Source organism: Triticum aestivum, chromosome 2A (genome assembly GCF_018294505.1).
Source record: "Triticum aestivum cultivar Chinese Spring chromosome 2A, IWGSC CS RefSeq v2.1, whole genome shotgun sequence".
NCBI classification, from domain to species: Eukaryota; Viridiplantae; Streptophyta; class Magnoliopsida; order Poales; family Poaceae; genus Triticum; species Triticum aestivum.
Window position 1 is genome coordinate 744,128,928 of NC_057797.1, and position 72,089 is coordinate 744,201,016.

General features: G+C 47.1%; 2 protein-coding genes across 2 annotated transcripts; both read right to left on the bottom strand.

The window, feature by feature from the left end:
• Window positions 1-29,922: 29,922 nt before the first annotated feature.
• LOC123186364 (tryptophan decarboxylase 1-like) lies at window positions 29,923-31,774 on the bottom strand. The gene has a single exon (XM_044598141.1). It carries the CDS (start codon window positions 31,627-31,629, stop codon window positions 30,097-30,099), a length of 1,533 nt encoding a protein of 510 aa, XP_044454076.1. The 5' UTR covers window positions 31,630-31,774; the 3' UTR covers window positions 29,923-30,096.
• Window positions 31,775-54,287: 22,513 nt separating this feature from the next.
• On the bottom strand, window positions 54,288-55,965 carry LOC123186365 (tryptophan decarboxylase 1-like). The gene has a single exon (XM_044598142.1). The coding sequence runs from the start codon at window positions 55,818-55,820 to the stop codon at window positions 54,288-54,290; it is 1,533 nt and encodes a 510-aa protein (XP_044454077.1). The 5' UTR covers window positions 55,821-55,965.
• Between the last annotated feature and the right edge of the window lie 16,124 nt (window positions 55,966-72,089).

The following is a 72,089-nucleotide window of genomic DNA, read 5'->3' on the forward strand; positions in this document are numbered from 1 at the left end:
CTGGGCATCCATTGCCCGGCGCGTCAACGGTGAGACGGGGCAGCCGTCCTCGTCGGGGGAGGGTAGGCCAACGGCGGGTTGTTGCCGCCCTCGAGGTGCGTCAGCACGCCCTCAAGCATGCGGCCGGGGACGCCCCACCACAGGTGACGCCCCTCGATGTTCTTCGTGCCGCCCACCACCGGCGCCCCGTTGGTGGATGCCAGCCTCGGCGGCGCTCGAAGTACGCCGCCCACGCCGCGTGGTTGTCGGCAGCGTACTAGGGGAGGGCGCGCTGCTCGTCGGTGAGGGAGGCGCGGACGATCTCCACCTCGTCGGCGAAGTAGCCAGGGTGCGCCACGGCGTCGGGCAACGGGGGAATGGGCACTCCCCCGTTGCTGAGCCTCCACCCCGTCGGCCCGGCGCGCATGTCCGGCGGCGCCGGGATGTTGGCCTGGAACAGGAGCCACGACTCCTGTTCGCGGAGCGAGCGGCGTCCGAAGCCGTTCGCCGCCGCCTCGTCGCCAGGGAAACGCTCGGCCATCGGGAGGGGGAGAGGGAGGGCTCGGCGGTGTACGTGCGGGAGAGGGAGAGGGAGGGCTCGGCGGCGGCACACGGGAAAGAGAGAGCTCGGCAGCCGAAGCCGTTCGCCGCCGCCTCGTCGCCAGGGAAACGCTCGGCCATCAGGAGGGGGAGAGGGAGGGCTCGGCGGCGTACGTGCGGGAGAGGGAGAGGGAGGGCTCGGCGGCGTACGTGCGGGAGAGGGAGAGGGAGGGCTCGGCGGCGGCGCACGGGAGAGAGAGAGAGAGTTCAGCGGCTAGGGCTGGTGTGGCCAGAGGCGGGGAGGCCACCGGCTTATATAGCTGCGCCACGCCTGTGTGTACGGTGCGCGGGAGGGGAGGCGTCGGCGCGCCGCCCCGTGACGCGCTGCCCGTGAGGAATCAATGGCAAGGCTGACCGGCGGCAGCCTTGCCATTGATTCCCCGCGGGAAACCGAGGCGTTGGGGGGAGACGAGGCGCGGTGTCGCTGACTTCGGCTGGCCCACGGCTCTTTCGCGGCAAAACCGCTCGCCCCGGTATCCTCGGGCGCCCCCAGCGCGCCGGGTTTGGCCTGGGTTCGCCGGCGCTGATTTCGGCCCAGGCCGACGAAAATCGGGCTCCTGGGACGCGACTGGACCGTTTTTTCAGCGCCGGCGCAAAAAAACACCTGAGGAGGCCTTTCTGGGGGCGCAGTAGAAGATGCTCTAACATGCGAAGAGCCGCCAACGACCAAAATGGCCGTAGCGCTAGGTGAGAGCCAAAACAATCAAGTGTGCTCATGGAGTCATGCTCCCTTAAAAAAATTGCACTCATAACAAAAACTAGATGATTTTCCCCGCGCGTTGCTGCGGGATTTTAAAGATTAATTTTGAATATGTTCTATATGAATAAAATGATCTAAATCGAAAGCTATTATTTTTGAAAGTAATTACATGTGAACAAAGAGTATGCATGTATGCTGGACTATTGGAGATATAACAATTAAATTGAGGTATGCATGTGCTACCAAATAGTTTTAGTGGATGATGACGTGAAACATTTTGTGATGTGGAGGGCTGCATGTTGAGAGAATTAGACTTAGAGCATCTCCGGCCGCGCCCCCAACAGGCCCCCCCAGGCCACTTTTTCGGCGCCGACGCTGAAAAAGCGGCCCAGTCGCGCCCTCAGGACACCGAAAATCGCCGGTTCGGATCTTTTTTCCGCCCGGCGGTCACAGGCGAACCCGGCGCGCTGGGGAGCAGTTGGGGGCTCCGGAGCTAGGGAAAAGCACGCCTGGCCCACACCGACAGGGGAAAAGTCAAGGTTTTCTTCCCCCGACTCGCCTCGCACCCCCCGCGCCCTCGGCCACCACTAGCTATATCCCGGCGACGGCCGCCGCCCTACTCCGCTAGATAGCCATTCCCCGCCGGAAAATAGGAGCGCTTCGCCGCGGCAGCCCCTCCCACAGCAGTTGGGCGTTTCCGGCCGCGGAGGCGCGGTTTAGCGGCGGGTACACGCCCGCCGAGCGCAAGGTGTTCGGCGTTTTTCCTATCTCGGCGATGGACTCGGATGACGAGGAAGAGCTCGCCGCGCTGCTGGAGGAGGAAGCCGCGGCCGACGTCCAGGAAGAAGAGCATCTCATGGTGCTCGCCGCCCTCGCCCAGCTGCTGGCGAGCCATGAAAAGCCGCGGCGAGGTGGCTCGGCACCGGGGCGGTTGAAAGCAAAGAACTGGCTTCGTCTTGAAGGCTACTGCATGCTCTACTCCGACTACTTCGCCGATGCTCCACTTCACGGCGAGAAAACATTTCGGCGCCGTTATCGGATGAGCCGAAAGCTCTTCCTCGGGATTGTGAATTCCATCCGGGAGTTCGACAACTACTTCAAGTGCAAGATGGATTGCACTGGCGCTCTTGGATTCACCTCCATCCAGAAGTGCACGACAGCGATGAGGATGCTTGCATATGAAGCTCCCAGTGATTCACTCGACGACTATGGGCGCATGGCCGAATCCACCAGCATAGAGTGTTTCTACAAGTTCTGTCGGGCAGTGGTGGCAGTGTTTGGGCCACAATACTTGAGAACACCCGATGCGGAAGACACTGCTCGGATCCTAGCCCAGAATGCAGCAAGAGGATTTCCTGGGATGCTTGGAAGCATCGACTGCATGCATTGGAAATGGAAGAATTGTCCATTTGGTTGGCAGGGGATGTACAAAGGCGCCAAAGGCGGTTGTAGTGTGGTGCTTGAGGCGGTAGCCACACAGGACCTCTGGATTTGGCACTCCTTCTTTGGTATGCCAGGAACTCACAATGACATCAACGTGCTGCAGTGCTCTCCTATTTTTGCCAAGCTCGTTGAGGGCCATTCTCCTCCGGTGAACTTCGAGATCAATGGGCACCAATACAACAAGGGGTACTACCTAGCAGATGGCATCTATCCGAGATGGTCGACATTTGTGAAGACGATCTCAAACCCTGCGGCAGGAGGCAAGAACGCCTGGTTTGCGAAAGTTCAGGAGGCTTGCAGGAAGGATGTCGAGCGGGCATTTGGTGTGCTCCAATCTCGATTCGCTGTTGTTCGGTACCCCACTCAGACCTGGTCCAAAGATCAAATGTGGGAGATTATGACTTGTTGTGTCATTTTGCACAACATGATCATCGAGAGCGAGCAAGAAGACCCAATGTTTGACACTGAACCATACTACAAGCAGGGTCCTCTAGCCGAAGTTGATCACCATCTACCGACAACTTGGACTGCCTATCTCAGTATGCGTCAGGAGATCCGAGACCCACAGGTGCATCATCAACTGCAGAAAGATCTGATTGAGCACCTATGAAGGCTCAAGGGGGACGTCGTGTGACGAAATACGAGTTTTTATTTGTTGAACTATATAATTTGTATTGAACTATTTGTTGTTGTACTATTTTGTTGAAGTATTTGATTTTTCTGTGATGAAATATGTGATAAGAAATAATTGTGTTGATAATTGAACGCCGAGACACGGCGAAACCACGCCGAATATGGGCCTATTCTCGCCCATATGGGCCCTTTATTCGCCGAAATTGGGCTGAGCTGGGGGCGACGACTGGGCGCAAAACCGCCCGCAGCGCCGATTGTATCGCCGGCTCGCCCCCAGGAGGCGATTTTTATGCGTCCGGGGGGGGGGGGGGGGGGGGGACAACGGCTGGAGATGCCCTTAGTCGGGATCAACTATTTCTATATTATAGATTATAGATATCCAAAAAGGAAACCTCAGATATTAATTACTCAAGCTCATCTCCAGGTTCAGATTTCGTGAAAATCCCAATTCATTTGTGAGGTATGTGACGGTTTCGTGTACCGGGAGTATATACCGTAGCCGACCTAGACTCAGCCCAACATTTTCTCCGCGCGTTGCTGCGAGATTTTAAAGATTGATTTTGAATATGTTCTATATGAATAAAATGATCTAAATCGAAAGCTATTATTTTCGAAAGTAATTACATGTGAACAAAGAGTATGCATGTACGTTGGACTATTGGAGATGTAACAATTAAGTTGAGGTATGCATGTGCTACAAAATAGTTTTAGTGGATGATGACGTGGCACATTTTATGATGTGAAAGGCTGCATGATGAGAGAATTAGACTTAGTGGGGATCAACTCTTTATGTATTATAGATATCAAAAAGGAAATCTCAGATATTAATTACTCAAGCTTATCTCCAGGTTCAGATTTCGTGAAAATCCCAATTCATTTGTGAGGTATGTGACGGTTTCATGTACCGGGAGTACCGTAGCCGACCTAGACTCAGCCCAACATGACGATCCGTTACTCAGCTCCTGGCGATCAAGTCAAGGATTTTGGAGATGGCGAAAGATCCTCGATCGGTAGCAACCGACCTACAACCTTGTAAATCCTATCCTGGTCCCCGTATATACGCAAGGCTAGGACTAGATCATATCGAGTAAGTTTCAGGTGCTACCAGACTTCATATGCTACCGTGATATCTGATTTTGGATTGTTTGATTTCAGATCCAATGGCATAGGAGAAACTATTTTACATGCGTGTAATTTTGAGACTTTTGAATGACTTTTTTACAAAATGATCAAGAGCTTCTAGTAGCCGTTTGATCTGAGATCTAACGGCTCCCAAGAGTCCATAATATATCACCAAATCCTCAATACATCCACTATATGGAGAGGGATCCTCTGACATGCAAGAGGGAAGTCAGGGAGCTACAGTGGCCTCTTTGTGTAAAATATGGAAGGCAAGTTAGAGATCCGACACTGCCCAGGAACCACTGTAGATGCATAGATTACTGTGGACAATCACTGTACATAATCGTTGTGTTAAATTGCAGCTTATGAAAATCTAGAGAAGAGAAGTCAGGCTACTGTAGCTTCCCCTGACTTCTCTTCCTAAGTCAGAGGATCTGAATCCCCACTATATACTATACCATTAATCTCATATGAGGCTACCGCCATTAATACATCCAACCAGGAGTAAAGTTTTTACCTTCATCGTGACAGTCTGAACTTGAGTAATCCCCTCGTGTGAATCCCTTTGGTACTTCCGGCTATCGAGGTTACTGCGAGTATGACGAACGGACACTATGCAAGAATAACAAATTCAAAAATATTTTCACAACTTTATTTATTTCCAGCGCCATGGTTTTTTCCTCAAGCAGATCACAAATAAATAAATAAATTATACTCCCTCCGATCGAAATTAATTGTCGCAACTTCAGTACAACTACGACAATTAATTTGGATTACATAGAATAAATAATTAGTTGATCCACTCTCATATCTATACACTATATTTTTGGATGTTTCTGAAAATTTTCAACATAGTTTTGTTTTTTTAAATATAGACAGCATGATCGGAGCACAAGATCTACTCTTTAGGAGTGATGGGTAGAAGATTACGTGTGAGAGGAGAGAGAAGGTCGTGTGAGAATAATAAGTTGGCGACATGTGTATGAGGGCATATCATTTTGAGATTTATGATGTCATCGTAAGCACCTCGCCGTCGATGGAAACATTTCCTCCCACTGAAAGCGCATTGCCGGAAATTCTGAAATAAATCCAGAAATAATGTGAGTATCAGGACTTGAACCCTGATGGGTTGGTAATACCACGGTCCCTCTAACCATCCAACCACAGGTTGGTTCGCACAATCACATTATTATTAACAGGTAAATCACAAGCTAACGTACTAGAATATTCATATGCCATTGCAACGCACGTGCATTGTTATAGTAGGAGATGAAATATGGGCCACGGTCAGAATTAATCAACCGACTATATACCTGAACAGGAGTTGAACTAAAATGTCAATTAGTTAGGTGCACGCGACGAACCGGAGTTGTACAAATATTCTGGCTTCCTCATTTGAGTATGACTTGGTAGCCAGGTAACACTGTATCGATGGAAGAGAACATACGTCGTTTACCGTGTCTATATGCATACGTACACACGCACGAATGCGATCAAGAAACTTTCTCCATCCTTTTCGCTGACAAAGGTGCTGAGCTAATCCGGTCGCTGACAAAGGTGCTGAGCTAATCCAGGTAATTAAGCAGAAACGTACTACTTGACCTACCCTCAAAAAAAGACGTACTACTTGACCTAGTAATTCACGTATACCAACTTCGTTAATGTACTCAGGTGTTGTGCATCCGTTTCATAATATTAAAAGTGTTTTTGACACTACACTAATATCAAAACGCTTTTATATTGTGAAACGAAGCGAGTAAATTATTCTTCTCTCCTGAAAAAACACTCTTTCTTTAAAATGTATAAAGTGTACGTTTCGGCATGATTCTCCATACTGATATAAGATGTCTTATATAATAATTTACAGAGGAAATAAATTATAATTAAACATGACCTATTGGCTCGGTGGGTTTGCCCATCCATACGCGGCTGCACGGTACCCTGCAATGCTTTTGATCTTCTGTCAGGTTGCATGCATCGTCAACTATAACAACAAAAGAAAATGGGCGATCGAGTTACTTGGTTATTTAGTCAAATATATTTTGAGGGAAGAGACAGAATAAACTTTTTCAAGCGAACTGGTACACAACTTTTCATGTAAAGTTAATTTGCTTTGACTTTTGACCGGGTGCCTGGACGGACGTGGTAAAAGTAAAAAAGAAAAATCACGCGTGATACCTCTCCTACTTTTCATCGGAGCATGCGTGACTGACTGCGGCCTGGAAGACCTATTTGATCATGTCAGAAAAAAATGAACATCTTTTTTTAACACAATAAGAGTAAATAAGTTATGTGCAATACCATCTGAATTTAATTTTTCAAATATAAATCCAATATTATAACTGTTATTGTATATAACTTTACTCCATTCGACGTCCTCTCATTTTCCTTCCCAACTCCGGCACACCTAGAACAAACCGCCCCTTTCAGATTTCACCGGCGCGCCCGTGGATTCACGTTCCCTATGTCTGCCGCTCGGTCGGCAGTTTAGGTTAGTGTTTTTTTATTCCACGCAGGTGCGGTGCTCAGGTGGATGGCACCGCTTCTTCTTTTTCTTCTTCTTCTTCTTCTTCTTCGAGTTTCTCTTCCGGACTCCATTGTCCTCGATTTCTTCCGTCTGGACGTAGTGAAGCTCTAGCGTAGATTCCCGCCGTCTCCTTGGAACGGTGAGGTTAAGATTTCTCGTCATGTAACAAATGCATGCTATGAAATCACTCATCACACGCTTTGCTTTATGTAAACTATGTTCACTCTGACCAACCGTGTACGATCAAGCACACCATACAAACCGTGTGCACACCAACCGATATGCTCATTCATTCATTCTAAAACGAGCTCAGCTGCAGAAAATTGAACAGCCTGCCGTTTCTAAAAGTAGGGTTCAAACCGTTATTTAAAGTACTATAAATGTTATGGGATATGTGTACCCAACAAAATTGTTTAAACAACGTTTTTCTTTTGCGAATGAGGTTAAACAACGTCCGGCCAACCTGTCGTTTTGACCCCAGTCTGAGCAAGCGTTTCACAAACATTTATTCAAGACTTGTGTTGTGTTAAAGCCCACGTGATCAATATCACATGGAAAAAGAGCCACGTGAATCTATACATGTGGAAATCCCATGCCTAAGAGTATCTTCAACAGCCGCGCAACGCCCCGCGCGCCGTTCGCCTGGTTTGGCGTGGCCGGCCGTGGTGGCTCCAACAGACGCGTTAAAATTGAGCGCGCGCGTAGCTTCAGCGGCCGCGCTAAAATGCAGCGCGTGCTAAACAGTGCGTATATTTTTTAATAAAATTCATAAATAGAAAAAACGATACATAGATATTTTACATAGTTCCATAGCATAGATAGATAAAAATTATTTAGATAGTGCAAAGACATAGATAAAAACTACTAGTGCAGCTACAGCCTACTCCCAGTCGTCGTCGTCATCGTCATCGTCGCCATCCTCGCTGGTCTGATCCGAGGTATCGAGCCACATGTCTTCCCAACGATCATCATCAGATGTAAAGATCGTCTCACCACCATTCTTAACGACATCGCACTGGGATAGCGCCAGGGCCTTCCGCCGACGCCTGTCCAACCGCTCAGCGCGGCGCCTTTGCATCTCCTCCTCGCGGCGCCTTGCCCAGTAGGCTTGCTCATAGGAGACGTCCTCCGGGTGTTGTTGGCGCCACTCCGCCATGACCCGCTCGTCCTCATGGGCGACGAGGAGGCGGTTCTGCCGCTCAGCGTGATACGCGCGGTCTTGTGCCCTGCGAAGACGAGGCGGCGGGGCGACGTCCAGCGCCTGCTGCAGCGTGTGGACATCGTGGAAGTTCATCTGCTGGCACGGCCTGCCTAGGGGCCATGCCGTTGCGTCGTACGCGCGGGCGGCCTCGTGCGCCGTCTCGAAGGTGCCGAGGCCGAGCCGGAGTTGGCCGGACCATATCTCCGAGTAGAGCCCGCCGTTGGGGCGCTGGTGGACGCCGCGGTAGCCCGACACTCCTCGGCGGCGCGGCGGCATGGTGGCGGGGCGCTGGAGCGGTGGCACGGGTGGCAGCGGAAGCAACCGAGGAAGCAGTGGAGGGGCGTGTGGCAACGAAAGAGTAAGAGAAGCGTGTGGAATAGGCGTGTGGCGCGCGCCGCATTTTATAGGCGCGCCGGAAGCGGTGCGCCAAAAAAAGCGCGCGACCTGCCGCCTTTTCCCGCGCGTGATTTTCCCGCCACCGCTGGAGCGCGCCGAAACGTCCTGCACGCCCAGAAGACTCGGTTTACCACGTGCGCGCTTTTTACCGCGGCTGTTGAAGATGCTCTAACGCGGAATCCTTTTTCTCGTGCTATAACGCGCGCGTGCAGGTGGTTGATTATGGTCAGGTCGTCAGTTGTCACCGGCACAACTGATTTCGTGAATTATTTTATTATAATTTTTTTGCAAGAAAACTTTCAATCTATTCACATTCAATCATGGCAATATAACGAACACCAGAAATAATAGAAATTACATCCAGGTCCATAGACCACCTAGCGACGACTACAAGCACTGAAGTGAGCCGAAGGCGCGCCTCCGTCATCGCCCTTCCCTCGCCGGAGCCGCGCAAAACTAGTTGTGGTAGACAGTCGAAAAGTCGTCGTGCTAGGTTTCCATCAGAAGACCGCATCATGCCGTCGCCCGATCCAGGCCAGCCACCGCAGCAGCCGACTGTGGCCCGAGGCAGGGCCGACCGCCGCTGCCATCCAAGCCAACGCCGACGCTTCCAGATTGGCCGCACCTCCACGCATGTTGGGGCCCCGCCACCCCTGAGACGCGGGAGGGAGGAAGAGCCCCCGCCACCACCGTCGGCCTTCGGGCGCAAGCCGACGGCGTCCTCCAGCGGCGGCGGGAGGAGGGGAGGAAGATGAGCAAGGCCCCGACGGCGGCTAGGGTTGGGGAGCCACCCGAGTTGCCCGAGCGGGGGGCAACGCGGGGGCTAAGTGGTAAGATCCACTGCGGCCTAACAATGCAACTTGTGGCAATGTTAGTAACTGTCATGGGCCCTGGCCCGATAAGATTTAGCGAGCGGTTTACATCCCAATAGTTTTAGATGGCTTCTTTGAGCACTTCTGGGTGGATCCCTAGCTGAGGGCTTGCTTGCAGACACGACGAAGGTGGAAGTGACATAGGGTGACAAGACAATGGTTGAGCAGTTCAGCGGAGGTGGGGGGTGGATGGTTGTTGGATGAGGAGGTGGTTTCCATCTTTGCCTCTTGATAACATTATTTTTTGTAAGAAATGAAAAATGTTTTAACTGTGAAATACTAGCCCCCTGCTAAGATATTAGAAATGCAAAACCACATTGTGAACTATAAGTTATGCAATCATAAACATTTATCTCAAGTTTGAAAAGGAGGTAAAAATCTTAGAAATTGACTTGTATAGATTAGGTGAATGGTTAATGTTGCACACCTTTTATGTTGGATTGAACCATACATATGAACAAGTGTTAGATTCATCTACAGATGGCACCTTTAGAAGCATGACACAGGCTCAAGCTCAAAATGTTTGGGCGGCATGATGGAAAATTATGTCAAATGACATATTGAGAGGGTTCCAACTACAATGCTAAACTCTACCCATGAGGTTCAAAGTTAAAATGCCAAACCTGGTATGCACATGTCTATGTTTTCTATTAATAATGCATCATCTAGTATTTATGATATTTCTAATTTCGTGAACTTGTTGAGTGAAATAAAGAACATGTTGGCATCAAAATAACTTCAACAATAATGCATGTACGAATACTGCAAAAATAATGATTACAAGCCTTATCATTGATATAATTAATGTGGGAGTAATAATTTTCCTACTAGATTTGTAGGAATTATTAAGTAATGAATTTCCACCCAAAACTAAATCAATACGTTGAACCATTTTTTTTGGTAAATTAGCACTCTCTTTGATAAAGTTAAAACTCTACAATCATATAGTTTGATGAAGCATAGATTGACACCATCTAAAATTAACAATGGAGAGACTCTCAAACATATTCAATTCATCCTAGATAAGAATTGGGAGAAAAGAACAAACAAAACCATGCATGCTGAAATTGAACCTAAAATTAAGCACATCATACACATGTCAAAAATGGTTGGTAGTGTACATTATTTCTTATTGATGTAATTAAATTTATTATGATGAGTCTACCCTCTCCGAAGTTATACAAGTTTTGTAAGAATTGTCAGAAGTGCCTAATAGTACTGCTTGCAACAAACAAATTACTGAATGTATAGGACTAACTATTTTAAATGGCGAGGAGGAGAAATATAATCAAGATGCCAATATCCCTATATAATTAGAGGATGGTTTGGAACCAATTAAAATGATTAGCATTAATAATTTTGATTGTTATGCTCTTTGTGATTGCAGTGCTAGTGTTTATACAATTCTTACATCCTTATATAAAGTGATGGGTGATACGTCTCCAACGTATCTATAATTTTTGATTGCTTCATGCTATATTATCTACTGTTTTGAACATTATTGGGCTTTATTATCCACTTTTATATTATTTTTGGGACTAACCTACTAACCGGAGGCCCAGCCCAGAATTGCAGTTTTTTTGCCTGTTTTAGGGTTTTGAAGAAAAGGAATATCAAACGGAGTCCAAACGGAATGAAACCTTCGGAAATGTGATTTTCTCATCAGATAAGATCCAGGAGACTTGGACCCTCCGTCAAGAAAGCCACGAGGCGGTCACGAGGGTGGAGGGCGCGCCCCCTGCCTCGTGGGCCCCATGTTGCTCCACCGACGTACTTCTTCCTCCTATATATATATATCCACATACCCCCAAACGATCAGATACGGAGTCAAAAACCTAATTCCACCGCCGCAACTTTTTGTATCCACGAGATCCCATCTTGGGGCCTGTTCTGGAGCTCCGTCGGAGGGGACATCGATCACGGAGGGCTTCTACATCATCATCCAAGCCCCTCCGATGAAGTGTGAGTAGTTTACTTCAGACCTACGGGTCCATAGTTAGTAGCTAGATGGCTTCTTCTCTCTTTTTGGATCTCAATACAATGTTCTCCCCCTCTCTCGTGGAGATCTATTCGATGTAATCTTCTTTTTGCGGTGTGTTTGTTGAGACCGATGAATTGTGGGTTTATGACCAAGTCTATCTATGAATAATATTTGAATCTTCTCTGAATTATTTTATGTATGATTGGTTATCTTTGCAAGTCTCTTCGAATTATCAGTTTGGTTTGGCCTACTAGATTGGTTGTTCTTGCCATGGGAGAAGTGCTTAGCTTTGGGTTCGATCTTGCGGTGTCCTTTCCCAGTGACAGAAGGGGCAGCAAGGCACGTATTGTATCGTTGCCATCGAGGATAACAAGATGGTTTTTTTATCATATTGCATGAAACTATCCCTCTACATCATGTCATCTTGCTTAAGGCGTTACTCTGTTTTTAACTTAATACTCTAGATGCATTCTGGATAGCGGTCGATGAGTGGAGTAATAGTAGTAGATGCAGGCAGGAGTCGGTCTACTTGTCTCGGACGTGATGCCTATATACATGATCATACCTAGATATTCTCATAACTATGCTCAATTCTGTCAATTGCTCAATAGTAATTTGTTCACCCACCGTAGAATACTTATGCTCCTGAGAGAAGCTACTAGTGAAACCTATGGCCCCCGGGTCTCTTTCTCATCATATCAATCTCAATCACTTTATTATTGCTTTGTTTTTTTACTTTGCTTTTACTTTTTACTATGCATCTCTATACCAAAAATACCAAAAATATTATTCATCATCTCTATCAGATCTCGCTTTCGTAAGTGACCGTGAAGGGATTGACAACCCCTAAGCGCGTTGGTTGCGTTAAGCTATTGTTTTTGTGTAGGTACGAGGGACTCGCGCGTAGCCTCCTACTGGATTGATACCTTGGTTCTCAAAAACTGAGGAAAATACTTACGCTACTTTTCTGCATCATCCTCTCCTCTTCGGGGAAATCCAACGCAGTGCTCAAGAGGTAGCAAGAAGAATTTCTGGCGCCGTTGCCGGGGAGTCTGCGCAAAAGTCAACATACCAAGTACCCATCACAATCCCTATCTCCCGCATTACATTATTTGCCATTTGCCTCTTGTTTTCCTCTCCCCCAATTCACCCTTGCCGTTTTATTTGCCCTCTCTCTCTCTATCCTCCCTCTCTTTCTCTATTTGCCTCTTTTGCTCGCTTGCCTTTTTGTTTGCTTGTTTATTAGTTTGCTTGTTTGTCATGATGGCTCAAGATAGTACTAAATTGTGTGACTTCACCAATACCAACAACAATGATTTCCTTAGCACTCCGATTGCTCCTCTTACCGATGCTGAATCTTGTGAAATTAATACTGCTTTGTTGAATCTTGTCATGAAAAACCCGTTCTCCGGCCTTCCTAGTGAAGATGCTGCTACCTGTCTTAATAGCTTCGTTGATTTGTGTGACATGCAAAAGAAGAAAGATGTCGATAATGATATTGTTAAATTGAAGCTACTTCCTTTTTCGCTTAGAGATCGTGCTAAAGCTTGGTTTTCGTCTTTGCCTAAAAATAGCATTGATTCATGGAACAAGTGCAAAGATGCTTTTATCTCTAAGTATTTTCCTCCCGCTAAGATCATCTCTCTTAGAAACGATATTATGAATTTTAAGCAACTTGATCATGAACATGTTGCACAAGCTTGGGAGAGAATGAAATTAATGATACGTAATTGCCCTACTCATGGTTTGAATTTGTGGATGATTATACAAATTTTTTATGCCGGATTGAATTTTGCTTCTAGAAATCTTTTAGATTCGGCCGGGGAGGCACTTTTATGGAAATCACTTTAGGAGAAGCTACTAAACTCCTAGATAATATTATGGTTAATTATTCTCAATGGCATACTGAAAGATCTACTAAAAAGGTGCATGCGATAGAAGAAATTAATGTTTTGAGTGGAAAGATGGATGAACTTATGAAATTATTTGCTAATAAGAGTGTTTCTTCTGATCCTAATGATGTGGACTTGTCTACTTTGATTGAGAATAATATAATGAATCTATGGATGTGAATTTTGTTGGTAGGAACAATTTTGGTAACAACGCGTATAGAGGAAATTTCAACCCTAGCCTTATCCTAGTAATCCCTCTAGTAATTATGGTAATTCCTACAACAATTCTTATGGAAATTATAATAAGATGCCCTCTGATTTTGAATCTAATATTAAAGAATTTATTTCTTCGCAAAAGAATTTTAATGCTATGATTGCAGAAAAATTGCTTAAGATTGATGATTTGGCTAGGAACGTTGATAGAATTGCTCTTGATGTTGATTCTTTGAAACTTAGATCTATTCCACCTAAGCATGATATCAATGAGTCTCTCAAAGCCATGAGAATTTCCATTGGCGAGTGCAAAGAAAGAGCGGCTAGGGTGCGTGCTAAGAAAGATGCCTTTATAAAAGCGTGTTCTTCTAGTTCCTATGAAAATAATGATGAAGATCTAAAAGTTATTGATGTGTCCCCTATTAAATCTTTGTTTTGCAATATGAATCTTGATAATGATGGGACTGAATATTATCCACCTCTACCTAGAAGGCGTTCCAAGAATTCTAAATCTTTTGATCTTGATGCTAAATTTGATAAAAGTGGGATTGAAGAAATTAAAACCCTAGATGTTGCTAAACCCACTATTATGGACTTCAAGGAATTTAACTATGAAAATTGCTCTTTGATTGATTGTATTTCCTTGTTGCAATCCGTGTTAAATTCTCCTCACGCTTATAGTCAAAATAAAGCGTTTACTAAACATATCGTTGATGCCTTGATGCAATCTTATGAAGGAAAATTTGAATTAAAAGTTTCTATCCCTAGAAAACTTTATGATGAGTGGGAACCAACTATTAAAATTAAAATTAAAGATCATGAGTTTTATGCTTTGTGTGATTTGGGTGCTGGTGTCTCTACTATTCCCAAAACTTTGTGTGATTTGCTAGATTTCCGTAATTTTGATGATTGCTCTCTAAACTTGCATCTTGAGGATTCCACTTTTAAGAAACCTATGGTAAGAATTAATGATGTTCTTATTGTTGCAAATAGGAATTATGTGCCCGTAGATTTTATCGTTCTTGATATAGATTGCAATCCTTCTTGCCCTATTATTCTCGGTAGACCTTTCCTTAGAACGGTTGGTGCAATTATTGATATGAAGGAAGGGAATATTAGTTTCCAATTTCCATTAAAAAATGGCATGGAACACTTCCCTAGAAAGAAAATAAAATTACCATATGAATCTATCATGAGATCCACTTATGGATTGCCTACCAAAGATGGCAATACCTAGATCTATTCTTGCTTGTTATGCCTAGCTAGGGGCGTTAAACGATAGCACTTGTTGGGAGGCAACCCAATTTTATTGTTATTCCTTACTTTTCGCTCCTGTTTAGTAATAAATAAATTATTTAGCCTCTATTTTGGTTGTGTTTTTTGTGTTTAATTAGTGTTTGTGCCAAGTAGAACCGTTGGGAAGACTTGGGGAAAGTCTTGTTAAACTTCCTGTAAAAAACAGATACTTTAGCGCTCACGAGAACTGCTGTCATTTTTATTTGGAGAGTGCTATTTAGTTAATTATTTTTGCAGATGATTAATAGATAAATTCGTCACGTCCAAAAATTTATTTTAGAATTTTTGGGGTTCCAGATCCTGCGCTAGCTACAGATTACTACAGACTGTTCTGTTTTTGACAGATTCTGTTTTTCGTGTGTTGTTTGCTTATTTTGATGGATCTATGGGTAATAAAATAGTTTATGAACCATAGAGAAGTTGTAATACAGTAGGTATAACACCCATATAAATAAAGAATGGGTTCATTACAGTACCTTGAAGTGGTCTTTTGTTTTCTTTCGCTAACGGAGCTCACGAGATTTTCTACTTTAAGTTTTGTGTTGTGAAGTTTTCAAGTTTTGGGTAAAGATTTGATGGATTATGGAACAAGGAGTGGCAAGAGAATAAGCTTGGAGATGCCCATGGCACCCCCAAGATAATCTAAGGACACCTAAAAGCCAAAGCTTGGGGATGCCCCGGAAGGCATCCCCTCTTTCGTCTACTTCTATCGGTAACTTTACTTTTGGCTATATTTTTATTCACCACATGATATGTGTTTTGCTTGGAGCGTCTTTTATGATTTGAGTCTTTGCTTATTAGTTTACCACAATCATCCTTGCTGTACACACCTTTTGAGAGAGCCATACATAATTTGGAATTTGATAGAATACTCTATGTGCTTTACTTATATCTTTTGAGTTATATAATTTTGCTCTAGTGCTTCACTTATATCTTTTGGAGCACGGTGGTGGATTTGATTTATAGAAACTATTGATCTCTCATGATTCACTTAGATTATTTTGAGAGTCTTAATAGCGTGGTAATTGCTTAATAATAATATGCTTGGTATTCAAGATTTGTAAAACTTTCTTTTGAGTGCGTTGAATACTAAGAAAAAAATTTGATGCTTGAGAATTGTTTTGAGATATGAGGATGGTGATATTAGAGTCATGCTAGTTGAGTAGTTGTGAATTTGAGAAATGCTTGTGTTAAAGTTTGTGATTCCCATAGCATGCACGTATGATGAACCGTTATGTGATGAAGTCGGAGCATGATTTATTTATTGATTGTCTTCCTTATGAGTGGCGGTCGGGGACGAGCGATGGTATTTTTCCTACCAATATATCCCCCTAGGAGCATGTGCGTAATAGTTTGCTTTGATAACTTCTAGATTTTTGCAATAAGTATATGAGTTCTTTATGACTAATGTTGAGTCCATGGATTATACGCACTTTCCTTCCTTCCACCATTGCTAGCCTCTCAAATACCGCGCACTTTTCGCCGGTATCATACACCCACCAAATACCTTCCTCAAAACAGCCACCATATACCTACCTATCATGGCATTTCCATAGCCATTCCAAGATATATTGCCATGCAACTTTCCACCATTCTGTTCATTATGACACGCTCCATCATTGTCATATTGCTAGCATGATCATGTAGTTGACATTGTATTTGTGGCAAAGCCACCGTTCATAATTCTTTCATACATGTCACTCTTGATTCATTGCATATCCTGGTACACCGCCGGAGGCATTCATATAGAGTCATATTTTGTTCTAAGTATTGAGTTGTAATTGTTGAGTTGTAAGAAAAATAAAAAGTGTGATGATCATCATTTTTAGAGCATTGTCCCAAGTGAGGAAAGGATGATGGAGACTATGATTCCCCACAAGTCGGGATGAGACTCCGGACGAAAAAAAGAGAGAAAAAGAGTCCATAAAAAAAGAAGGCCCAAAAAATGAGAGAAAATGAGAGAAGGGACAATGTTACTATCCTTTTACCACACTTGTGCTTCAAAGTAGCACCATGATCTTAGAGAGTCTCTCATTCTGTAACTTTCATATAATAGTGGGAATTTTTCATTATAGAACTTGGCTTGTATATTCCAATGATGGGCTTCCTCAAAATGCCCTAGGTCTTCGTGAGCAAGCGAGTTGGATGCACACCCACTTAGTTTCTTTTGTTGAGCTTTCATATACTTATAGCTCTAGTGCATCCGTTGCATGGCAATCCCTACTCACTCACATTGATATCTATTGATGGGCATCTCCATAGCCCGTTGATACGCCTAGTTGATGTGAGACTGTTTCCCCTCTTTTTGTCTTCTCCACAACCATCATTCTATTCCACATATAGTGCTATATCCATGGCTCACGCTCATGTATTGCGTGAAGATCAAAAAAGTTTTGAAAATGTCAAAAGTATGAAACAATTGCTTGGCTTGTCATCGGGGTTGTGCATGATTTAAATACTTTGTGTGCTGAAGATAGAGCATAGCCAGAGTATACGATTTTGTAGGGATAGCTTTCTTGGCCATGTTATTTTGAGAAGACATAATTTCTTTGTTAGTATGCTTGAAGTATTATTATTTTTATGTCAATATGACCTTTTGTCTTGAATCTTTTGAATCTGAATATTCATACAACAATTAAGAAGATTTACATTGAAATTATGCCAAGTAGCACTCCGCATCGAAAATTCTGTTTTTATCATTTACCTACTCGAGGACGAGCAGGAATTAAGCTTGGGGATGCTTGATACGTCTCCAACGTATCTATAATTTTTGATTGCTCCATGCTATATTATCTACTGTTTTGAACATTATTGGGCTTTATTATCCACTTTTATATTATTTTTGGGACTAACCTATTAACCGGAGGCCCATCCCAGAATTGCAGTTTTTTTGCCTGTTTTGGGGTTTCGAAGAAAAGGAATATCAAACGGAGTCCAAACGGAATGAAACCTTCGGAAACGTGATTTTCTCATCAGATAAGATCCAGGAGACTTGGACCCTCCGTCAAGAAAGCCACGAGGCGGTCACGAGGTTGGAGGGCGCCCCCCCCCTAGGGCGCGCCCCCTGCCTCGTGGGCCCCATGTTGCTCCGCCGACGTACTTCTTCCTCCTATATATATCCACGTACCCCCAAACAATCAGATACGGAGCCAAAAACCTAATTCCACCGCTGCAACTTTCTGTATCCACGAGATCCCATCTTGGGGCCTGTTCCGGAGCTCCGCCGGAGGGGGCATCGATCACGGAGGGCTTCTACATCATCATCCAAGCCCCTCCGATGAAGTGTGAGTAGTTTAGTTCAGACCTACGGGTCCATAGTTAGTAGCTAGTTGGCTTCTTCTCTCTTTTTGGATCTCAATACAATGTTCTCCCCCTCTCTCGTGGAGATCTATTCGATGTAATCTTCTTTTTGCGGCGTGTTTGTTGAGACCGATGAATTGTGGGTTTATGATCAAGTCTATCTATGAATAATATTTGAATCTTCTCTGAATTCTTTTATGTATGATTGGTTATCTTTGCAAGTCTCTTCGAATTATCAGTTTGATTTGGCCTACTAGATGGGTTGTTCTTGCCATGGGAGAAGTGCTTAGCTTTGGGTTCGATCTTGCGGTGTCCTTTCCCAGTGACAGAAGGGGCAGCAAGGCACGTATTGTATCGTTGCCATCGAGGATAACAAGATGGTTTTTTATCATATTGCATGAAACTATCCCTCTACATCATGTCATCTTGCTTAAGGCGTTACTCTGTTTTTAACTTAATACTCTAGATGCATGCTGGATAGCGGTCGATGAGTGGAGTAATAGTAGTAGATGCAGGCAGGAGTCGGTCTACTTGTCTCGAACGTGATGCCTATATACATGATCATACCTAGATATTCTCATAACTATGCTCAATTCTGGAAATTGCTCAACAGTAATTTGTTCACCCACCGTAGAATACTTATGCTCTTGAGAGAAGCTACTAGTGAAACCTATGGCCCCCGGGTCTCTTTCTCATCATATCAATCTCCATCACTTTATTATTGCTTTGCTTTTTTACTTTGCTTTTACTTTTTACTTTGCATCTCTATACCAAAAATACCAAAAATATTATTTATCACCTCTATCAGATCTCACTTTCGTAAGTGACAGTGAAGGGATTGACAACCCCTAAGCGCGTTGGTTGCGTTAAGCTATTGTTTTTGTGTAGGTACGAGGGACTCGCGCGTAGCCTCCTACTGGATTGATACCTTGGTTCTCAAAAACTAAGGGAAATACTTACGCTACTTTGCTGCATCATCCTCTCCTCTTCGGGGAAATCCAATGCAGTGCTCAAGAGGTAGCAATGGGATCTTGCTCAGTCCACTATGTAAAAGCTAGTGCTATAATATAAGTTATGCTCCCATTAAGTATCTTTCTGGACACAGAGAACCATCATGAGTGTCCAATTATTTTGGGAAGGAGGGCAGTCCAAACATAATTCATGGGTATTTATATGAAAACCACTTCTTTTTGGCAAAAAAATTGTAATTGCATTATCTGTATGAAATATGTATTCAACAAATACACAACTCATGTGCCCATCACCTCTACTTCTCACACTACCCCCACGACGTGTCCCATCTATCATCCCATGGCCCAATTATGCAACCCAAAGCCCATTAGGAGTTTAGGACATAGTTGGCAGTGGTCATGGGGTCTCTCCGGGGTGCTCGACAACACACACACACACACACACACACAGAGAGAGATAGAGAGAGAGAGATATCCACGAGGGCTTGAGTGTCAGAGGTATCGGTGGCCATTGGGTTTTTTATAGAGCGTCAACGACATTAGTATTTTATGATTGGGCCGTACGAGGCGTGGGAGGCCGGAAGATGCACCACAGTGGCATCGGTGCCTGGTGGAGTCAAATCGTGGCCATGGGCAACATGTGTGCGGTGCGAGTGCGAGAAGGACAGACATACCAATGGGAACACATAGTGAAGAGGTAGGAGAAGACGATCCCGTGATGCGTTTGCACATGGTTAGGTTTACGGATCCATGTGCGATAGGGCATATTTCCTTCAGTCTCCCACATGCAGTAGAGTCAATAATCTAGTTCACAACGTCATGTGATTTAACACCAATAGTTCACATCTTTATGTGATTAGTTCACATCTCCATGTGACTAATACCCAAAGGGTTTACTAGAGTCAATAATCTAGTTCACATCACTATGTGATTAACACCCATAGAGTGATCATGTTTTGCTTGTGAGAGAAGTTTAGTCAACAGGTCTACCACATTCAGAGTCGTATGTATTTTGCAAATTTTCTATGTCTACTATGCTCTGCACGGAGCTATTCTAGCTAATCGCTCCCACTTTCAATATGTATCCATATTGAGACTTAGAGTCATCCAGATTAGTGTCAAAGCTTGCATCGACGTAACCCTTTACGACAAACTTTTTGTCACCTCCATAACCGAGAAATATTTCCTTAGTCCTCTAAGGATAATTTTGACCGTTGTCCAGTGATCTACTCCCAGATCACTATTGTACTCCCTTGCCAAAATCATGCTAAGTATACAATAGGTCTGGTACGTAACATAGCATACTTTATAGAACCTATGACTGAGGCATAGGGAATGACTTTTCATTCTCTTTCTATTTTCTGTCGTGGTCGGGTTTTGAGTCTTTACTCAACTTCATACCTTACAATGTAGGCAAGAACTCCTTCTTTCACTAATCCATTTTGAACTTCTTCAAAATCTTATCAAGGCATGTACTCATTGAAAGTCTTATCAAGCGTCTTGATCTATCTTTATAGATCTTGACGCCTAATATGTAAGTAGCTTCACTGAGGTCTTTCTTTGAAAAAAATCCTTTCAAACACTCCTTTATGCTTTCTAGAAAATTCTACATCATTTCCGATCAACAATATGTCATTCACATATATTTATCAGAAAGGTTGTAGTGCTCCCACTCACTTTCTTGTAAATACAGGCTTCACCAAAAGTCTGTATAAAACCATATGCTTTGATCACTTTATATTAGAGTATCGGCAAGAAATCTTGGCTATTCACTCTATTTTTAAGTTTTATTTAAGTAAACCATGCACAATGCATAGGATTCATATTCCAACTCCAAGATGCTTGCACCAGTCCATAGATGGATCGCTAGAGCGTGCACACTTTGTTAGCACCTTTAGGATTGACAAAACCTTCTTGTTGCATCATATACAACTCTTCTTTAAGAAATCCATTTAAGGAATACAATTTTGACATCCATTTGCCAGATTTCATAAAATGTGGCAATTGCTAACATGATTCGGACAGACTTAGGCATCGCTACGCGTGAGAAAATCTTATCGTAGTCGACACCTTGAACTTGTCGAAAACCTTTTTGTGACAATTTGAGATTTGTAGATAGTAACACTACTATCAGCGCCCGTCTTCCTCTTGAAGATCCATTTATTCTCAATGGCTCGCCGATCATCGGGCAAGTCAATCAAAGTCCATAGTTTGTTCTCATACATGCATCCCATCTCAGATTTCATGGCCTCAAGCCATTTCGCGGAATCTGGGCTCATCATTGCTTCCTCATAGTTCGTAGGTTCGTCATGGTCTAGTAACATGACTTCCAGAAAGGATTACCATACCACTCAGGTGCGGACCATACTCTGGTTGACTTACGAGGTTCGGTAGTAACTTGATATGAAGTTTGATGATCATCATCATTAGCTTTTGCACTAATTGGTGTAGGAATCACTGGAACTGATTTCTGTAATGAACTACTTTCCTATTCGGGAGAAGGTACAATTACCTTATCAAGTTCTACATTCCTCCCACTCACTTCTTTCGAGAGAAACTTCTTCTCTAGAAAGGATCCATTCTTAGCAACGAATATCTTGCCTTCGGATCTGTGATAGAAGGTACCCAACCCTTTCCTTTGGGTATCCTATGAAGACACATTTCTCCGATTTGGGTTCGAGCTTATCAGGTTGAAACTTTTTCATATAAGCATCACAACCCCAAACTTTAAGAAACAACAACTTAGCTTTCTTGCTAAACCACAGTTCATATGGTGTCATCTCAACGGATTTAGATGGTGCCCTATTTAACGTGAATACAGCTGTCTCTAATGCATAACCCCAAAACGATAGAGGTAAATCGGTAAGAGACATCATAGATTGCACCATATCTAATAAAGTACGGTTACGACGTTCGAACACACCATTACACTGTCATGTTCCAGGCGGCGTGTGTTGCGAAACTATTCCACATTGTTTCAAATGAAGGCCAAACTCGTAACTCAAATATTCGCCTCCACGATCAGATCGTAGAAACTTTACTTTCTTATTACGATGATTCTCAACTTCACTATGAAATTATTTGAACTTTTCAAATGTTTCAGACTTGTGTGTCATTAAGTAGGTATACCCATATCTGCTCAAATCATCTGTGAAGGTCAGAAAATAATGATACCCGCCGCGAGCCTCAACACTCATCGACCGCATACATAGGTATGTATTATTTTCAATAAGTCAGTCGCTTGCTCCATTGTTCCGGAGAACGAAGTCTTAGTCATCTTGCCCATGAGGCATGGTTCACAAGCATCAAATGATTCATAATCAAGTGATTCCAAAAGTCCATCCGCATGGAGTTTCTTCACGCGCTTTACACCAATATGGCCTAAACGGCAGCGCAAATAGTATGTTGCACTATAATTATCAACTTTGCATCTTTTGGCATCAATATCATGAATATGTGTATCACTACGATCGAGATTCAATAAACCATTCACCTTGGGTGTATGACCACATAATGTTTTATTCATGTAAACAAAATAACAATTATTGTTTGACTTAAATGAATAACCGTATTGCAATAAACATGATCCAATCATATTATGCTCAAGGCAAACACCAAATAACATTTATTTTAGGTTCTACACTAATCCCGAAGGTAGAGGGAGTATGCGATGGTGATCTTATCAACCTTGGAATCATTTCCAACACACATCGTCACCTCGCCCTCAACTAGTCCTTGTTCATTTTGTAACTCCTGTTTCGAGTTACTAATCATAACAACTGAACCGGTATCAAATACCCAGGGGCTACTATGAACACTAGTAAAGTACATATCGATAACATGTATATCATATATACTTTTGTTCACTTTGCCACCCTTCTTATCCGCTAAGTATTGGGGCAGTTCCGCTTCCAGTGACCATTTTCTTTGTAGTAGAAGCACTCAGTTTCAGGCTTGGGTCTAGCTTTGGGCTTCTTCATGGGAGTGGAAACTTGCTGGCCATTCCTTTTGAAGTTCCCTTTCTTTCCCTTGCCCTTTTACTTGAAACTAGTGGTCCTGTCAACCATCAACATTTGATGCTTTTATTGATTTCAACCTTTGCCGATTTCAGCATCACGAAGAGTTCGGGAATCGTTTTTTCCATCCCTTGCATATTATAGTTCATCGGGAAGTTCTAGTAACTTGGTGATCGTGACTAGAGAACTCTGTCAATCACTATCTTATCTCGAAGATTAACTCCCACTTGATTCAAGCGATAGTATTACTCAGACATTCTGAGCACATGCTCACTGGTTGAGCTATTCTCCTCCATCTTGTAGGCAAAATACTTATCAGAGGTCTCATACATCTCGACCCGGGCATGAGTCTGAAATACCAATTTCATCTCTTAGAACATCTTATATGCTCCGTGGTGTTCAAAAAGTTTTTGAAGTCCCAGTTCTAAGCCGTAAAGCATGGTGCACTAAACTATTAAGTAGTCATTATACCGAGCTTGCCAAACATTCATAACGTGTGCATCTACTCCTGCAATAGGTCCGTCGCCTAGTGGTGCATCAAGGACATAATTCTTCTGTGCAGCAATGAGGATAGTCCTCAGATCACGGACCCAGTCCGCATCATTGCTACTATCATCTTTCAACTTATATTTCTCTAGGAACGTATCAAAATAAACGGGGAGCTACATCGCAAGCTATTGATGTACAACATAGATATGCAAATACTATCAGGACTAAGTTCATGATAAGTTAAAGTTCAATTAATCATATTACTTAAGAACTCCCACTTAGATAGACATCCCTCTAGTCATCTAAATGATCACGTGATCCATATCAACTAAACCATGTCCGATCATCACGTGAGATGGAGTAGTTTTCAATGGTGAATAGCTCTATGTTGATCATATATGCTATATGACTCACATTCGACCTTTCGGTCTCAATGTTCCGAGGCCATATCTGCATATGCTAGGCTCGTCAAGTTTAACCCGAGTATTCCACGTGTGCAAAACTGGCTTGCACCCGTTGTATGTGAACGTAGAGCTTATCACACCCGATCATCACGTGGTGTCTCGGCATGACGAACTATAGCAACGGTGCATACTCAGGGAGAACACTTATACCTTGAAATTTAGTGAGGGATCATCTTATAATGCTACCGCCTTACTAAGTAAAATAAGATGCATAAAGGATAAACATCACATGCAATCAAAATATGTGACATGATATGGCCATCATCATCTCGTGCCTTTGATCTACATCTCCAAAGCACCGTCATGATCTCCATCATCACCGACATGACACCATGATCTCCATCATCTTGATCTCTATCAAAGTGTCGTCACATGGTCGTCTCACCAACTATTGCTTTTGCAACTATTGCTATCGCATAGCGATAATGTAAAGCAATTATATGGTGCTTGCATCTTATGCAATAAAGAGACAACCATAAGGCTCCTGCCAGATGCCGATAACTTCAACAAAACATGATCATATCATACAACAATTTATATCTCATCATGTCTTGACCATATCACATCACAACATGCCCTGCAAAAACAAGTTAGACGTCCTTTACTTTGTTGTTGCAAGTTTTACATGGCTACCATGAGTTTTTGGCAAGAACCGTTCTTACCTACGCATCAAAACCACACCGATTTTTCGTCAAGTGTGTTGTTTTAACCTTCAACAAGGACCAGGTGTAGTCAAACTCGATTCAACTAAAGTTGGCGAAACAGACACCCGCTAGCCACTTGTGTGCAAAGCACATCGATAGAACCAGTCTCATGAACGCGGTCATGTAATGTCGGTCTGGGCCGCTTCATCCAACAATACCGCCGAATCAAAGTAAGATGTTGCTGGTAAGAAGTATGACTATCATCGCCCACAACTCTTTGTGTTCTACTGGTGCATATAACATCTAAGCATAGACCTGGCTCGGATGCCACTATTGGGGAATGCAGTATTTCAAAAAAAAATCCTACGATCACGCAAGATCTATCTAGGAGATGCATAGAAACGAGAGGGGGAGAGTGTGCCTACATGCCGTCATAGACCGAAAGCGGAAGCATTTAATAATGCAGTTGACGTAGTCGAACGTCTTCACGATCCAACCGATCCAAGTATCGAATGTACGTCACCTCCGTGTTCAGCACACGTTCGGTACGAGGACGTCCCTCGAGCTCTTGATCCAGTTGAGGATGAGGGAGAGTTCCGTCAGCACAAAGGCATGGCGACGGTGATGATGAAATTACCGGCGTAGGGCTTCGCCTAAGCACTACGACGATATGACCGAGGTGTGTAACTGTGGAGGGGGGCACCGCACACGGCTAAGAGAAGACTTGATGTCTCTTTGGGGTGCCCCCTGCCCACGTATATAAAGGAGGGAGGGAGAGAGGCCGACCCTCCTAGGGGCGGGCCAAGTGTAGGGAGTCCTACTAGGACTCCCAAGTCCTACTTGGATTCCCTTTCCTTTCCGGAGTAGGAAAGAAGGAAAGGAGGGAGAGGGAGAAGGAAAGGGGGGCCGCGCCCCCACCCATTGTCCAATTCGGTTTGGCCAGGGGGGAGGCGCGCGCCACCTCGTGGCCCTTCTTCCCTCTCTCCACTAAAGCCCAATAAGGCCCATTAACTTTCCTGGGCGAATTCCCGTAACTCTCCGGTACTCCAAAAAATACCCGAATCACTAGGAACCATTCCGATGTCCGAATATAGCCTTCCAATATATGAATCTTACCTCTCGACCATTAAGCGTCATCAAATCGTCATCGAACGTTAAGCGTCATCGGTGGCCAATATATGAATCACATAACTCATAATACAAATCGTCATCGAACGTTAAGCGTGCGGACCCTACGGGTTCGATAACTATGTAGACATGACCGAGACACATCTCCGGTAAATAACCTGGGTGCTCATATTGGCTCCTACATATTCTACGAAGATCTTTATCAGTCAAACCGCATAACAACATATGTTGTTCCCTTTGTCATCGGTATGTTACTTACCCAAGATTCGATCGTCGGTATCATCATACCTAGTTCAATATCGTTACCGGCAAGTCTCTTTACTCGTTCCATAATGCATCATCCTATGGCTAACTCATTAGACACATTGCTTGCAAGTCTCATAGTGATGTGCATTACCGAGAGGGCCCAGAGATACCTCTCCGATACATGGAGTGACAAATGCTAATATCGATCTATGCCAACTCAACAAGCACCATCGGAGACACTTGTAGAGCATCTTTATAATCACCCAGTTACTTTGTGACGTTTGATAGCACACAAGGTGTTCCTCCGGTATTCGGGAGTTGCATAATATCATAGTCAGAGGAACATATATAAGTCATGAAGAAAGCAATAGCAATAAAACTAAACGATTATTGTGCTAAGCTAATGGATGGATCTTGTCCATCACATCATTCTCTATTGATGTGATCTCGTTCATCAAATGACAACACATGTCTATGGTCAGGAAACTTAACCATCTTTGATTAACGAGCTAGTCAAGTAGAGGCATACTAGGGATACTCTATTTTGTCTATGTATCCACACATGTATCAAGTTTCCGGTTAATATAATTCTAGAATGAATAATAAACATTTATCATGATATAAGGAAATATAAATAACGACTTTATTATTTCCTCTAGGGCACATTTCCTTCAGGTACTTCATCGTTATCGAGCCTAGCTCACAATTCATCATATGAGCTGCTCGAAGCTTTGATTCAAGGTCTCCTCCCGAGATAAATGCCTCACTCTTCTCAAAGTTAATCTTTAGCCCGGACATCCCCTATGCACATGAGTAGAAATTTGAAGTTAATAATCTCTATGTCCGAGTTTTTAATGAAGATTAAGGTGTCGTCCGCATACTGAAGATGTGTCTCCACCCGTTGTGCACTACCGATATCGCAACACCAGAGATATGCCCAGCCTCTTTCACCCTATTTAACAATGCAACCAAGCCATCAGCTGCAATGTTAAACAATAGGGTGGTATAGGGTCTCCCTGGTATTCCGACAAAACGAGTCTATTTTCCCGTTGATATTGATTGTGGTCTGGCCACAGTTGACCAATTGCATCATCCAGCTCACCCATTGTGGGTCGAACCCTTTAGCATGCGTTTTTTTCTCTAGAAAGTCCCATCTTATCCTATCATATGCTTTCTCAAAGTCTATCTGCAGGATAAACACCTCCTTCTTATTGTGGATTTCGAGGAGCACTTCATGTAGGACAACCATTCCATACAGAATGCTCCGTCCTTTGATGAAGGCGGTTTGATTAGTGTCAATTACCCTATCCGCCACTGGAGCCAACCTAGAAGCATACCCTTAGCTAGTAACCGAGAGCTGACGTTGATTAGGGTAATTGGCCGGTATTGACGAATGTGGTCCGCTCCCTCCACTTTCGGCAATAGTGCCAAAATACCATAATTAAGCCTCTTCACATCGATACACCCTTTAGCAAAGTCTTGGACTAGCTTCAGGAAATGTGGACCCACCACATTCCAGAACGTTTTGTAGAAAGTGTCCGGAAACCCGCCCGGTCCAGGGGCAGTGTTAGATCTCATCCCCCCAAGTTGTATGAAATCTCCTTCAAGGAGAAAAGGGGCCAGCAATTGCTCGCAATCTACCCTTGACACCCTCCTATGTTGGTTCCACACCGTGGGGAGCAGAGACACCGTAGCTACCTCGGATGTCCTCAACAACTCTCTGTAAAACGGTTATTATATTTGTCGGTCCGATATAACAACTTTGCTAGAGTTACTCTATGTCACCAGTATCGATATACTGCATAGCTCAAGCATGAGAGAAATCATCTGTTAGAGCAAGTCTAATAAGGCCTAGTCAGCAGGCTATAAGACTTGCCATGTCATTAAAATCCTACTTGGAGGAGTGAGAGAAGAGGAGAGAGAGTGAAGCGGGCTCTTATTCTATAGACCGGCTATAGCACATAGATCAAGATAAAATAGTATGCATGCAACTCTCTCCAATCATATACATCGCTCATGCAGATATTAAATGCTTAGAGCCAACCTAAGGCTAGTCATAGTGGGAGTAACTTAGCGAGTAACATAGTGTACCCCAATTTTTTTTGCTTATGTGGCAAGTAGTTAATGAGAAGTAGTAACATAATATGTTATTGTAACATAACGCTTCTCAATAAAAGATGAGTCTACAAGCTAATAAATGAAACCATCTATGACAATACTACTATGTTACTTTGCACTATGAAAATCGTAATTTAGACTAGTGTCATATGCATGACTAATATAAGTTACTCCCCACTATGACCAGCCTAATAGCCAATCTAAGAGCCAACCTATTATATGAATATATTTTTATGAGGGCTTTAAGTTAGGTAGCATCTCCTTATAGCCAATAGCCGGCTACATTATTAACCATGCTCTTATATAATTTAGATGGGCCACGGACGGGAGACTAGTTGCGAGTACTGATCGCTCCATTCAGCATACAGTCATTACAGTAGTACCGCCCTACTCTAGTACTCCCACTTGTATGCCTGCTTTGCTTTCATTGACTCACAATTTTAAGAGCACGTACAATGCAGGCGTTTAAGGGGCCGTTCGGTTTTCCTCCGCTTCGCGCCTCCGCTCCAGGAGCGGACGAGTTGTGGTTGATAATCTGGGAACGGGCGAAACGATGCTGTCTAGATCCATGGATATTGAGGAGCGGGTGGATTGCCGAACGGGCCCTATGTCTGGGCTCCAGGGATTAAATCCCAGTTGTTTTCGTAGCTTTTTAGTGGACCATGGTTTATTTTGTGGCGCCCAGGAGTCAGGACGCTTAAAAAACCTACACAAAATATTGCCTCTGGGAACATAAGCGCTCATGCGTTGGAGATCCCCTATTAAGCCACGTTCATACTCAAACATGGATTTTCTTTTTGAAAGACCCAGCACCCCTATTAAGCCACGTTCATACTCAAACACGGATTTTCTTTTTGAAAGACCCAGCATTGCTGGTATTTCATTGGCTTAGCAGAGAAAGGTTACAAAAGAGAGATCAAAAAATCAAGGTCTGAATAAGGTAGAGAATGAGCACACAGGCTTCACTCCACTACCCCAGCAAAAATATTACTCCCTCCGTCTGAAAATACTTGTCATTAAAATAGGTACAAAGAGATATATCTAAAACTAAATTAGATCTAAATACATTCCCTTTTATTCTTTTTAATAATAAGTATTTTCGGACGGAGGTAGTACATGGTTTCACTCCTCACATAATGTCCCCGAAAGGGACCTCTATGCCGCGGGCGCCGGCGAGCCTCCATTGTTCCATGTCCCTCCGGCAGGCCGCGAGAACGTCGATGGTCCTTTCCTTTGCAAATCCGCATCGAAGTTGGGCGCAAAATAAATCGATCACTTAATTAAATCTTTGACCCTGTGTTTTGCTGTGTCAATGCTCCGGTGCAAGCACCATTAATTCAGACAGATGGAATTGTATGGCAGTTAGATAGGACCAATTAATTAATGGGAAGGTGGGAACACGCGGTGACCAGCTTCGGTCTGGCATCTTGAAACCTAAAAACCAATTGAGTGCAACATACCCATTTTGCCCCTGTTTGAATACTCTAACACAATTAGAGTTAGAGTTATTTTTTAACCCACTCTAACCCAAATAAACACATCTCACGCACAAATGGATGTGTCCATTTCTTGATTGATCGATATGCGTAGACAAGCATTCATCACTCGCTACCAGAGCACAGTAACAAATAAAAAAGTATCTCGTGTTCATTCAATATAAGCCATTTTACCTTTGACAGTCTACAATCCATTTCGTTGCCTACTATATACATATACCCTCAGTGGAAATAAGAACCACATGTCCAAATAAATAATAATCTGAATCGAAGCAAAAGAAAAGAAAGATAAATTAAAAGAATAAATGTATCATAAATATTGGGATTTGTGTTGCCCCTAAAGCTTTCGGCACCGATAGGTCTGTCCACTTAATCCATGATACTACCCGTAGTCTTCTTGATGAGGTCCCAAGCACTTCTCACATGCCTCTCCTCCTGCAGCGACGACCCAACGGCGAACCGTAATACGAACTTGTCACCGACCACCGTGTGTGCAAGATAAGCCTTGCCAGTTTTGTTCAGATTTTCCATTAGCACGCGGTTGGCCTCGTCAGCATCCTTCTCCGTCATGACTCCACTTGCCTTGATCCGAAAGCAAACAAGAGCAAAGTTCCTCGGTACGACCACTTCAAACCTGTCATCGGCACGGACGAAATCTTCAAACATCTTGGCCATGGCAACATCACTACGGATGTGCTCTTGGAGCTTTACGGTACCATAGGTACGCATGACCATCCAAAGCTTGAGCCCGCGGAAGCGCCGGCCAACGCTGACCTGCATGTCTTTAAGATCGGTGACCTCGCCGGACTCGGTAGCATCATTCTTGAGATACTCCGGGTTGGTCTCCAATGAGTCACTCAGTCGGTGAGCATCACGGACATAGAGACATGTGCAATCAAGGCATGTGAGAAGCCATTTGTGTGGGCTCATGCTAATGGAGTCCACGCGCTCGACGCCGTCGAGATGGTGGCGAAACTCAGGGCAGATACATGCACTGCCAGCGTAGGCAGCATCGACGTGGACCCATGCACTGAACATGGCGGCAACATCGGCGACGTCGCCCACCGGGTCAACGACATTGGAAGACGTGGTGCCCACGGTTGCGCAGACATATGTTGGCACAAGACCAGCGTCGGCATCAGCTTGCATGACCTCGAGAAGCTTTGCCGGGTCGAGCCCATAATTGGTTTCTGGCCCGGTAGGGATGGAGCGGATGTTGGCGGGGTCAAATCCCGCGAGGCGACAAGCCTTGAAGAACGTGGAGTGGGTTTGGTCGGCAGCATACACAGCCAAGCGTGGAATGCCAGACACGCCGACAGAGCCGCTTCGACGCAGCGCTGCATCACGGGCGGCGACTAGCGTGACGAGCATGGCCTCGCTTGTTGTGCCAAGGATAACCCCACCACCGGTGCCACGACCAGTGCTGGTGCGGTTCATGAAGGTTGTGGGCAGACGCAGGAGCTGCGCAAGCCAGTCGAGAGCGAGAACCTCCATCTCAGTGGCGGCAGGTGAGGCCTGCCACGTGAATCCGACGGTGTTCATGGCTGAGGCAATGAGGTCGCCGGCGATCGCAGCTGCGCTGTTGGTGGAGGGGAAGAAGGCGAAGAAGTTGGGGCTAGCCCAGTGCGTCATGCCGGGGACAACGGAGGTCCTGAGCTCCTTCATGGTGACGTCGAATGGCGCAGAGTAAGTTGGCGGGGATGCGCTGAGCTCGTCTTGCAGGTACCCCGGCTTCACGTTAGGGAGTACGGGCATGGACTCGATGTTGGTGTAGTAGTCGGAGATGAAGTCAACGGCCTTGTGGAGGTATGCACGGACATCTTCGGGGTTGAGCGGCTCGAACGCCGCCTTGTCGTCGGGGATGGCGGAGAAGGACATGGGGTTGGTGCCCAAGCTGCCCATTCCTTTTAGGTAGGTAATTTAAACCTTGATTATGAGCAAAGAAGGTTGGGAGGCGGAGAGAAGGATTGGCTTAATGAAGTTGAGCTAGGTAGCTTTGCTGCCGGAGAGCAAGAAGAAGAGGCGGAGGAGCTAGTAATTAGCTGGCTTGCTTTGCTGCTTGGTGAATGGAGTTAGTAGTTGGTGCGGGGTATATATAGGTGGATCCGGGAAGCGGCGTGGCGGGGTGGGCGTTGGATGGGTCCTGGTCGCGCGGGCCTACGTATGCTGCTTGGAAGGTTGGTGGTTGGTAGATATCCGAGCACAAGCGCGCGCGACATGAATCTGATGGTCAACTCGTCTGTTCGGTCCGGATACGTCCGAATAGACCCGTTATGATGCCGTTCGTTAATTGGTCACCGTCTGGCTGCTAAAGTTTTTTTTTTTCTTTCTACGCATATACTCCGGACTACTAGGGGGCATGGATGGTTTTCGTCACCACAAAAAATCGTTTCTTGTTCGTATTATTAACTGCATATAATACAATATCATGCGGTCAAGATAGACCTTTTCTCTCCTAAAAGAAATTATCTATGGCTAGGGCAAATTCTCCGCTTCAGACTTCACCGGCGAGCCCGCGGGTTCGCCTCTCCTCTACCCGGCGCTCCATCGGTGGTGGGGAGGGGGATATGGGTGTCTTCGTTTCGGCTGGTAGTTTAGGTTAAGTGCTTTTTAGTACTTGCAAACGTGGCACTCCGGTAGATGACGACGTTTCTTCTGCATGTTTGTCTTCCAAGATCTAATCCTCGCCAAGTTTGTCCATCTAGATGTATGACGGAGCTCTGGCCTGGATTCATGATGTCTTCGTGGAATGGCGAGATTTGGTGTTAGTTGGTTCATATCTATTTGTGGGCTCAACGACGACGATTGCGGCTCTATGGCGCTGGTCCTTAGGGACAAGTGCATGAGGACTTTTTCTGGCTGTTATCGACAAGGTCAAGCCGGTTTCGGTAGGGGAGTGGCGACAGAGACGAGTCGATGGACCATTCTGGCGGCGGTAGTGGTCATTTGGTGGTCTAGAGACCTCGACGTATTTTTATTGTGTTTGAGGTGTTTTGTACTTTTGATGAACTTTTATAATAAATCTAAATCTTTCGCAAAAATACAATCAAAGCACCAAGTGTATATTCATACAACATATATGTTAGACCTACCACAATGAAGAGTAACATAAACTAGTATCATGTGCTTGACAACTTTCATGCCATATGGGATAGCAGTTCTTCGCTGGTGAAAAAATAAACAAGTCTAACATTTGGAGGTAACATTCGGCGTTTGACTCTCTTTTTTTTTTGCGCAGGTCAAAATGCTTAAGTTTTCCCCCTGAAAATTTGCATGTACCATTTGGGTGTGACATTGAACACATCTATATTTTTTAGTTTGTTTGACATTTGTAAAATCCATTTTTGGCATGCAGGAGCATGTGCTCCATAGAGCCAAAATGGATTCCGCATGTGCAATACATAGTACTCCCTCCGTTCCTAAATATTTGCCTTTTTAGAGATTTCAAATGGACTACCACATACGATGTATATAGACATATTTTAGAGTGTAGCTTCACTGATTTTCTTCGTATGTAGTCACTTGTTGAAATCTCTACAAAGACAAATATTTAGGAACGGTGGGAGTATCATACAATAGTATCATGTTATCACTACATTTGTTGATTTATAAAGTCTCAATTTAAAGTGCACTCCATTTATTTATTTTTATTTTAAAAATCTTTTGACGTGCCATGGTACTGTGCCATATACTAGAACCTTCTGTAAAATAATTAATTGATGTGCCACATCATATTTTTGTTTACGTGGTAATGCATCATATTCTGACGCTCCTGCTGTGAGAGGTCTTACACGAACAATGCAACTTGTGGCAATGTTAGTAACTGTCATGGGTCCTGACCAGAAGAGATTTAGCAAGCGGTTTCCATCTCACTTGTTTTGTTTCAAGGGGTTGTCTCATTTAGATGGCTTCTTTTAGCACTTCTGGATCGATCCCTAGCTGAGGGCTCGCTTGCGGACAGGGCGAAGGTGGCGGTGACATAGGATGACGAGACAATGGTTGAGAAGGTGGTGGGGGGAGTGGATGGTTGTTGGGTAAGGAGGTGGTTTCCATCTTTGCCTCTTGATAATACTAAATTTTGTAGTGAATGCAAAATGTTTTAATTGTGAAGTACTAGCCCCCTGCTAAGATATTAGAAATGCAAAACCACATTGTGAACTATAAGTTATGCAATCATAAACATTTATCTCAAGTTTGAAAAGGAGGTAAAACTCTTAGAAATTGACGTATATAGATTAGGTGAATGGTTAATGTTGCACACCTTTTATGTTGGATTGAACCATACATATGAATAATTGTTAGATTCATCTACAGATGACACCTTTAGAAGCATGACACAAGCTCAAGCTCAAAATGTTTGGGTGGCATGATGGAATATTATGTCAAATGACATATTGAGAGGGTTCCAACTACAATGCTAAACTCTACCCAGGAGGTTCGAAGTTAAAATGCCAAACCTGGTATGCATATGTCTATGTTTTCTATTAATAATGCATCATCTAGCACTTATGATATTTCTAATTTCGTGAACTTGTTGAGCGAAATAAAGAACATGTTGTTGGAAATATGCCCTAGAGGCAATAATAAAATGGTTATTATTATATTTCTTTGTTCATGATAATTGTCTATTGTTCATGCTATAATTGTGTTATCCGAAAATCGTAATACATGTGTGAATACATAGACCACAACACGTCCCTAGTGAGCCTCTAGTTGACTAGCTCGTTGATCAAAAGATAGTCATGGTTTCCTGACTATGGACATTGGATGTCATTGATAACGGGATCACATCATTAGGAGAATGATGTGATGGACAAGACCCAATCCTAAGCATAGCTCAAAGATCGTGCAGTTCGTTTGCCGTAGCTTTTCCGAATGTCAAGTATCATTTCCTTAGACCATGAGATTGTGCGACTCCCGGATACCGTAGGAGTGCCTTGGGTGTGCCAAACGTCACAACGTAACTGGGTGACTATAAAGGTACATTACAGGTATCTCCGAAAGTATCTGTAGGGTTGGCACGAATCGAGACTGGGATTTGTCACTCCGTATGACGGAGAGGTATCTCTGGGCCCACTCGGTAATGCATCATCATAATGAGCTCAATGTGACCAAGTGGTTGATCACGGGATGATGCATTACGGCACGAGTAAAGTGACTTGCCGGTAACGAGATTGAACGAGGTATTGGGATACCGACGATCGAGTCTCGGGCAAGTAACGTACCGATTGACAAAGGGATTTGTATACGGATTGATTGAATCCTCGACATCGTGGTTCATCCGATGAGATCATCGTGGAGCATGTGGGAGCCAACATGGGTATCCAGATCCCGCTGTTGGTTATTGACCGGAGAGGTGTCTCGGTCATGTCTACATGTCTCCCGAACCCGTAGGGTCTACACACTTAAGGTTCGGTGATGCTAGGGTTGTAGAGATATTAGTATGCAGTAACCCGAAAGTTGTTCAGAGTCCCGGATGAGATCACGGACGTCACAAGGAGTTCCGGAATGGTCCGGAGGTAAAGATTTATATATGGGAAGTCAAGTTTTGGCCATCGGGAAGGTTTCGGGGGTTACCGGTATTGTACCGGGACCACCGGAAGGGTCCCGGGGGTCCACCGGGTGGGGCCACCTATCCCGGAGGGCCCCATGGGCTGATTTGGGTGGGGAACCAGCCCCTAGTGGGCTGGTGCGCCCCCCTTGGGCCTGCCCTGCGCCTAGGGTTGGGAAACCCTAGGGGTGGGTGCGCCCCCCCCCACTTGGCTTGGGGGGGGGAAGCCACCCTTGGCCGCCGCCCCCTTGGAGATCCATCTCCCTAGGGCCGGCGCCCCCAAGGCCCCTATATAAAGAGGGGGAGGGAGGGCAGCCGCACCCCTTGCTCTTGGCGCCTCCCTCTCCCTCCGTAACACCTCTCCTCCCCGCTTGCGCTTGGTGAAGCCCTGCCAGGATCCTGCTGCATCCACCACCACGCCGTCGTGCTGCTGGATCTTCATCAACCTCTCCTTCCCCCTTGCTGGATCAAGGAGGAGACGTCTTCCTAACCGTACGTGTGTTGAACGCGGAGGTGCCGTCCGTTCGGCAGTAGATTATCGGTGATTTGAATCACGTCGAGTACGACTCCATCAACCCCGTTCTCTTGAACGCTTCCGCGCGCGATCTACAAGGGTATGTAGATGCACTCCTCTCTCCCTTGTTGCTAGATGACTCCACAGATTGATCTTGGTGATGCGTAGAAAATTTTAAAATTCTGCTACGTTCCCCAACAGTGGCCTCATGAGTTAGGTCTATGCGTAGTTACTATGCATGAGTAGAACACAAAGCAGTTGTGGGCGTCGATATTGTCAATTTGCTTGCCTTTACTAGTCTTATCTTGATTCGGCGGCATCGTGGGATGAAGCGTCCCGGACCGACCTTACACGTACGCTTACGTGAGACTGGTTCCACCGACTGACATGCACTAGTTGCATAAGGTGGCTGGCAGGTGTCTGTCTCTCCCACTTTAGTCGGATCGGATTCGATGAACAGGGTCCTTATGAAGGGTAAATAGAAATTGGCAATTCACGTTGTGGTTTTGGCGTAGGTAAGAAACGTTCTTGCTAGAAACCTATAGCAGCCACGTAAAAACTTGCAACAACAATTAGAGGACGTCTAACTTGTTTTTGCAGCAAGTGTTTTGTGATGTGATATGGCCAAAGGATGTGATGTATGAGATGATCATGTTCTTGTAATAGGAATCACGACTTGCATGTCGATGAGTATGACAACCAGCAGGAGCCATAGGAGTTGTCTTTATTTATTTATGACCTGCGTGTCAACATAAACATCATGTAATTACTTTACTTTATTGCTAAAGCGTTAGCCATAGTAGTAGAAGTAATAGATGACGAGACAACTTCAAGAAGACACGATGATGGAGATCATGATGATGGAGATCATGGTGTCATGCCGGTGACAACGATGATCATGGAGCCCCGAAGATGGAGATCAAAAGGAGCAAATGATATTGGCCATATCATGTCACTATTTGATTGCATGTGATGTTTATCATGTTTTACATCTTATTTGCTTAGAACGACGGTTGCTTAAATAAGATGATCCCTCGTAATAATTTCAAGAAAGTGTTCCCCCTAACTGTGCACCGTTGCGAAGGTTCGTTGTTTCGAAGCACCACGTGATGATCGGCTGTGATGGATTCTAACGTTCGAATACAACGGGTGTAAGCCAGATTTACACACGCAATACACTTAGGTTGACTTAACGAGCCTAGCATGTACAGACATGGCCTCGGAACACGGAAGACCGAAAGGTCCAGCAGGAGTCGTATAGAAGATACGATCAACATGAAGATGTTCACCGATGTTGGCTAGTCCGTCTCACGTGATGATCGGACACGGCCTAGTTAACTCGGATCATGTTTCTCTTAGATGACTGGAGGGATGTCTATCTGAGTGGGAGTTCATTGAGTAATTTGATTAGATGAACTTAATTATCATGAACTTAGTCTAAAATCTTTACAATATGTCTTGTAGATCAAATGGCCCACGTTGTCCTCAACTTCAACGTGTTCCTAGAGAAAACCAAGCTAAAAGACGATGGCAGCAACTATACAGACTGGGTCCGAAACCTGAGGATCATCCTCATAGCTGCCAAGAAAGATTATATCCTAGAAGCACCGCTAGGTGACGCACCTGTCCCACAGAACCAAGACGTTATGAACGCTTGGCAGTCAGGTGTTGATGATTACTCCCTCGTTCAGTGCGGCATGCTTTACAGCTTAGAACCGGGGATCCAAAAGCGTTTTGAGAGACACGAAGCATATGAGATGTTCGAAGAGCTGAAAATGGTTTTTCAAGCTCATGCCCGGGTTGAGAGATATGAAGTCTCCGACAAGTTCTTCAGCTGTAAGATGGAGGAAAATAGTTTTGTCAGTGAGCACATACTCAGAATGTCTGGGTTGCATAACCGCTTGACTCAGCTGGGAGTTAATCTCCCGGATGACGCGGTCATTGACAGAATCCTTCAGTCGCTTCCACCGAGCTACAAGAGCTTTGTGATGAACTTCAATATGCAGGGGATGGAAAAGACCATTCCTGAGGTATATTCAATGCTGAAATCAGCAGAGGTGGAAATCAAAAAGGAACATCAAGTGTTGATGGTGAATAAAACCACTAAGTTCAAGAAAGGCAAGGGTAAGAAGAACTTCAAGAAGGACGGCAAGGGAGTTGCCGCGCCCGGTAAGCAAGCTGCCGGGAAGAAGCCAAAGAATGGACCCAAGCCCGAAACTGATTGTTTTTATTGCAAGGGAAGTGGTCACTGGAAGCGGAACTGCCCCAAATACTTAGCGGACAAGAAAGCCGGAAACACTAAAGGTATATGTGATATACAAGTAATTGATGTGTACCTTACCAGTACTCGTAGTAGCTCCTGGGTATTTGATACCGGTGCGGTTGCTCACATTTGCAACTCAAAGCAGGAGCTGGGAAATAAGCGGAGACTAGCGAAGGACGAGGTGACGATGCGCGTCAGGAATGGTTCCAAGGTCGATGTGATCACCGTCGGCACGCTGCCTCTACATTTACCTACGGGATTAGTTTTAAACCTCAATAATTGTTATTTAGTGCCAGCTTTGAGCATGAACATTGTATCAGGATCTCGTTTAATTCGAGATGGCTACTCATTTAAATCCCAGAATAATGGTTGTTCTATTTATATGAGAGATATGTTTTATGGTCATGCTCCGATGGTGAATGGTTTATTCTTAATGAATCTCGAGCGTAATGCTACACATATTCATAGTGTGAATACCAAAAGATGTAAGGTTGATAATGATAGTCCCACATACTTGTGGCACTGCCGCCTTGGTCACATAGGTGTCAAACGCATGAAGAAGCTCCATGCAGATGGACTTTTAGAGTCTCTTGATTACGAATCATTTGACACGTGCGAACAATGCCTCATGGGTAAAATGACCAAGACTCCGTTCTCAGGAACAATGGAGCGAGCAACCAACTTATTGGAAATCATACATACTGATGTGTGCGGTCCAATGAGTGTTGAGGCTCGCGGTGGCTATCGTTATGTTCTCACCCTCACTAATGACTTGAGTAGATATGGGTATGTCTACTTAATGAAACACAAGTCTGAGACCTTTGAAAAGTTCAAGGAATTTCAGAGTGAGGTTGAGAATCAACGTGACAAGAAAATCAAGTTCTTGCGATCAGATCGTGGGGGAGAATACTTGAGTCACGAATTTGGCACACACTTAAGAAAATGTGGAATAGTTTCACAACTCACGCCGCCTGGAACACCTCAGCGTAATGGTGTGTCCGAACGTCGTAATCGCACTCTATTGGATATGGTGCGATCTATGATGTCTTTTACTGATTTACCGCTGTCATTTTGGGGCTATGCTTTAGAAACTGCCACATTCACTTTAAATAGGGCTCCATCGAAATCCGTTGAGACATCACCGTATAAATTATGGTTTGGGAAGAAACCTAAGATGTCGTTTCTAAAAGTTTGGGGATGCGATGCTTATGTCAAGAAACTTCAACCTAAAAAGCTCGAACCCAAGTCGGAAAAATGCGTCTTCATAGGATACCCTAAAGAAACTGTTGGGTATACCTTCTACCTCAGATCCGAAGGCAAGATCTTTGTTGCCAAGAATGGGTCCTTTCTAGAGAAAGAGTTTCTCTCGAAAGAAATAAGTGGGAGGAAAGTAGAACTTGATGAAGTATTACCTCTTGAACCGGTAAGTGCCGCAGCTCAAGAAAATGTTCCTGAGGTGCCTGCACCGACTAGAGAGGAAGTTAATGATGATGATCATGAAACTTCAGATCAACTTACTACTAAACTTCGTAGGTCCACGAGGACACGTTCCGCACCAGAGTGGTACGGCAACCCTATCTTGGAAATCATGTTTTTAGACAACGGTGAACCTTCAAACTATGAAGAAGCGATGGCGGGCCCGGATTCCGACAAATGGCTGGAAGCCATGAAATCCGAGATAGGATCCATGTATGAAAACAAAGTATGGACTTTGAGTCACTTGCCCGATGATCGGCGAGCCATAGAAAATAAATGGATCTTTAAGAAGAAGACAGACGTGGATGGTAATGTGACCATCTATAAAGCTCGGCTTGTCGCTAAGGGTTATCGACAAGTTCAAGGGGTTGACTACGATGAGACTTTCTCACCCGTAGCAAAGCTGAAGTCCGTCTGAATCATGTTAGCAATTGCCGCATTCTATGATTATGATCTTCGACGGATTCGAGCCACAGCCAAGCGCGCCGCACTATCTCGATGGGCATGATATAGCTCTGCCGCCGAACAGCGCCTTGGAGGCCGCACACGCATCGGTTCCGACCATTGATTCGGAGCCTACTGCGCCGATCGAGGATCAGCGGTTGGACGCTGCCTCAGGGGCTGCGATCTCAGAGGCGATCGAGCCGAACTCCAGCCCTGCACTCCACATGGCCCGTGACTCCGAGGAGCCGGATTCCTCTCCGAACTCCGAGCCCCCCGCGCCCCTGCCGATCGAATTCGATTGGGCGCTGATAATGGAGTTCACCGCCGCGGACATCTTTCAGCACTCGCCCTTCGGTGACATCCTGAATTCTCTAAAGTCTCTCTCTTTATCAGGAGAGCCCTGGCCGGACTACGGTCAGCAAGGTTGGGATACGGACGATGAAGAAATTCAAAACCCACCCACCACCCACTTCGTAGCCACTGTCGACGACTTAACCGACATGCTTGACTTCGACTCCGAAGACATCGACGGCATGGACGACGATGCAGGAGACGAACAAGAACCAGCACCTGTAGGGCGCTGGAAGGCCACCTCGTCATATGACATATATATGGTGGACACTCCAAAGGATGGAGATGGTGATGGAATAGCGGGGGACGATACCTCTAAGAAACAACCCAAGCGCCGGCATCAGCGGCGCCGCTCTAAATCCCACCAAAGCAAAAAATGGTGATTCCGGCACGGGAGATAATACTACTTCGGATAGCGCCGAAGAACACCCTCTCCAGCAAGATTCAGCACAGGAGGACAGAGAAGCCAGCCGTCACGAGAGGGCGGCGAACCAAGAGGTTGAGGACGATAATTATACGCCTCCCTCCGAAGACGAGGCATGCCTCGATGACGATGAGTTCGTCGTGCCAGAGGATCTCGCCGAACAAGAGCGTTTTAAACGCAGGCTTATGGCCACGGCAAGCAGCCTCAAGAAAAAGCAGCAATAGCTTAGAGCTGATCAGGATTTGCTAGCTGACAGATGGACTGAAGTCCTTGCGGCCGAAGAGTATGAACTCGAACGCCCCTCCAAGAGTTACCCAAAGCGCAGGCTGCTACCCCGACTAGAGGAGGAAGCACCTACATCACCAGCGCATGACATGGCCGACCGGCCACCTCGTGGCCGCGACAGAGAGGCCTCTCGGCCCTCCACTCAAGCCATGCCCCGGCGCCGCGTCAAGCATACTAAGGCACGGGAAAATGCGCCCGACCTGCGCGACATACTGGAGGACAAGGCAAGGCAAACAAGATCGATCTACGGATCGCGCAGGCGCCCCACGGCACGTGACGGTGATCGTCACTCCGGATGCAATGAATCCGGCCGGGCCGAACTCAACAGACAAAGCTCCTTCGAGCTGCGTCGTGATATAGCCCAATACAGAGGCGCCGCACACCCACTATGCTTCACAGATGAAGTAATGGATCATAAAATCCCTGAGGGCTTCAAACCCGTAAACATCGAATCGTACGATGGCACAACAGACCCTGTGGTATGGATCGAGGATTACCTCCTTCATATCCACATGGCCCGCGGTGATGATCTACACGCCATCAAATACCTCCCACTCAAACTTAAGGGACCGGCCCGGCATTGGCTTAACAGCTTGCCAGCAGACTCAATCGGTTCTTGGGAGGACCTGGAAGCCGCATTCCTTGACAACTTCCAGGGCACTTATGTGCGACCACCGGACGCCGATGACCTAAGCCACATAATTCAGCAGCCAGAGGAATCGGCCAGGCAATTCTGGACACGGTTCCTAACAAAGAAAAACCAGATAGTCGACTGTCCGGACGCAGAGGCCTTAGCGGCCTTCAAGCATAATATCCGTGACGAGTGGCTTGCCCGGCACCTGGGACAGGAAAAGCCGAAATCTATGGCAGCCCTCACGGCACTCATGACCCGCTTTTGCGCGGGAGAAGACAGCTGGCTAGCTCGCAGCAACAACTTAACCAAGTACCCTGGTAATTCAAATACCAAGGACAAAAGTGACAGGTCGCGTCGGAACAAACAAAAGCGCCACGTTAACAGCGACAGCAACTAGGATACGGCAGTTAATGCCGGATTCCAAGGCTACAAATCCGGTCAACGAAAAAGCCATTCAAAAGAAATACTCAGGGCCCGTCCAGTTTGGACCGAATACTCGACCGCTTGTGCCAGATACATGGCACCCCCGAAAAGCCAGCCAATCACACCAACAGGGACTGTTGGGTGTTCAAGCAGGCAGGCAAGTTAAGAGCCGAAAACAAAGACAAGGGGCTGCATAGCGACGACGAGGAGGAGCCCAGGCCGCCGAACAACAGTGGACAGAAGGGATTTCCCCCGCAAGTGCGGACGGTGAACATGATATACGCAACCCACATCCCCAAGAGGGAGCGGAAGCGTGCGTTACGGGACGTATATGCGATAGAGCCAGTCGCCCCAAAGTTCAACCCATGGTCCTCCTGCCCGATCACCTTTGATCGAAGGGACCACCCCACTAGCATCCGTCACGGCGGCTTAGCCGCATTGGTTCTAGACCGAATCATTGACGGATTTCATCTCACAAGAGTCCTCATGGACGGCGGCAGCAGCCTGAACCTGCTTTACCAGGATACAGTGCGAAAAATGGGCATAGATCCCTCGAGGATCAAAGCCCACCAAAACAACCTTTAAACGTGTCATACCAGGTGTAGAAGCCAACTGTACAGGCTCAGTCACACTGGAAGTGGTCTTCGGATCTCCGGATAACTTCCGAAGCGAGGAGTTAATCTTCGACATAGTCCCGTTCCGTAGTGGCTATCACGCACTGCTCGGGCGAACCGCAGTCGCAAAATTCAACGCGGTACCACACTATGCATACCTCAAGCTCAAGATGCCAGGCCCTAGAGGAGTAATCACGGTCAATGGGAACACTGAACGCTCCCTCCAAACAGAGGAGCACACGGCAGCGCTCGCAGCAGAAGTACAAAGCAGCCTCTCTAGGCAGTTCTCCAGTTCGGCCTTCAAAAAGCCGGACACTGTCAAGCGCGCCCGAAGTACCCTACAACAAGACCGCCTGGCACGTTCTGAGCTAGCGTAGCAATGCGGCCCCAACCCTAGTCCTCGCGATATAGTGAAACCAGTGCTTCGCGTACATAACTACGCTCTTGAAATACCGTGGGCACAGGGGAAGGGGCACTATCACGGCACGCCCGAAATACGGCTTAAAACCGCACCAGGGGCTGCCGGATTCCTTTTTTTTCTTACTCTCAGGACTCCATACTTCGGACGACCCGTTCGGCAATTCAACTGCCGCACAAACGATGCAAGATCCAGGAACATAGACAAGCCACACCGCATTATGGAACTTCCAGGTGGTCTCTATTGCGAGCAGTATACCTGTTTTTTAATACAATCCCGCGGCCTGCCCCTGGCCAGGACATGTTAAATAGTCCAATTTCTTTTGCTTACCGCACTATTTGTATCGTTCGCTTTCATAGCAGCCTTTCTATAAACAATGCATAGTTTTTTGTCTATTTTTTGCATTATCCTCTTTTCATATATATGTTTATTAATAACATGTTGCATCCGTACACTATGGTACGGCAAAATACGCCAGGGGCTTCAGTACCCATCAATATGGCGTGAGAAGTCTGTACACTTTCACAAGTGCGGCACTCCGAACTTATAGCACTATATGCATCGGCTCCGAATCATGATTTGGGTCAATAGTTGGGTTTGCCCGGCTCCTATGTTTTGGTGCCTTACGTTCCGCTATATCGGCTAAGGTAACACTAGGAGAACCACTGCGATTGTGCCCCAGTTGAGCTGGGCCGAGCACCTCAGTGGAGAAAGCTAAAACTGACTGTCATGATGAGGCGAGAGACCGGTCGCTGTTCGAGAGGTTTTTCGAGTCCTTAAAGACTTATGCCGCTTCGAGCGAGGAACCGGCTTTGTCTGGCCAAGGCGTGGATAGCGCCCCGAACTCGGTCTTTCGAATACTAGGGGCTTCGCCAAAATTTAAAATTATAGAGTTCTATGGCTAAGTGAGAGTGTTCAAGCATTATAGTCCGATTGCCTTGTTCGTTGTGCTGAGCGCCTCCCTCGACGGACCCAATCATGGGAAAAAGAGCGCTCATGTTTATCCCGAACACCCCAGCACTAGTGGCATGGGGGCAGAAGCCGACGACTGGCCATCTCTCAATTTTTTAATAAACGGCCACACAGAAAGTAATATTTTAAATTCAACATGCATTGCTTAGCGCATACGAACAAGTTTTCAGCGCATAGGATAACACGAGCGAGTTCATTCAAAAATTACATCCTTGGTACATTCATCCGCCATAAGGCGGGCACGAGCCAGAACATCCTTGTAATAGTTCTCGGGCTTGCGATGCTCCTTCCCCGGCGGCGGCCCATCCCTCACAAGCTTCTCACCGGCCAGCTTACCCCAATGCACCTTTGCACGGGCAAGGGCCCTACGGGCACCTTCGATGCAGAAGGAGCGCTTGATGACCTCGAGCCTGGGACAAGCCTCCACCAGCCGACGCACCAGTCCCAAGTAGCTCCCAGGCAGGGCCTCTCCAGGCCACAGCCGAACTATGCAGCCCTTCAGGGCCTGCTCGGCCGCCTTGTGGAGTTCGACCGGCTGCTTCAGCTGGTCGCTCAAGGGCACAGGGTGTCCGGCCTCAGCGTACTGAGACCAGAACACCTTCTCTGCCGAGCTGCCTTCCTCGGCTCGGTAGAATGCGGTGGCATCGGATACGCTGCAGGGAAGATCTGCGAATGCCCCTGGAGAGCTCCGGATTCGGGTAAGTAGTTTACTTTTATATGTCTGCTTTGCATAGAGAATGCCTTACCCGCCGCTATCTTTTTCACCACATCCAATTCTTGGAGGGCCTTCTGGGCTTCGGCCTTGGCAGATTTGGCAGTTTTAAGGGCCGCAGCAAGCTCGGACGCTCACGTCTTCAAGTCGAGCTCCAAACTCTCATGTTTTTTCATGAGAGCCTGAAGCTCTTGCTACACCTTGCCGACCTGCGCCTCAAATTTCTCCCGCTTGGTGCGCTCCGTGGCCACTCTCTTCTCGGCCTCGGACAGCGCCTGCTTGAGGGTCGCCACCTCAGTTGTGGCCCCTACAATAAGCAGTATACTCCTGTCATTTTTTGCAATTGCGTCTTCTTATAGGAATTTTTTCTATAAGGTATCTCTTACCTTCGTTCTCCTCGAGCTGCCGTTTGGCAAGGCCGAGCTCTTGCTCGGCCCGCTCGAGGCCCTGCTTCAGGGCACCCACCTCCGCAGTCAGTGCGGAGGTGGCCAGCAGCGAAGCCTGCATACGTATATTGACTTCTTTTTAGTTAGACTCCTGCGATATTTAATAGATCCTCTATTCGGCTTTTCTTTCCAAACGCCAAACAGAGCATCAGGGGCTACTGTCTATACGGTAATATTTTTACATAGTTTTACTTACCTCGAAGCCTGTTAGAAGGCTAGCACAAGCTTCAGTCAGTCCGCTTTTGGCGGACCGAACCTTCTGGACCACCATAGTCATGATGGTACGGTGCTCCTCGTCGATGGAGGCGCCCTTAAGCACCTCCAGAAGATTGTCCGGCGCCTCCGGCTGGACGGAGGACGCCGGCTCAATAGGCTTGCTCCTCTTGACAGGAGTTCGCTTGCCGCGGTCCGGAACCGTTGATGATTCCGGCGCGGTGTCCGGCTTAAAGCCGGACTTGGAGCCCTGGGGAGTCTTGTCCCCTTTACTCCTGGAGTCCGGGAGGTCGCCTCGCGGCTCCTCCTGGACCACCTCCTCTTGCCCCGGAGCTTGTCGCAACGCCACTTCGGCGTCATCCACAGCACAGGGGGAGGCAGCGGGCGGAGCTAAATTCACGTCCGATGAATCCAGGGAGCCGCTCGACGACTCGTCGAGCCCGTCCTTGGGTGGGCTGCATGATTATATTCGACATTAGGGAAAGCTGTGCAACAAAAGGAATATCAGGAGTTACTCTGGTATCCGAACACTTACGATTTCGCCGGACGCTTGGCCCTGTCCGGCCACTCCTCTTCGTCCTCGTCGGCGTCGGGGGAGTAGTCCGGCGGAGGGGTTTTCCTCTTTTTGGACCCTTCCGCCTCCCCTGCTGGGGCGCCCTTCCTCTTCTTTCCTCCCCCCGCTGGAGGGGGAGAGTTTTCTTCTTCCTCCTCCTCGTCTTCACGGGAGGAGTGCGTCTCGGACTCGTCGGACGACGAGTCCGACACCACCATATGCCGGGAACTCTTTCGAGTCCCCGTGGCCTTCTTCTTCTTGGCCTTCTTCTCTGGCACCACATAAGGTGCCGGAACCAGCAACTTCACTAGGAGAGCAGGGGCTGGGTCTTCAGGCAAGGGAGCCGGACAGTTAATTAGTCCGGACTTCGGCTGCCAAGCCTGTCAAAGGTGAGGGAGTTTAGATCCCGCATAGAGTCAAACTATGAAAAAACTTAACATCCTGTAAAAGATGAAAATATCTTACCTCACCAGCAGGACACTGCGAGCTGAATCCACGGTCTTCGGAGGCGGATGTGGGAGCCTCGGCGCCTTTGGTTAGCCCCTTCCAGACATCTTCGTACGTCGTGTCGAAGAGCTTGCTCAGAGTTCGGTGCTGCGCCGTGTTGAACTCCCACAAATTGAAGTCCCGTTCTTGACACAGAAGGATCCGGCGGACGAGCATGACCTGGACTATGTTGACAAGCTTGAGCTGCTTGTTCACCAGGGACTGGATGCATTTTTGCAGTCCAGTCACCTCTTCTTCGTCGCCCCACGACAAGCCCGTCTCCTTCTAGGACGTGAGCCGCGTAGGGGGTCCGGATCGGAATTCAGGGGCTGCGATCCACTTCGGATCGCGTGGCTCGATGATGTAAAACCACCCTAACTACCACCCCTTCAAGGTCTCCACAAAGGAGCCCTCGAGCCATAGGACGTTGGCTATTTTTCCCGCCATGGCACCTCCGCACTCCGCCTGGTTGCCGCGCACCACCTTTGGCTTGGCGTTGAAGGTCTTGAGCCAGAGGCTGAAATGGGGGCGGATGCAGAGGAAAGCCTCGCACATGACGATAAACGCCGAGATATTGAGGATGAAGTTCGGGGCCAGATCGTGGAAATCTAGGCCATAGTAGAACATGAGCCCGCGGACAAATGGGGGAGAGGAAAACCCAGTCCGCGGAGGAAGTGGGGAAGAAATACTACCCTCTCATGGGGCCTTGGGGTGGGGAGAAGCTGTCCCTCCTCAGGAAGCCGGTGCACGATGTCTTTGGACAAGTATCCGGCCTTCCTTAGCCTTTTGACATGGCCCTCCATGACGGAGGAGACCATCCACTTGCCTCCCGCTCCGGACATTGTTGGAGAAGGTTGAGGTAGGAATTGCGGGCTTGGGCGCTGGAGCTCGGGTGCACAAAAGATGGATAGGCAAAGGAGGAAGAAGGCGTAGGTAAAAAGGTGGATCCTTATCCCCTTATATGGGCGGATGCGACTATGCGTCCCCACCAGCCTAGTAAAACTCGCTTGCCTCCCAAGCGTCGTGATAAATGGCGCGGTTGGGTTACCCACGTCCGTATTGATGAGAATCCCGTAAATGGGGGACACGATCTCTGCTTTGACAAGACGTGCCAAGGAAACCGCCTCGCAAAACACGCCGAGGTGGAAAAGTGAAAACGATTGGAATAAAGGCTTGGCCCTAGTGTGATGTCACGCTGTGGAATACGTCAGCAGATTAGATTTGTGTTAATATTATTCTCTCTATGGCAATACGTGGAAACTTATTTTGTAGAGCCGGACACTACTCTTGGTGTTTACAAACTTTTATGAAGAATTTGGAGGAGGAACCCGCCTTGCAATGCCGAAGACAATCTATGCGCAGGACTCGTCGTCATTGAAGCCTGGTTCAAGGGCTACTGAGGGAGTCCTGGATTAGGGGGTGTTCGGGTAGCCGGACTATACTTTCAGCCGGACTCCAGGACTATGAAGATACAAGATTGAAGACTTCGTCCCGTGTCCGAATGGGACTTTCCTTGGCGTGGAAGGCAAGCTTGGCGATGCGGATATTCAAGATCTCCTACCATTGTAACCGACTTTGTGTAACCCTAACCCTCTCCGGTGTCTATATAAACCGGAGGGTTTTAGTCCGTAGGACAACTTCATCATACAACAATCATACCATAGGCTAGCTTCTAGGGTTTAGCCTCCTTGATCTCGTGGTAGATCTACTCCTGTACTACCCATATCATCAATATTAATCAAGCAGGACGTAGGGTTTTACCTCCATCGAGAGGGCCCGAACCTGGGTAAAACATTGTGTCCCTTGTCTCCTGTTACCATCCGCCTAGACGCACAGTTCGGGACCCCCTACCCGAGATCCGCCGGTTTTGACACCGACAATATGTTTCTCGTGTATGGAGGTGACGAAGAGCTCGTCGTAAAGGGTTATGTCGATGCTAGCTTCAACACAGATCTGGATGACTCTAAGTCACAAACCGGATACGTGTATATTTTGAATGGTGGGGCAGTAAGCTGGTGCAGTTGCAAGCAAAGCGTTGTGGCGGGATCTACATGTGAAGCGGAGTACATGGCAGCATCGGAGGCAGCACAAGAAGCAGTATGGGTGAAGGAGTTCATTACCGACCTAGGAGTCATACCCAATGCGTCGGGCCCGATGACTCTCTTCTGCGACAACACTGGAGCTATTGCCCTTGCCAAGGAGCCCAGGTTTCACAGGAAGACCAGGCATATCAAGCGTCGCTTCAACTCCATTCATGAAAGTGTTCAAAATGGAGACATAGAGATATGTAAAGTATATACGGACCTGAATGTGGCAGATCTGTTGACTAAACCTCTCCCTAGAGCAAAACATGATCAACACCAGAACTGCATGGGTGTTCGATTCATCACAATGTAACTAGAATATTGACTCTAGTGCAAGTGGGAGACTGTTGGAAATATGCCCTAGAGGCAATAATAAAATGGTTATTATTATATTTCTTTGTTCATGATAATTGTCTATTGTTCATGCTATAATTGTGTTATCCGAAAATCGTAATACATGTGTGAATACATAGACCACAACACGTCCCTAGTGAGCCTCTAGTTGACTAGCTCGTTGATCAAAAGATAGTCATGATTTCCTGACTATGGACATTGGATGTCATTAATAACGGGATCACATCATTAGGAGAATGATGTGATGGACAAGACCCAATCCTAAGCATAGCTCAAAGATTGTGCAGTTCGTTTGTTGTAGCTTTTTTGAATGTCAAGTATCATTTCCTTAGACCATGAGATTGTGCAACTCCCGGATACCGTAGGAGTGCCTTGGGTGTGCCAAACGTCACAACGTAACTGGGTGACTATAAAGGTACATTACAGGTATCTCCGAAAGTATCTGTTGGGTTGGCACGAATCGAGACTGGGATTTGTCACTCCGTATGACGGAGAGGTATCTCTGGGCCCACTCGGTAATGCATCATCATAATGATCTCAATGTGACCAAGTGGTTGATCACGGGATCATGCATTACGGCACGAGTAAAGTGACTTGCCGGTAACGAGATTGAACGAGGTATTGGGATACCAACGATCGAGTCTCGGGCAAGTAACGTATCAATTGACAAAGGGAATTCTATACGGATTGATTGAATCCTCGACATCGTGGTTCATCCGATGAGATCATCGTGGAGCATGTGGGAGCCAACATGGGTATCCAGATCCCGCTGTTGGTTATTGACCGGAGAGGCGTCTCGGTCATGTCTGCATGTCTCCCGAACCCGTAGGGTCTACACACTTAAGGTTCGGTGACGCTAGGGTTGTAGAGATATTAGTATGCAGTAACCCGAAAGTTGTTCGGAGTCCCGGATGAGATCACGGACGTCACGAGGAGTTCCGGAATGGTCCGGAGGTAAAGATTTATATATGGGAAGTCAAGTTTTGGCCATCGGGAAGGGTTCGGGGGTTACCGGTATTGTACCGGGACCACCGGAAGGGTCCCGGGGGTCCACCGGGTGGGGCCACCTATCCCGGAGGGCCCCATGGGCTACTTGATTTATTTTCTTTAATATTGCATCAGATTTGAACTATTTCATAGCCTCCCACCCTATGAAAACTACTTCTTCTCTAATGTGAGATGTTGCTCGGTCCACAAAGGCCAACATTTTGAAAATAACTTCCACTTGCAGGACACCAGTTCTAAGGCAGAAGGTGCACTAGGCATCAGTAACTTAAAAGCAATAAACAAAAGCCTAATTCTTGCTGCGTCCTGGAGGTTAGCTAAAGACCCTTCTTCTCATTTATATCATGTTCTTCTGGCTAAATACTTTCCTATTACTACTATTTGGAGGGCCACTGTGGCCCCTCCTAAGTCAGCTTTTTGTGCTTCTGTTTCAAAAATGCTACCCAAACTGAAAGATCATGCTTTCTATCAGCTTACTAAAGGAAACATCTCTTTGTGGAGTATGCCTTGGTGTCCTTTTTGGAATTCCATTCATGATTTTCTTATTCCTTAACAAGTAGGTTTTATTTATCCTTCTTTGGTTAGAGATCTTTGGCTGCCGAGGCAAAAAAATTGGAATCATCAACTAATTTTCTCTTTATTTCAGCAGCCTCTTGCTTCTCATATAATTAACATTGATATCATTAAGAATAATAATGAAGATTTGCTCTGTTGACCCTTGGCTCCTAAGGGGTTTTGTTCTGCTAAAGCTGCCTATAATCTTTGTTTGCAAGCCATTCACTCTCATCCTAGAACTGCTCCTCTTCAGGTTTCTCTTGAGTTAAAAAACTTTCTCAAAGTCATTTGGAAGCAGAAAAATTTGTTGCCTAAACTCCAAACTTTTGCTTCGAGGCTTCTTAATAAAGCTTTGCCGACAGGTATGAGAGCAGAACGTTTTTTCACTCATATTTCTCAGACTTGTTGTAGGTGTGCCCAGCAAGAGGATGAATTTCATCTCTTCTTTCTTTGTGATTTTGCTAGAGCTGCCTGGTTTTCTGCTCCTTGGTTTCTCAGATCCGATTCTCTTGTTCAGGACCATAATTCAATGCACTCTATTCTCATTCATCTGGTTTCTATGGGGCATCCTTATGCTTCCTTGCAAAATGTTTTGAACTTTTTATGGTGTATCTGGAAAGCTAGAAATGATTTCTTATTTGAAAGAAAAAGATGTCTTCCTTACAAAGTGCATATTGCTGCTGCTCATATTGACATTGCATTGCATGAGGAATCTTTCCTCCCTTCTAATAATCAGATTTGTGCTAAGAACCTAGCCTCTTTCACCCTATTTAACATTGCAACCAAGCCATCAGCTGCAATGTTAAAGAATAGGGTGGTATAGGGTCTCCCTGGTATTCCGACAACACAGGTCTATTTTCCGTTGATATTGATTGTGGTCTGGCCACCGTTGACCAATTGCATCATCCAGCTCACCCATTGTGGGTCGAACCCTTTAGCATGCGTTTTTTGCTCCAGGAAGTCCCATCTTATCCTATCATATGGTTTCTCCAAGTCTATCTTCAGGATAAACACCTCCTTCTTATTGTGGATTTCGAGGAGCACTTCATCTAGGACAACAATTCCATCCAGAATGCTCCGTCCTTTGATGAAGGCAGTTTGATTAGTGTCAATTACCCTATCCGTCACTGGAGCCAACCTAGAAGCATACCCTTAGCTAGTAACCGAGAGCTAACGTTGATTAGGGTAATTGGCCGGTATTGACGAATGTGGTCTGCTCCCTCCACTTTCGGCAATAGTGCCAAAATACCATAATTAAGCCTCTTCACATCGATACACCCTTTAGCAAAGTCTTGGACTAGCTTCAGGAAATATGGACCCACCACATTCCAGAACGTTTTGTAGAAAGTGTCCGGAAACCTGCCCGGTCCAGGGGCAGTGTTAGATCTCATCCCCCCAAGTTGTATGAAATCTCCTTCAAGGAGAAAAGGGGCCAGCAATTGCTCGCAATCTGCCATTGACACCATCCTATGTTGATTCCACACCGTGGGGAGCGGAGACACCGTAGCTACCTCGGATGTCCTCAACAACTCTCTGTAAAACGGTTATTATATCTGTCGGTCCAATATAACAACTTTGCTAGAGTTACTCTAGGTCACCAGTATCGATATACTGCATAGCTCAAGCATGAGAGAAATCATCTGTTAGAGCAAGTCTAATAAGGCCTAGTCAGCAGGCTATAAGACTTGCCATGTCATTAAAATCCTACTTGGAGGAGTGAGAGAAGAGGAGAGAGAGTGAAGTGGGGTCTTATTCTACAGACCGGCTATAGCACATAGATCAAGATAAAGTAGTGTGCATTCAACTCTCTCCAATCATATACATCGCTCATGCAGATATTAAATGCTTAGAGCCAACCTAAGGCTAGTCATAGTGGGAGTAACTTAGCGAGTAACATAGTGTACCCCAATTTTTTTTGCTTATGTGGCAAGTAGTTAATGAGAAGTAGTAACATAATATGTTATTGTAACATAATGCTTCCCAATAAAAGATGAGTCTACAAGCTAATAAATGAAACCATCTATGACAGTACTACTATGTTACTTTGCACTATGAAAATCGTAATTTAGACTAGTGTCATATGCATGACTAATATTAGTTACTCCCCATTATGACCAGCCTAATAGCCAACCTATTATATGAATATATTTTTATGAGGGCTTTAAGTTAGGTAGCATCTCCTTATAGCCAACAGCCGGCTACATTATTAACCATGCTCTTATATAATTTAGATGGGCCACGGACGGGGGACTGGTTGCGAGTACTGATCGCTCCATTCAGCATACAGTCATTACTGTAGTACCGCCCTACTCTAGTACTCCCACTTGTATGCCTGCTTTGCTTTCATTGATTCACAATTTTAAGAGCACGTACAATGCAGGCGTTTAAGGGGCCGTTCGGTTTTCCTCCGCTCCGCGCCTCCGCTCCAGGAGCAGACGAGTTGTGGTTGATAAACTGGGAACGGGCGAAACAATGTTGTCTAGATCCATGGATATTGACGAGCGGGTGGATTGCCGAACGGGCCCTATGTCTGGGCTCCAGGAATTAAATTCCAGTTATTTTCGTAGCTTTTTAGTGGATCATGGTTTATTTTGTGGCGCCCAGGAGTCAGGACGCTTAAAAAACCTGCACAAAATATTGCCTCTGGGAACATAAGCGCTCATGCGTTGGAGATCCCCTATTAAGCCACGTTCATACTCAAACACGGATTTTCTTTTTGAAAGACCCAGCACCCCTATTAAGCCACGTTCATACTCAAACACGGATTTTCTTTTTGAAAGACCCAGCATTGCTGGCATTTCATTGGCTTACCAGAGAGAGGTTACAGAAGAGAGATAAAAAAAGCAAGGTCTGAATAACGTAGAGAATGAGCACACAGGCTTCACTCCACTACCCCAGCAAAAATATTACTCCCTCCATCTGGAAATACTTGTCATTAAAATAGGTAAAAAGAGATGTATCTAAAACTTAATTAGATCTAAATACATTCCCTTTTATTCTTTTTAATAATAAGTATTTTCGGACGGAGGTAGTACATGGTTTCACTCCTCACATAATGTCCCCGAAAGGGACCTCTATGCCGCGGGCGCCGGCGAGCCTCCATTGTTCCATGTCCCTCCGGCAGGCCGCGAGAACGTAGATGGTCCTTTCCTTTGCAAATCCGCATCGAAGTTGGGCGCAAATTAAATCGATCACTTAATTAAATCTTTGACCCTGTGTTTTGCTGTGTCAATGCTCCGGTGCAAGCACCATTAATTCAGACAGATGGAATTGCATGGCAGTTAGATAGGACCAATTAATTAATGGGAAGGTGGGAACACGCGGTGACCAGCTTCGGTCTGGCATCTTGAAACCTAAAAACCAATTGAGTGCAACATACCCATTTTGCCCCTATTTGAATACTCTAACACAATTAGAGTTAGAGTTATTTTTTAACCCACTCTAACCCAAATAAACACATCTCACGCACAAATGGATGTGTCCATTTCTTGATTGATCGAGATGCGTAGACAAGCATTCATCACTCGCTACCAGAGCACAGTAACAAATAAAAAAGTATCTCGTGTTCATTCAATATAAGCCATTTTACCTTTTACAGTCTACAATCCATTTCGTTGCCTACTATATACATATACCCTCAGTGGAAATAAGAACCACATGTCCAAATAAATAATAATCTGAATCGAAGCAAAAGAAAAGAAAGATAAATTAAAAGAATAAATGTATCATAAATATTGGGATTGTGTTGCCCCTAAAGCTTTCGGCACCGATAGGTCTGTCCACTTAATCCATGATACTACCCGTAGTCTTCTTGATGAGGTCCCAAGCACTTCTCACATGCCTCTCCTCCTGCAGCGACGACCCAACGGCGAACCGTAATACGAACTTGTCACCGACCACCGTGTGTGCAAGATAAGCCTTGCCAGTTTTGTTCAGATTTTCCATTAGCACGCGGTTGGCCTCGTCAGCATCCTTCTCCGTCATGGCTCCACTTGCCTTGATCCGAAAGCAAACAAGAGCAAAGTTCCTCGGTACGACCACTTCAAACCTGTCATCGGCACGGACGAAATCTTCAAACATCTTGGCCATGGCAACATCACTACGGATGTGCTCTTGGAGCTTTGCGGTACCATAGGTACGCATGACCATCCAAAGCTTGAGCCCGCGGAAGCGCCGGCCAACGCCGACCTGCATGTCTTTAAGATCGGTGACCTCGCCGGACTCGGTAGCATCATTCTTGAGATACTCCGGGTTGGTCTCCAATGAGTCACTCAGTCGGTGAGCATCACGGACATAGAGACATGTGCAATCAAGGCATGTGAGAAGCCATTTGTGTGGGCTCATGCTAATGGAGTCCACGCGCTCGACGCCGTCGAGATGGTGGCGAAACTCAGGGCAGATACATGCACTGCCAGCGTAGGCAGCATCGACGTGGACCCATGCACTGAACATGGCGGCAACATCGGCGACGTCGCCCACCGGGTCAACGACATTGGAAGACGTGGTGCCCACGGTTGCGCAGACATATGTTGGCACAAGACCAGCGTCGGCATCAGCTTGCATGACCTCGAGAAGCTTTGCCGGGTCGAGCCCATAATTGGTTTCTGGCCCGGTAGGGATGGAGCGGATGTTGGCGGGGTCAAATCCCGCGAGGCGACAAGCCTTGAAGAACGTGGAGTGGGTTTGGTCGGCAGCATACACAGCCAAGCGTGGAATGCCAGACACGCCGACAGAGCCGCTTCGACGCAGCGCTGCATCACGGGCGGCGACTAGCGTGACGAGCATGGCCTCGCTTGTTGTGCCAAGGATAACCCCACCACCGGTGCCACGACCAGTGCTGGTGCGGTTCATGAAGGTTGTGGGCAGACGCAGGAGCTGCGCAAGCCAGTCGAGAGCGAGAACCTCCATCTCAGTGGCGGCAGGTGAGGCCTGCCACGTGAATCCGACGGTGTTCATGGCTGAGGCAATGAGGTCGCCGGCGATCGCAGCTGCGCTGTTGGTGGAGGGGAAGAAGGCGAAGAAGTTGGGGCTAGCCCAGTGCGTCATGCCGGGGACAACGGAGGTCCTGAGCTCCTTCATGGTGACGTCGAATGGCGCAGAGTAAGTTGGCGGGGATGCGCTGAGCTCGTCTTGCAGGTACCCCGGCTTCACGTTAGGGAGTACGGGCATGGACTCGATGTTGGTGTAGTAGTCGGAGATGAAGTCAACGGCCTTGTGGAGGTATGCACGGACATCTTCGGGGTTGAGCGGCTCGAACGCCGCCTTGTCGTCGGGGATGGCGGAGAAGGACATGGGGTTGGTGCCCAAGCTGCCCATTCCTTTTAGGTAGGTAATTTAAACCTTGATTATGAGCAAAGAAGGTTGGGAGGCGGAGAGAAGGATTGGCTTAATGAAGTTGAGCTAGGTAGCTTTGCTGCCGGAGAGCAAGAAGAAGAGGCGGAGGAGCTAGTAATTAGCTGGCTTGCTTTGCTGCTTGGTGAATGGAGTTAGTAGTTGGTGCGGGGTATATATAGGTGGATCCGGGAAGCGGCGTGGCGGGGTGGGCGTTGGATGGGTCCTGGTCGCGCGGGCCTACGTATGCTGCTTGGAAGGTTGGTGGTTGGTAGATATCCGAGCACAAGCGCGCGCGACATGAATCTGATGGTCAACTCGTCTGTTCGGTCCGGATACGTCCGAATAGACCCGTTATGATGCCGTTCGTTAATTGGTCACCGTCTGGCTGCTAAAGTTTTTTTTTTCTTTCTACGCATATACTCCGGACTACTAGGGGGCATGGATGGTTTTCGTCACCACAAAAAATCGTTTCTTGTTCGTATTATTAACTGCATATAATACAATATCATGCGGTCAAGATAGACCTTTTCTCTCCTAAAAGAAATTATCTATGGCTAGGGCAAATTCTCCGCTTCAGACTTCACCGGCGAGCCCGCGGGTTCGCCTCTCCTCTACCCGGCGCTCCATCGGTGGTGGGGAGGGGGATATGGGTGTCTTCGTTTCGGCTGGTAGTTTAGGTTAAGTGCTTTTTAGTACTTGCAAACGTGGCACTCCGGTAGATGACGACGTTTCTTCTGCATGTTTGTCTTCCAAGATCTAATCCTCGCCAAGTTTGTCCATCTAGATGTATGACGGAGCTCTGGCCTGGATTCATGATGTCTTCGTGGAATGGCGAGATTTGGTGTTAGTTGGTTCATATCTATTTGTGGGCTCAACGACGACGATTGCGGCTCTATGGCGCTGGTCCTTAGGGACAAGTGCATGAGGACTTTTTCTGGCTGTTATCGACAAGGTCAAGCCGGTTTCGGTAGGGGAGTGGCGACAGAGACGAGTCGATGGACCATTCTGGCGGCGGTAGTGGTCATTTGGTGGTCTAGAGACCTCGACGTATTTTTATTGTGTTTGAGGTGTTTTGTACTTTTGATGAACTTTTATAATAAATCTAAATCTTTCGTAAAAATACAATCAAAGCACCAAGTGTATATTCATACAACATATATGTTAGACCTACCACAATGAAGAGTAACATAAACTAGTATCATGTGCTTGACAATTTTCATGCCATATGGGATAGCAGTTCTTCGCTGGTGAAAAAATAAACAAGTCTAACATTTGGAGGTAACATTCGGCGTTCGACTCTCTTTTTTTTTTGCGCAGGTCAAAATGCTTAAGTTTTCCCCCTGAAAATTTGCATGTACCATTTGGGTGTGACATTGAACACATCTATATTTTTTAGTTTGTTTGACATTTGTAAAATCCATTTTTGGCATGCAGGAGCATGTGCTCCATAGAGCCAAAATGGATTCCGCATGTGCAATACATAGTACTCCCTCCGTTCCTAAATATTTGCCTTTTTAGAGATTTCAAATGGACTGCCACATACGATGTATATAGACATATTTTAGAGTGTAGCTTCACTGATTTTGCTTCGTATGTAGTCACTTGTTGAAATCTCTACAAAGACAAATATTTAGGAACGGTGGGAGTATCATACAATAGTATCATGTTATCACTACATTTGTTGATTTATAAAGTCTCAGTTTAAAGTGCACTCCATTTATTTATTTTTATTTTAAAAATCTTTTGACGTGCCATGGTACTGTGCCATATACTAGAACATTCTATAAAATAATTAATTGATGTGCCACATCATATTTTTGTTTACGTGGTAATGCATCATATTCTGATGCTCCCGCTGTGAGAGGTCTTACACGAACAATGCAACTTGTGGCAATGTTAGTAACTGTCATGGGTCCTGACCAGAAGAGATTTAGCGAGCGGTTTCCATCTCACTTGTTTTGTTTCAAGGGGTTGTCTCATTTAGATGGCTTCTTTTAGCACTTCTGGATCGATCCCTCGCTGAGGGCTCGCTTGCGGATAGGGAGAAGGTGGCGGTGACATAGGATGACGAGACAATGGTTGAGAAGGTGGTGGGGGAGTGGATGATTGTTGGGTAAGGAGGTGGTTTCCATCTTTGCCTCTTGATAATATTCAATTTTGTAGTGAATGCAAAATGTTTTAATTGTGAAATACTAGCCCCCTGCTAAGATATTAGAAATGCAAAACCACATTGTGAACTATAAGTTATCCAATCATAAACATTTATCTCAAGTTTGAAAAGGAGGTAAAACTCTTAGAAATTGACCTATATAGATTAGGTGAATGGTTAATGTTGCACACCTTTTATGTTGGATTGAACCATACATATGAATAATTGTTAGATTCATCTACAGATGGCACCTTTAGAAGCATGACAAAAGTTCAAGCTCAAAATGTTTGGGTGGCATGATGGAAAATTATGTCAAATGACATATTGAGAGGGTTCCAACTACAATGCTAAACTCTACCCAGGAGGTTCAAAGTTAAAATGCCAAACCTGGTATGCATATGTCTATGTTTTCTATTAATAATGCATCATCTAGTACTTATGATATTTCTAATTTCGTGAACTTGTTGAGCGAAATAAAGAACATGTAGAAATAATGCATGACGAATACTGTAGAAATAATGATTACATGCCTTATCATTGATATAATTAATGTGGGAGTAATAATTTTCCTACTAGATTTGTAGGAATAATTAAGTAATGAATTTCGACCCAAAACTAAATCAAGACGTTGAACCATTTTTTTGGTAAATTAGCACTCTCTTTGATAAAGTTAAAACTCTCTAATTATATAGTTTGATGAAGCATAGATTGACACCATCTAAAATTAACAATGGAGATACTTTCAAACATATTCAATTCATCCTAGATAAGAATTGGGAGAAAAGAATAAACAAAACCATGCATGCTGAAATTGAACCTAAAATTAAGCATAGGATAAGAATGTCAAAAATGGTTGGTACTGTACATTATTTATTATTGATGTAATTAAATTTACTATGATGAGTGTACCCTCTCCGACGTTATACAAGTTTTGTAAGAATTATCGGAAGTGCCTAATAGAACTGCTTGCAACAAACAACTTACTGAACATATAGGGCTAACTATTTCAAACGGCGAGGAGAAATATAATCAAGATGCCAATATCCCTATATAAATAGAGGATGGTTTGGAACCAATTGAACCTATTACCATTAATAATTTTGATTGGTATGCTCTTCGTGATTGTAGTGCTAGTGTTTATACAATTCTTACATCCTTATGTAAAGTGATGGGATCTTGCTCAGTCCACTATGTAAAAGCTAGTGCTATAATATAAGTTATGCTCGCATTAAGTATCATTCTGGACATAGAGACCCATCATGTGTGTTCAATTATTTTGGGAAGGAGGGCGGCCCTAACATAATTCATGGGTATTTAGATGAAGACCACTTCTTTTTGGCAGAAAAAATCGTAATTACATCATCTGTATGAAATATGTATTCAACAAATATACAACTCATGTGCACATCACGTCTACTTCTCACACTACCTCCACAACGTGTCCCATATATCGTCCCATGGCCCAATTATGCAACCCAAAGCCCATTAGGAGTTCAGGACATAGTTGGCAGTGGCACAAGGGCATCATCATGGGGTCTCTCGGGGGTGCTCGACAAAACACACGCACGCGCGCGCGCGCACACACACACACACACACACACGCGTGCGCGCGCACACACACAGAGAGAGCTCCACGATGGCTTGAGTGTCAGAGTGTGGACGATGTCGCACATGATTCACTTATAAGAACAAATGCATGCTATGAAATCACTCATCACACGCTTTGCTTTACGTAAACTGTGTTCACTTTGACCAACCGTGTACGATCAAGCACGCCATACAAACCGTGTGCACACCAACCGATATGCTTAGTGCACTTGTTCATACCGTTCATTCATTCATTCTAAAACGAGCTAAGCTGCAGAAATTGAACAGCCTGCCGTTTCTAAAAGTAGGGTTCAAACCATTATTTAAAGTATTATAAATGTTATGGGATATGTGTACCCAACAAAATTGTCAGGTTAAACAACGTTCTTTTCTTTTTGCGAATGAGGTTACTACTAGCCACAATGGGTAGTAACATAGACTAGTAACATGCCCATGTTACTAGTCTATGTTACTACCTCTATAGTGGGGAGTAACATATGTGTGATAACATGCAACACTTCATTTATTAGGCTATAGACACATCTTGCCTTAATATGTATGATGTTACTCATACTACTAGTAACTAGCTATGTTACTACTTTTCTCTTTTTCTTCATTTATTGCTTGCCACATCATCTAATTTATCTAGATATGTGTGATGTTACTATTAGCATACAACCCTACATTCCACTTTCGCTAAGGCCGATGAACAAATATTCCATCTATGGTCAACAAAAAGTTAATGGGATCAAAGTGAGAATGGGGCGTCGCTTCGTTGGCTAGGCGCTTGAGTACGCAGCCAGCCCGCCCTTGATTGAGCCTCATCTCTAACGTGTGGTGCTCACGGAGTTCTTTTCTATTAAAAAATGCCAACATGGTTTAGCCCTGAAAGTTATCAGTCTGAAATTTGCGGAAAAAAATCTGAATTTAATAAATTATTTAGGGACCCAAAATAACTTTCCCAGTCTATTTTCAAATGTGAACTGATTTCTTAATTGATGTAAAAGTTGATCTCAAAAAGTCAAAATTTTGTGATTCTTTCTTGTTCCTCTTAGTCAGCATGCCCACTCCACTTTTTGTTTCTTGTTTTTCTACCAGGTTGAAAGAAATCGCTTACTATTAGGACATAGTGTTTGGGACTACTTAAGGTTACTTGATTTATTTTCTTTAATATTGCATCAGATTTGAACTATTTCATAGACTCCCGCCCTATGAAAACTACTTCTTCTCTACTATGAGATGTTGCTCGGTCCACAAAGGCCAACATTTTGAAAATAACTACCAGTTGCAGGACACCAGTTCTAAGGCAGAAGGTGGACTAGGCATCAGAAACTTAAAAGCAATAAACAAAAGCCTCATTCTTGCTGCGTCCTGGAGGTTAGCTAAAGACCCTTCTTCTCATTTATATCATGTTCTTCAGGCTAAATACTTTCCTACTACTACTATTTGGAAGACCAATGTGGCCCCTCCTAAGTCAGCTTTCTGGGCTTCTGTTTTAAAAATGCTACCCAAACTGAAAGATCATGCTTTCTATCAGCTTACTAAAGGAAACATATCTTTGTGGAGTATGCCTTGGTGTCCTTTTTAGAATTCCATTCATGATTTTCTTATTCCTTAACTAGCAGGTTTTATTTATCCTTCTTTGGTTAGAGATCTTTGGCTGCCTGGGCAAAAAAATTGGAATCATCAACTTATTTTCTCTTTATTTCAGCAGCCTCTTGCTTCTCATATAATTAACATTCACATCATTAAGAATAATAATAAAGATTTGCTCTGTTGACCCTTGGCTCCTAATGGGTTTTGTTCTTCTAAAGCTGCCTACAACCTTTGTTTGCAAGCCATTCACTCTCGTCCTAGAACTGCTCCTCTTCAGGTTTCTCTTGAGTTAAAAAACTTCCTCAAAGTCATTTGGAAGCAGAAAAATTTGTTGCCTAAAGTCCAAACTTTTGCTTGGAGGCTTCTTAGTAGAGCTTTGCCGACAGGTATAAGAGCAGAACGTTTTTTCACTCATATTTCTCAGACTTGTTGTAGGTGTGCCCAGCAAGATGATGAATTTCATCTCTTCTTTCTTTGTGATTTTGCTAGAGCTGCCTGGTTTTCTGCTCCTTGGTTTCTCAGATCTGATTCTCTTGTTCAGGACCATAATTCAATGCACTCTATTCTCATTCATCTGGTTTCTATGGGGCATCCTTATGCTTCCTTGCAAAATGTTTTGAACTTTTTATGGTGTATCTGGAAAGCTAGAAATGATTTCTTGTTTGAAAGAAATAGATGTCTTCCTTACAAAGTGCATATTGCTGCTGCTCATATTGACATTGCATTGCATGAGGAATCTTTCCTCCCTTCTAATAATCCGGTTTGTGCTAAGAACCATCTTGAGGCTAAGGTTGTTCCTAAACAAGGGCAGACTCTTAAATCTGATATGTTGATTAATGGTACTAAAATCTTTTCTGATGCAGCCTTTAGATCTTCAAAAATTCTAGGTCTTGCTCAAGGGGAAGTAAAGACAGGTGTAGGAGTTTACTTTTGCATACCTTCTCCTCGGAGAGAAATTAACATTCAAGTTCAAGCTTCAACGCCTCCCACTTCTACTCCTATTCAAGTAGAAGTAGTTTCTCTTGCATATGTAGCTCATTTGGCAGTCAGTCTTAGTGTTCAACAACCAACATTTTTAACTGATTGTCTCTCTCTAGCTTCAGCTGTAGCATCTAGGAAGATAATCCATTCGGCTGCCCCTTGGAACATCAGAAAATAACTGGCTTCCTTTGTTACATCTACTGCTCATCTTAACTCCAAAGTATTTCATATTTCCAGGAGCCTGAATGGAGTTGCTCACAACCTTGCTCAACAGGTTTATCAGTCTGTTCGTGGTCCTATTCTAGATTGTTCCTCTCACTCTCATGCTTCCGATGACTGTCCAGTGTCTGCCATTTTGGGTGATTTTAATTTTTCAGGTTTTCAGGTGCACAAAGTGTATTGTTTCTAGCAGCAGGATGGATTCTTGTTCAGGCAGCTCTTCTCTCCTTTCTGCTACTAGTTCAGGCCTGCATCTCAACATCAGACAGTCGTTTATTACTGAATTCTATGAAGAGCTTAGATTGCTGGTGGCCATCAGTCACGTTTGTGTTAAGCTTGGCTGATGCTGCTTCTCTTGTATGCTTCCCAGTTCATGTGTATCACATCTGTTCTTGATGTAGTTCATCTAGTTGACTTTTGGACAACCTATCTTTGCTAGCTTTTAACAGCTCCTCTTCTTTGGTTGTTTCCCTTTTCCCTATCTCTATTCAAGCCATATGTACTCTCTCTTGTACTGTTGTTATGAGCTGTTAATGATATTGGGCACCTTTTGGTGACTTGTTCTGTTCAAAAAAAATTTGGATGCCAAAGCTCCGACAAAACAAATTGGGCCACGTAGAGGCCAATGCAGGCTAAGAGCATCTCCAGCCGTTGGCCCCCCAGGGGGCGCCTAAAATCGCCTCCTGGGGGCGATCCGTCGCAAAAAAGGGCCTGGGGGCGAGTTGGTCCCCAGGGCCGCCCCCAGACGCACATATTTAAAAAAAACGTTCGACGAATTCGTTTAAACACGGCTAAATTTCGGCCAAATTTGGGATATATTAACATGTTCGGCGGTACATAGCAAATATAACTAAAACAAAAAGTCGATGAACACCGAGTAGTCGCCGCCGTCGCCGCCATCCTCGCCGCCGTCGTCGCCGCCATCGTCTCCGCCGTTGTCGTCGTCGGGCTTCTCCTCCTTGACACGGCCGTCCCTAGTGGATCCCTGATCGGCGTCCCCAACGCGGGCTGGTGGCGGCGGCGCGTCGTCGTCGCTGTCCTCAATGACAACGAGTCCTCCTTCATCGCGGCCCCGGCGGCGCTGCTTGAACCGCGCCAGGGCGGCGCGCTGGCGCTCCCTCGCCATCTTCAGGGAGTTCTTGCGCGCCCATTCCAGGGCCGCGTCGTCGTCGAGCTCCACGTCATCGTGCTCCGTCTTCATGGCGGGGAGCCCTGGCTTCGTCTTCACCGGCGCGAGCCCCGGCTCTGTCTTTGGCTTGACGAAGCGCGTAGGAGCCGACGAGGAGTTGCACCGACCGCCCTCGTTGATGACGATGTCGGCGCTCCACATGCGCCGGCCGAGCGGCGTCTCCGCCGTGGGCTCGGCCTTAACGCCGAGCAGCACCGGAGAGCCGTAGGAGTGGGAAGAAGCCCGTGAGGAGGAGTGGGAGGAGGACGACGAGGAGGAGCTGAACCCCCTGGGCATCCATTGCCCGGCGCGTCAGCGGTGAGATGGGGCGGCCGCCCTCGCCGGGGGAGGGTAGGCCAGCGGCGAGTTGTTGCTGCCCTCGAGGTGCGTCAGGACGCCCTCGAGCGTGCGTCCGGGGACGCCCACCACAGGTGACGCACCTCGCTGTTTGTCGGTGTACAAAAAGAGGAGTACACTTTTTGTACCCCTGTAACTGTGCATGGGCAGTCGGAGCCACGGGCACCACCACACTGAGCAAGGCAAGGAAGGTGAGCCAAGGTAAGGCCGAAGCTCAGGAGAAGCAGAACGACGCCAAGACCAAGACCACGAAGAGCAAAGGGGACGAAGCGGACCCCCCGGCAAGATCCTTGCCGGGAGGTGGTTTTAGCAAACCCGGCAAGACCCTTGCCATGGCAGCTCGCCCCACACCTACGGAGTAAGACACCCTTGAGTCCACTGCCCCCATGGGGCAAGGATTCGGGAGACATCCCCGTGGTGGCATCCAGATCTTTGTGCAGACATTCAAGATCGGATACACCCTTTAGAAGATGATGATCCTTGGCGGGATCCCAGCCAAGGAGGACGACAAGGCCCCCGGCAAGAGCCTTGCCGGGGATGACAGTAGGCGCCATAGCAAGACCCTTGCCGGGGCCCCGGCAAGGCCCTTGCCAAGAACACCCGTAGGGCCACCATCAGGCCCACGCCAGTCAAACCTCCACCGCCGTTCGCATGCAGCTGCCGACCCAACCAGCTGGGCAGGCACCTGCGTGGCAGCATGCGGATCTTCATGGAGACCCACCACTGCGCCACCTCAGCTGCCTGCCTGCCTACATGGCACCGCGGGCGCCGCTGGCCAGGGCGCGTGCCGACACGAGAGGGAGCGGCGACGGACGAGACAGGGCTCTCCCCCATCCCCGATAAAGCAAGGACACTTGGGCAAGACGCATTAAATGCGCCTTGTCATGTAATGCGAGGGATAACCTCACATCACTGTACCCTTTCCACCTCCTATTTGCCACTGTGGCAACCCCTTTCCTATAAAAGGAGGCCCGAGGCGACCAGGAGGAGGATTCGGCTTTTTGGAGCTCCTCAGGCCCCATAGCTAGCTCAAGAACACAGATATACAATCCACCAAAGCAGGAGTAGTGTTTTACGAATCCTCGCGGCCCAAACCTGGATAAACGAACCGTGTGCTATCTGTTTGATCCGCTCTTCTCGCGACCCCGCACCCCGCAACCGTTGTAGGGATTCTTGTGATCCCATAGGTGTCGTTCCCACCGACATTGATATACAATCCACCAAAGCAGGAGTAGGGTTTTACGCATCCTCACGGCCCGAACCTGGATAAACGAAACGTGTGCTATCTGTTTGATCCGCTCTTCTCGCGACCCCGCGCCCCGCAACCGTAGTAGGGATTCTTGTGATCCCATAGGTGTCGTTCCCACCGAGTTCAGGCCGCGAGGATGCGTAAAACCCTACTCCTGCTTTGGTGGATTGCATATCTGTGTTCTTGAGCTAGCTATGGGGTGTGAGGAGCTCCAAAAAGCTGATTCCTCTTCCTGGTCGCCTCGGGCCTCCTTTTATAGGAAAGGGGTAGCCAAAGTGGCACACAGGAGGTGGAAAGGGTACAGTGATGTGAGGTTATCCCTCGCATTACATGACAAGGCGCATTTAATAAGTCTTGCCCAGGTGTCCTTGCTTTATCGGGGACGGCGGAGAGCCCTGTCTCGTCCGTCACCGCTCCCTCTCGTGTCGACACGCGCCCTGGCCAGCGGTGCCCGCGGTGCCATGTAGGCAGGCAGGCAGCTGAGGTGGCGTAGTGGTGGGTCTCCATGAAGATCCGCATGCCGCCACGCAGGTGCCTGCCCAGCTGGTTGGGTCGGCAGCTGCATGCGAACGGCGGTGGAGGTTTGACTGGCGTGGGCCTGATGGTGGTCCTACGGGTGTTCTTGGCAAGGGCCTTGCCGGGGCCCCAGTAAGGGTCTTGCCGTGGCGCCTGCTGTCATCCCCGGCAAGGCTCTTGTCAGGGGCCTTGTGGTCCTCCTTGGCTGGGATCCCGCCAAGGATCATCATCTTTTAAAGGGTGTATCTGATGTTGAATGTCTTCACAAAGATCTGGATGCCACCACGGGGATGTCTCCCGAATCCTTGCCCCATGGGGGCAGTGGACTCAAGGGTGACTTACTCTGTAGGTGTGGGGCGAGCTGCCACGGCAAGGGTCTTGCCGGGTTTGCTAAAACCGCCTCCCGGCAAGGATCTTGCCGGGGGGGGGGGGTCCGCTTCGTCCCCTTTGCTCTTCGTGGTCTTGGTCTTGGCGTCGTTCTGCTTCTCCTGAGCTTCGGCCTTACCTTGGCTCACCTCCCTTGCCTTGCTCAGTGTGGTGGTGCCCGTGGCTCCGACTGCCCGTGCACAGTTATAGGGGTACAAAAAGTGTACCCCTCTTTTTATACACCGACAGGAGCCCCCGGGCCTGGGCCACATGTAAGCGCAATCGCGTCGTTGGGCTAGGCCCAAAAACAGTGCGCGGGCAGGCGGGGCGGTTTTTACCGCGGTAAGTCTCTTCGCGCGCTGTGCTTCCCACGCTTCCCGCGTGTGGCGCGGCATGGGGAGTCGTGTGTGACGTGGGCGACATGCGTGGGGTTGCTTCCCGCGGGCATGCGTCCCCTCACTGTTAATGTGAAAGGAGGCGGCCCGCGTTTTTCCCCCATAAGAAGGAATAACTGTGGGCGCGCTGCTCACTTTCTCCTCTTCCCTCGTGCATTTTCCAATCTTAGAGCCACCGTTCCCTCTCTTCCTTCCTTCCTAAGCTTTCGCTGTCGCCCGCCGCCGCTGCTTTGCCACCCCCTTTCCTCAACCCTCTAGACTTCTCGGCCGCCATGGCGCCCAAATTTGCCAAGGGCAAGGGGGTGGCTAAGGGCTCTGGGACCGTGGAGCCGCCGGAGAGCGCGCTATTGGGGGACAAGATGAAGTCCACCTTTTTCTTCCCCTCGATGGTTGATGTTCATGAGCTCCGGGCCTCTTTCAAGCCCCTATGGGGAGTGAAGACGGGGGGAGAGGATTCGGGACACCCGGCTACGCGCGCCATTCCTGCCGCTTGCGCTGATCCTGCCCCAAATCGGTACCCCTTCTTCGTTGATTACTTTTCTTGCAGGTTATCCCCCCCTTTCTCCGATTTCTTCTGCGACATCATGCACACCTTCGGTTTTCACCTCTTGGATTTTACTCCGAATGCGGTGGCATGTATGTATTTCTTTGCGCATCTTTGCGAGGGCTTTGTCGGGGTGCAGCCCAACACGACGCTCTTCCGCCATTATTTCTATCCTCGAATCCAAATGGGAGGTGCCGTCTCTGGTTGCGTCACCTGGATCCCAGGATCCAAGGACGCGTACCCAGACGGTGCCGTGAAGGAGAGGTGGGAAGAATGGCGTGAACAGTGGTGCTGGATTGAAGACGAAGACCCGCCGGAATTCTGCAAGGTCCGCCGTGTGCCTCCGGTCCGCGACAGCGATTGGGGTGATGTCGACGCCACCGACGGGAGGCTTACTGTTGCCACCATCAGGATTCTTCGGCTGACCCGGGCTGGGCTCACCCTTGAGATGATCGGGGCGGACTTTATACGCCACTGGATCGCCCCGTTGCACAATAAGGGGAGGCCAGCCTGGCTTTTCACGAATCCAGATGACATTATGCGGCTCCACCCTGGCCTCGACCACAACTTCACGGTGATGGCACATGCCCACTTCTGCCAGCGGCTCTTTCAGCTGGATGTGGGTCGTGACGGCGAAGTCGAGCGGACCGGCAAGGCCGCAAGGGTTGCCGTAAAGGTCAAAAAGGCCGTCAAGGGGCCGTTCTTCAAGTTGCCAGTGGGGGTGGTCCCGTTGTGCAATAATTCACGCCGGTCCGAGATCATCGCCATGATGCCGGACTGCAATGCGCATGGCCCCGTCCCGAGCTGGAGGGAGCCGTCGAACACAGATGTGCAGCAATTCTTTGACACCTTGATCGAGGTGTACGTCAATGCTGACGCCGAGCGGTGGCTTGTCATGGACACCACCCAGGCGGACCTGGACTACATCGCCACCAGGGCGAGGGAGGCACAGCTTGCCATGAAGGCCGGCAGCGCCGGGGCGTGGAGGACAAGGTCGCAACAGCCGCGGAGGAGCAGCAGTTCACCCTGTGGGCGGGCAGCCACCGAGGAGGCCAGCAGCGCCGACACCGGAGCTCCACTTGTCGAGGACGCGGCCGACGAGTCGTCGTCGGAGGAGGGCGTGGCGGCGGGCTCGGCGCCAGCCAGGGGAAGAGGGCAAGTCCTGCGGCGGTCTGGCTCCAGCGAGCCGGTCCGGCCCGGCAGGGCTACGCGGCCTCAATTGACCCTGGAGGGGTCCGGGCGCCACACGAGGGCCACGGCAGCGAAGAGGCTGATGAAGGCTGCTGAGAAGAAGAAGGCGACAGCCCCTTCCTCATCCGGGCACGCACAAACCCCGCCGCCTCCTTTGCCTCCTCCGGCAGGCGTCGACTCAGATGATGATGTGGAGCTCCCTTTTGATCTCGGGCCTCTTAGCCCAGAGAGGAAAAGGAAACTAGTGGAAGAGGAGGAGACGGATGACGAGTAAGTTCTCCGTTCCTTACTGTCATTTCCATTTCCTCGAATTGGGTCGCTTGTCTTGATCCATTTTTGCTTTCGTAGGGAGGCAGAGACGTTGGCTTAGACGGTGAAGAGGGCGAGGACCTCGGCGAGCAGCCAGCCCCCGGCTGGGGCTTCAAAGACACCACTGGTGGTGCTGAGCAGCCCGGACAGCAGCCCCCGGCGCAGCCCCCAGCGTAAGTTCGTCACCCTCTTCTTACTCGACATGTGGTAGGCGCTCGATGCTATGATGCTGACCTTGCCGGGTTTGCAGGAGGGGAGCGGCAGCAGGAGGAGCCACAGAGGGCTACTCCTAACACACCACCCCCATCGACTACGCCGCCGCGGGGCGCGTCCCCGGCAAGGGCATCAGGCACAGAGCCCACACCCATGGAGGAAGAGGGGAACTTGGGCGCTGGTGGCTCTGCCACGGCGCCAAATGCTGGCGGAGAGGGGACTTCTGCTTCACAGCCTGGCACTGGTGTGTCGCCTGTCCTTCGTCTCTGTTTTTCCCTTATTCTTTTCTTGGCTTCATTGCTCCCGTTGCTTCCCAGGCCCTCCTTCAACAGACATGGAGGACGTGGACACTGTTGTCAGGGATATTGCTGAGGAGGCCGCGGCGGAGGCCAGCAGGATTGCCGCCGAGTTCAGGCCGCGAGGATGCGTAAAACCCTACTCCTGCTTTGGTGGATTGTATATCTGTGTTCTTGAGCTAGCTATGGGGTGTGAGGAGCTCCAAAAAGCCGATTCCTCTTCCTGGTCGCCTCGGGCCTCCTTTTATAGGAAAGGGGTAGCTAAAGTGGCACACAGGAGGTGGAAAGGGTACAGTGATGTGAGGTTATCCCTCGCATTACATGACAAGGCGCATTTAATAAGTCTTGCCCAGGTGTCCTTGCTTTATCGGGGACGGCGAAGAGCCCTGTCTCGTCCGTCACCGCTCCCTCTCGTGTCGACACGCGCCCTGGCCAGCGGTGCCCGCGGTGCCATGTAGGCAGGCAGGCAGCTGAGGTGGCGTAGTGGTGGGTCTCCATGAAGATCCGCATGCCGCCACGCAGGTGCCTGCCCAGCTGGTTGGGTCGGCAGCTGCATGCGAACGGCGGTGGAGGTTTGACTGGCGTGGGCCTGATGGTGGCCCTACGGGTGTTCTTGGCAAGGGCCTTGCCGGGGCCCCAGTAAGGGTCTTGCCGTGGCGCCTGCTGTCATCCCCGGCAAGGCTCTTGTCGGGGGCCTTGTGGTCCTCCTTGGCTGGGATCCCGCCAAGGATCATCATCTTCTAAAGGGTGTATCTGATCTTGAATGTCTTCACAAAGATCTGGATGCCACCACGGGGATGTCTCCCGAATCCTTGCCCCATGGGGGCAGTGGACTCAAGGGTGACTTACTCCGTAGGTGTGGGGCGAGCTGCCACGGCAAGGGTCTTGCCGGGTTTTCTAAAACCGCCTCCCTGCAAGGATCTTGCTGGGGGGGGGGGGTCCGCTTCGTCCCCTTTGCTCTTCGTGGTCTTGGTCTTGCCGTCGTTCTGCTTCTCCTGAGCTTCGGCCTTACCTTGGCTCACCTCCCTTGCCTTGCTCAGTGTGGTGGTGCCCGTGGCTCTGATTGCCCGTGCATAATTATAGGGGTACAAAAAGTGTACCCCTGTTTTTGTACACCGACACTGTTCTTCGTGCCGCCCACCACCGGCGCCCCGTTGGTGGACGCCAGCCTCGGCGGCGCTCGAAGTACGCCGCCCACGCCGCGTGGTTGTCGGCGGCATACTGGGGGAGGGCGCACTGCTCGTCGGTGAGGGAGGCGCGGACGATATCCACCTCGTCGGCGAAGTAGCCGGGGTGCGCCACGGCGTCGGGCAACGGGGGAATGGGCACTCCCCCGTTGCTGAGCCTCCATCCCGTCGGCCCGGCGAGCATGTCCGGCGGCGCCGGGATGTTGGCCTGGAACAGGAGCCACGACTCCTGTTCGCGGAGGGAGTGGCGGCGAAGCCGTTCGCCGCCGCCTCGTCGCCAGGGAAACGCTCGGCAATCGGGAGGGGGAGAGGGAGGGCTCGGTGGCGTACGTGCGGGAGAGGGAGAGGGAGGGCTCGGCGGCGGCGCACGGGAGAGAGAGAGCTCGGCGGCCGAAGCCGTTCGCCGCCGCCTCGTCGCCAGGGAAACGCTCGGCCATCGGGAGGGGGAGAGGGAGGGCTCGGCGGCGTACGTGCGGGAGAGGGAGAGGGAGGGCTCGGCGGCGGCGCAGGAGAGAGAGAGAGAGAGAGAGAGCTCAGTGGCTAGGGCTGGTGTGGCCAGAGGCAGGGAGGCCACCGGCTTATATAGCCGCGCCACGCCCGTGTGTACGCTGCGCGGGAGGGGAGGCGTCAGCACGCCGCCCCGTGACGCGCCGCCCGTGAGGAATCAATGGCAAGGCTGACCGGCGGCAGCCTTGCCATTGATTTCCCGCGAGAAACCGAGGCGTTGGGGGGAGACGAGGCGCGGTGTCGCTGACGCGGCTGGCCCGCGGCTCTTTCGCGTCAAAACCGCTCGCCCCGGCATCCCCGGTGCTCCAGCGCGCCGGGTTCGACCTGGGTCCGCCGGCGCTGATTTCGGCCCAGACCGACAAAAATCGGGCTCCTAAGACGCGACTGGACCGTTTTTTCGGCGCCGGCACGAAAAAATCACCTAAGGAGATCTTTCAGGGGCGCGGCTGGAGATGTTGCGAACAGCCGCCAACGATCAAAATGGCCGTAGCGCTAGGAGAGAGCCAAAACAATCAAGTGTGCTCATGGAGTCATGCTCCTTTAAAAAAATTGCACTCATAACAAAAACTAGATGATTTTCTCCGCGCGTTGATGCGGGATTTTAAAGATTGATTTTGAATATGTTCTATATGAATAAAATGATCTAAATCGAAAGCTATTATTTTCGAAAGTAATTACATGTGAACAAAGAGTATGCATGTATGTTGGACTATTGGAGATGTAACAATTAAGTTGAGGTATGCATGTGCTACAAAATAGTTTTAGTGGATGATGACGTGGCACATTTTATGATGTGAAAGGCTGCATGATGAGAGAATTAGACTTAGTGGGGATCAACTCTTTATGTATTATAGATATCAAAAAGGAAATCTCTGATATTAATTACTCAAGCTTATCTCCAGGTTCAGATTTCGTGAAAATCCCAATTCATTTGTGAGGTATGTGACGGTTTCATGTACCGGGAGTACCGTAGCCGACCTAGACTCAGCCCAACATGACGATCCGTTACTCAGCTCCTGGCGATCAAGTCAAGGATTTTGGAGATGGCGAAAGATCCTCGATCGGTAGCAACCGACCTACAACCTTGTAAATCCTATCCTGGTCCCCGTATATACGCAAGGCTAGGACTAGATCATAGATCATCGAATCCTCAATACATCCACTGTATACCATACCATTAATCTCATATGAGGCTACCGCCATTAATACATCCAACCAGGAGTAGAGTTTTTACCTTCACCGTGACAGTCTGAACTTGAGTAATCCCCTCGTGTGAATCCCTTTGGTACTTCCGGCTATCGAGGTTACTGCGAGTATGACGAACGGACACTACGCAAGAATAACAAATTCAAAAATATTTTCACAACTTTATTTATTTCCAGCTCCAAGGTTTTTTTTTCCTCAAGCAGATCACAAATAAA

Bases quoted from the DNA above. Each gene is read 5' to 3' on its own strand.
- LOC123186364 (XM_044598141.1), bottom strand. From the start codon at position 31,629: ATGGGCAGCTTGGGCACCAACCCCATGTCCTTCTCCGCCATCCCCGAC.
- LOC123186365 (XM_044598142.1), bottom strand. From the start codon at position 55,820: ATGGGCAGCTTGGGCACCAACCCCATGTCCTTCTCCGCCATCCCCGAC.